Source organism: Arachis stenosperma, chromosome 7 (genome assembly GCF_014773155.1).
Source record: "Arachis stenosperma cultivar V10309 chromosome 7, arast.V10309.gnm1.PFL2, whole genome shotgun sequence".
Classification (NCBI taxonomy): domain Eukaryota; kingdom Viridiplantae; phylum Streptophyta; class Magnoliopsida; order Fabales; family Fabaceae; genus Arachis; species Arachis stenosperma.
In genome coordinates this window covers 38,563,851-38,635,939 of record NC_080383.1, presented here as the reverse complement: position 1 = coordinate 38,635,939, position 72,089 = coordinate 38,563,851, and the positions used below count along the sequence as shown (strand labels likewise).

The following is a 72,089-nucleotide window of genomic DNA, read 5'->3' as shown; positions in this document are numbered from 1 at the left end:
CAAAAAATGTGCATGGGGTAAACCTCTTTTTTGAAACTCAATTGTATACATACCTACATAAAATAACAACTAATAAATCAATAAATATAAAAACAAAAACCATTTAATAAAAACAAGTTATTCTCAGTTAATCCCAAAATATATATATATATATATATATATATATATATAAAAGCAAAGAAATACAACGAATTTACCGACATTGAGAGGACCAAAAAAAGTGCCACCTTTAAGGTCAATTAGAAGACACTTCAGCTTAGCATGAAAAACTCGACAAGAAATATCCGTTCTATCAGCAATTGGAATCCCTTCACGACGGGTGTATCGTTGAAATTCAGGCCAATTTGGATTGCAAGTAATAGTTAGGAACAAATCAGGATAACCATAATGCTTGCAAATTGCAATAGCATCCTGGCAATTATTAAACATATAACGTTTACCACCTGTAAAAGAAGATGGTAGTATAACCCTTGTCCCAATTGAGGATGCTTCAACATCACCACGCTGCATAGCTTCCTCTATACCATTCAAAAACTCCCCTCTAATTGTACTTTGTTTCTTCCTAATTTCAAAGAGTCTCTGTGATTCTATCGATGCAAAACAATCAACAACAAATTGTTGGAACAACCTCCTAGCTTTGTGAATGATGCTTCCCTCATCTTCTCTCATTTGTAATCGGAAATTCACAAACTCACGCAAAGACATCCTCGTCCTTCTTCCACGCACATAACTAACTTGAACCCCTCGATACGGGATGTTCAACTGATACCCATCCTCACCATAAGGAAAAAGCAAAGGATATTGTAATGGCAAGTACAAAGCATGAGTTTCATAAATCCGCTGCAATTGACCACTGGTGGACTGAACAATAATATCACGACCACAGTCGGATGATTCGAAATCACCAACTATCAAAGCAGCAACCTCATCGCATGAAGGATAATTGTAAATTCTTGGATCATGTACTCGCTGAGAAAACAATCTCAAACAAAATTCTTGCGAAGGATGATCCTCATAAAATTCTCGAGCTCTCCGAAACAATTGGGATATAACATTGTGTTCATCAATCATTTGCATTAGACCAACTATCAATTCCTTATCTATTTCAGTTGTTTGCCTACAGGAAGACATAATACAACAAATCATTATAAAATCCCTCTAACCTGTGGTATAAGACAAAAAATTAACAATAATACGCATATAATAGAAAATAACCACACTAATAATCAACCATGGAAGTTAAGAAGAACATACCCAAAAATTCCCTGGCGATTGACTACCTCGTGCTGCGTGTCGTAGATATATAACTGTGCAAATCTTGGATTTTCACCAATGGCTGGTAGCAAACTCCCAATTCGATGATAAACTTGTCCATTTATGATAAATTGAGGAGGTCCACTACCATCATTAATTGAGTCATTCACCTTACATCCGAAAGAAGTGAATGCAAACATACTATTGTATGCTCTGATATTTTTTTGAAAATGCAAAGACTTATTATCACGACCATTTAACAGGTTACACAATAATTCTGGAGGCCTTTGCAAATAGGGTAATTGGACTTTTCCTTTCGAGCAACAAAGTGTAAATACTGGTTGATTTATTGTTGAATATCTTTCAACACGTTCTAACAACCAGAAGTTTGCCCCACAAAATGAACAACTGTAATCAGCATCACCAATATCAAGACAGCCTGTACAAATTTCAAACAAAAAGAAAAGATCAATGCAATCACCTTACACCACAAACACATTGAGAACAAATCACAACTATCTATCAATATTTTGCTTACAGAAATACAACGAACCAAAAATGATGTGAAAAAATCATTGATAGATCATCACATTTAAAACCAAAATTTTTATTATCTTTCATCACCTATATTAGAATTTCCTTTCCATATATAAATTTACATTTATATATATAGAAAAATAAATTTGCTATAAATCACATCTTCACATTTATAATCCAACAAAACAAATAGATAATAATAAATATGCAAGGAAAATTAGTATGAATAAATAAAATAAATCAACGCATACAAATTAAATCGAACAATAAAAAGAAATATTATCATAGAACAAAATGAAACATTTTAAATAAAAAGTACCTTGGAGCTCACTTTGCAAGAAAAGAGGATGATCAATCAGAGAACCAAATGTATTACACGTATTTATAGAAGGATCATATATAACGGATTCATCTGTTTTTTTGGGACAAAAAAATGATCATGGAGTAAGTATAACTAATCTTTGATATTTTAAACACATGTTACACACATATCATTTACAATACGAAATAAAAACGAATTACTCAGGAAAAAAAATTAAACATAGGATATTAAACAAAAAAAATAATATTCAAGATATATTAGACTAAACATTACTACAGTAACCACGACTACCACTGTTGTTGTTGTTACTAATAATAATAATAATAATAATAATAATAATAATAATAATAATAATATTATTATTATTATTATTATTATTATTATTATTATTATTATTATTATGAAACAAAGTCTTATAAACATACATGAATACACAAAATATAAGACTATGTTATACACAATTAAAATAGAACTCAAACATACAATAATACCTGAAGGTAATAAGTTTTGTGTTAGACTGCTAGAATCTCGATCAACACCTACGTGGTCGAATATTTAAAACAAATGAAAAGAACATTTATAAATAAACAAAGAAACAAGATAATAGTAAAAAAAATCATAAAAAACAAGAAAACTAAAAAAGAAACCCCATATATAAAAAAATCATAGTAACAACAACAAATATAATAGGCTAAAAGGAATGAAAATCTACAATATTTAACCATTAGTTAAAAAAGAAAAAGAACCTATAATATTTGTGGACGTAGTACTACGTAATTCACCAACAACATTCCCTACAAAATATCACAAACAACAATGAGCACACCAAAATATAAACCATATCTAACATGTAGTTGAGAAGTTTGTCAAAATATTTACCCGAAGTACGTAAGTGTTGAGATCTTTGACTTCGTTTTCTTTTTAAACATTCTTTTCTATATAATCTTGCGGAAGCACATAACTGAGACATTTAAACTTGACTCATCCCACAAAAAACAATAGAAGATAAATACACCACCATGGAATAAGGAATCTTCAAGATGACACTTGAGTCATTTATTTGTGTGAAAGGATACTAACAAATGACTTCAACAAACAAAACTATACACATACACATATATATAAACACACACATATATAAATATCTATAAATTAAAGCTAAAACAGGAATGAGAGGAGCTATCTAAAACCTACAATTCTAATATTAATGTTATCCTAATCTAACAAAAACATATAGAAAAAGGTGAGTCACAATTCATAGTATCTCAGCTATACCTAATAACACATTATACCTAGTACATAGCACTCTAAAAGAATAATATATAACTCCCAATTCCTTGTTTGATAGTGGCAGTAATGGTACACGTTTATCCTGTAATATTGACATTATTATTATTATTATTATTATTATTATTATTATTATTATTATTATTATTATTATTATTATTATTATTATTATTATCTTCGAGCTGCAACACTTTAAAATCTGAAAAGAAAACTATCTTCGTAGGATACTCTGAACAACTACAAAACAACGTTTAAGGAAATTAAAAGTATACAATATATACTAACATATACTAATAAATAGAATAGCTGCTGGATTTCATTTAGTGTTGTACATAGAAAGTACATACATATATATAAATAAACTGCATAAGTGCAAATTTCAAAATAACCTAGAATCCATAACCTGCCCATATCACATCAGTTACATAGGACACTGTGTACAATCCCTAGCAAAGAACAAACAAACAAAAGGATACTACGAAACCATGCTAGTCTTTGGACACAGCTCAAAAGAAAAAAAAACGATGGGACACAGACAGCATCTTCACATCTAACTGAAACATTGGATTCAGTGCATATAAATTAACTACTTCTTAGATTAATAAAATATTTCACAGCAGCACCAGCAGCTCTATTAACATCTCAAACATCACGGTTCTTGAGAACCTTGGAAGTTGGGCCAAGTTCCTCATCAGCAACATCATCAAATGATTTTTTCAGATTTCTTTTAGCTTTTCTACCCCTTGGAACATTGGAAACATTCTCTTTCTTGATCACGTGAATAGGGGATCCATCAAGAACAGCAAAAAGTACATCCTACAATGCAAAAAGAATAGAATGGCTGAATAAATGGAAACAGCATAGAAGACACAACCATATAGATTGACAAACCATGTTAGTTTTCCAACCAAATTAAATTGATTATTCTCCATAATTTATGGAAAAGAATATGTAATTTAACCAAGCAAAACATTCTTACTTAATTCAACTCCAATAAACAAATTACCGTAGTTTCCACGGGAGGAGAATTCAAGAGACCCTCAATTTCCAGACTGCACTCCCCATCAACAAGTACACTATCATCAACACTTTTCCCTGCCTCTCTTAGAATATCAATTTCAGTACTTATATCATCCAATCCAGGAACTACAGCACCCTTTTCACCAAGAAAATCAATCAAAGGCTTGCAGTTTGTCTTCATACTTGAACAATTCCCATCAGCAGTGATACCCTCATGTAGCACCTCACAGGGCTCTCTCTTGTCAACAATATGTTCATCCCCAGTTGAAGGGATCTTTCCCAACTTACCATCCTAAACACAATTTACAACAAATAAACAAATAAAAGAAAAACAATCGAAAAAAACACAATAAGAAACACTAAAAAAAATAAAGAAAATAAAAAACACAAGTTTGTAGATGCAACCTTCAATGGAGTACACTCATCATCGGCATCATAGTTAGGCAATTCAAACATGGAAATAATAGCAGCATCATCACAAACTCTTCTCACACGAAAAGTTCCAAAATACTTGTCTACACCAACACTCTTGGTATCTATCTTAAGGAGCAATTTTTTACCCACCAATTGCTGGAACATCACAGGATAACTATCTCCACAAACAACCTGTGAAATAATTTGAAAAACATAGATCTTAGAGGAATCAAGCACAACATACACACTCAAACACACTCAACAAACAGTTATACATGGCAGAAACATATCTCAGTCACTATTAAACTCAACAACAGAAAACAAAACAAAAAAAAGGAATAAACCATACATTTGCATCCTTTTGAACTTCTCCAAACAGATCAGCACACGATTTTTTCAATAAGTAAGCAGCCTCGCGATCGAATAACACAAATACACCATGTCCATTGTCATCCTCAACAGCTATTTTGATCCTATATCTAACCATCAAAGAATTACCCAATAAAAACTTTAATACAAGAAAAAAATAAAAGAAAATAACAAAATAACTGTAATTAGGAAACTGGAACAAGGAGAAATAAACAACAGCAGGAAAGAGAAATAAAAAAAGAAAAGAACATCACACATAAAGGAATAAACACAAGGTACCTAGGAGTCACATTGGTAACATAGTGCTGACAAAAATCACAATAATATGCACCACCTTGAGGCTGAATTGACTTCCCACAAACACAAGCTGAATACCACCAAGGTCCCTCATCCACAATTGATCTCACAAAACCAAAAACCACAAAAGACCCCTCCTATCATAATATAAAAAATAAACATTGAGATATGAATCGAAAACATAAACTTCGTATAAATATTTCATGAAAGGACATCTAAGTCAAAATTGACCAAAGACATGGAAAAAACCCAATAAACCTCGTTGTTATCATGGAGTTCATCAATAGTGTATCTTCTAGTAAGCCGCATAAAATCATCTTCCAATGAAACACCCTTGCCCTCATTAGCAATAAACAATGGCTGTGTTCCATTCATACCTTGGTCAATCATACTAATCGTCACAGGAGAATTACATGGAAAAAAGGAAAAAAATCAGTTTAAAAAAAAAGAAAAAAAAAAGAAACAGTACCAACAAAACGTAAAACACGAATAAAGAGAATAAACTGAAATTATATTAACCAAGTTAAAACTGTAAACAAAAATATAAATCAACTAAACATGTTATTTAACAAGATAGTATCCAATAACCTGTTTTTAAAATCAACTACTTCAGACAAATCTGGATTAAAGAACAGCCGAGTAGCATGCATAATATTTTGGAGACCAACTTGTCCTACAAAACACCGAGTTAAATAAATAATAAATAAATAAATAAATAGTTAAAAACAGGGAATAAACATAAAGAAAAGAAATTCCAGAAGAACTTGGGAAGCATAAACATTATAATATTGACTACCCCTAAAGAATTTAACTTTGGCAAGTTGGATCACAACAACTGGCTGCTCCATATAGCCAGAACCTAAGAAACGATGCACTTCATCCACATACTCCCCAAACAGAGCACAGCGTATTGTCAACCTGAAAAAAAATATTTATTGAAAAACTTAGATTCATTAACAATTCAACATAAAACACCAATAAAAACTAAAAGACAAGTGCTCAACATAAATAATAGTTAATCAATGCAAAAACATAATCAACATCAGGCAGAAAAAAAAAACAAACTCTTTTGAAGATAACTCAAGAACAATCATCTTCATCACTTTCACATCTTTCACATACTCTTTCTCTTCACCAACAGAAGTCAGCAAACCAATAACATCTATCCAAAAAGACAAACATCAATAAAATTACAATTTAAAAGTGCACACTTCCATAAAAAACCAGCCAAGAAAAAACGCAACAAACTGAAACAAAAAAAATAAAAGGCATAAAGAGGATTTAAAGTAACCTACCAACTAAGTAAACATAATCTTCAGTCATTTTCAAAAGCTCTTCAAAGGGACAGAAACTGAAACATGTCTTTGGGATATCATCGTCAGGGACAGGAATAACAGTTGTACGGTTAAGAAAAACCAACTTAAACTCATGTTCTGCTGCCCTATAATTGCCCTGGTTTGGAACAACACTAAAATATGACATTCGGTATGTTTGACCCTCAATAATACTCTCTTTAAACCTATTTATGAGCTGCTTCTTAACAGTTGCTTGTATTTTGTTAGACTGCATAAGAAAAACAACAACAAATTTCAAAATCAGAAAATAGTAACAGCCGAAAAAAAACAAAAGATGAAAGAAAACCGTAGATAAAATCAACCCAAGACCAACATCGAACAGCCAGTCACATCTCCATCAACAAGAACAATTTCCATTGAATTTGCAACTTCATGATTTCCAAAAGAAGGAACAATCCAAGTTCTTAGTACCCTAACTTTGAGTCTCCATGCCTCCCTTGGAGGGTGGATCTTAGAGATAGAATCAAAGGAAGGAGGCATTGGCTCAACCACCAAACACAATATAGAAAACTAAAAAGATAAACACAAACCAGAAACAAAGGAGTTGAGAGAAGGAATGAGGTGCATTAAATCATACAACCAAGGAGCCCTTTTTATAGACAAGTTAACAAATCACCAAAATATTTGAATTTGAATTTGAATACCTCAAAGAAAGGGTGGGAAAATATGTATCACATAGTATACATCATCTATTATCTATCACACACATATCCAGCAACCACAATCAAGAACACCTATGCTATCCTCCCTGGGAAACAATTAAATAAGAAAGGACACCTTCCAACAAATCTCATAGAATCATAATAATAATAATTATAGAGTAATAGAATAGTATACCCTAAAACCCACTAACATCTAATCTACTTGAACATATTTGCATATGCACATGAGGCACACTCAAAAACACCTATAATGTAGTCATTGGGAACAAACTGAATAGGAAAAGACATCTATTAGCATATCTAACCTGACTAAAACCCAGAATTTTAGATGCATGGAAAGAAAAAATTAAAAAAAATTAAACAAAACATAAATATATCAATCAACAAATCAATTAGAGCAATCATTCACAAACAGGATGAAAATAAAAAGATGAGCAATATCAAAAGAATATTAAAATATTCTCAAATAAATCAATTAAAAATTCAACCTAAATATATATAACATTCAATAGAAAATACTTAGAATATCATTGTTAACTTATAAATCAAATCAAATCCAATATAATTTCTTGGATAATGGAGTTCTAGTATAGATAGTAACAGTATATTTATACATATATTATATTAATTTAATATTAATATATTAATATATCAAGTAAATTATAGTTCATTGGCTTAGTGTTTAGATAGATGCAATCCATACCTAGAATCTAAATCTAAATAAACCCAAAAGAAAAGAAAATCACGGTCTGCCCCCAACTTCATAGACCAAAGAAGTTGATTTGACATATATAGCACCTAGTAATAACACAAAAAAAGCAAATTTTTCTTGGAAATAACAACTGCACTCTCAATCACATCAGTCATCAAATCAACCATCACAACAAACAACCAAGACCTATGAAAAGTAGTCAACACATGATCCATGATGTAGGGTGAGAAATACCAAACATAAATAAGTTACCCCATTTTTTAAGGAATATTTTATTTAACAAAAACAATTTCTTAAAATTAAATAACAAGAGAGAGGTATTTCAAAATTTCAAATAGAATAAACTTAAAAATTTTAACAGCTCTATCAACTAAAGCACAATGTTCTCATTTTGATATTATTGTGACATTCTTCACCAATTTTCAAGTCATGAATGAATGAAGAGAACATAGTTACATGGACTCCAACTCAATTTTTTCTATTTTTTTTATTTTATCCACTAAACCAAACAGTACGAAATTTTATTTTCCACCCACTCTGTCTTGTTACAATTTATTCTATCTCATATTCCTCCAAAACAAACAATGTGCATAAACAATGAATAGAATAAATTAAAAAAACCATAACCATATTAAATTAAATTTGTATTTAGTCCTACCTCAATTGAAAAAACAGAGGATTCAACAAATGTAATACTACTCTAATACTAATATAGAGTGATAAATCTAAAAGAACACAAAAGAAGGAAAAGTGAGAAGCTGCCCCCAACTTTCTACACCAAAAAAATTGACTTGACATATATAGCACCTAGTAAAAACACATAAAAAGCAAATTATACTTGGAAATAACAACTGTCCTCTCAATCACATCAGTCATCACATCAACCATCACAATAAACAACCAAACCCTATAAAAAGCAATCAACAGACATGAATTATCTAGGGTGAGAAAAACCTAAAATAAATAACTTACTAACTTTTTTAACCAATATTTTATCTAACAAAAAATATTTCTTAAAATTAAATAACAACAGAGATGTACGTTAAAATTTCAAATAGGATAAAGTTAAAAATTTTAACAACTCTATCAAACAAAGCACAAAGTTCTCATCTTGATATTGTTGTGACATTTTCCACCTATTTTCAAGTCATGAATGAATGAAGAGAAAATAGTTAAATGAAATCCAACTCATTTTTTTCCCTTTTTTTTTATTTCATCCCCTAAACCAAACAGCAAAAAATTTTGTTTAAACCCATTCTGTCTTGTTACATTTTCTTCTACCTCATATTCCTTCAAAGCAAACAATGTGAAAAAACAGTAAGTAGAATAAATTAAATAAACAATAAAAAATATTAATTAAATTCATCCTGAGAGAGATAATACATTGAGTTACCATTTAGTACTACCTCAATTGAAAAAAGAGACATCTCAACAAATCTAATACTAATATAGAGTGATAAATGACCCTACAGCCCACCCATAGCAAACTGAATTCTTTGACCTCATAATAGACCTCCCACACATAGACTATTAGCTTCTACCAAATCCATATAACAAGAGTACACAAGTCAATATAGATATATAGAGTTATTGCATACCAAACAGCACACTTGTAACACCCTAACTACCAAAGCTCATGCTTCCGGCTGCGCAACTCTGATAGCTCGGACATTACGACGACACTTATACTATTTAATACTAAAATATGAGCCTATTTAAAAACTTTAAACCGCAATACCATTCCCAAAAATACTTTCGCCGTACAACGTACGTCCATACATACCACACAACTTATAGAAACTCATAAAGAATACATCCATATATATATACATACATATAAATAAATAATATTACAAACATTATCCAGTACAATTCCTATCCCTCTCACAGAATATATCAAGATAAAGGCGAGGGTACAAAAATAATAATCTAAAGCAATACAGAGCATCTCAATAACAAATAAATAAACTCTTCATAACTTCTGTGCCCAAATCCTGAAAGGGGAAAAATGTAGGGGTGAGAACATCATCCTCGAAAGGGTTCTCAGTAGAGGGTTTTTGGGAATTACTGTAATAGGATACATGAAGATAAGCCGTACTAGTGATTAATAACCATCTTATGCCTCTTTTCAGAAACAACAGTTTACAATAAAAGTAAAGTCAGAAATCTTTTTTGAAAGAAGAACCGTTCAATTCTCAAAACATCAAAGCATTTCAAAAAGGTTTATCTATACCGAACCAAAATAACCTTTCATATCTTATTCCAAACCAGAACCACAAAATCGAAATCAACCATCGGTCCATCTCATTCAACCACGGCCCTAGACCCAAACAATCCAACCACAACCAATCCACCACAATCCAACAGAGTTCCAGATGCAAACACAAGTAGGAAGATGCAAACACAAACAAACAGTTATTGCAAGTAGAACAATTAGCAGTTAATCATATAGGCAAACCAAGTACAATATGCATACCCAAACAATGTCACATAGATGCATATGATGCATGCCTGTCCCTAGTGGCTGATGATATCATCTGTCGGTTATATAGCCAACCCGACACGTCCTGGTAGCTAACCATGGACAGAAACACCCATCGCGGAGCAAGTAAGTTTGAGCTACAACCCCCTTGCTACTACCCGCTCAACCCAGAGCCAGTGGAATAACCACTACTGTGGCTACTACCCAGGCGGGTGTTTAACAGCTCAACCTGGAGCGAGTGGAATCACCACTACTACCGCTACTACCCAGGCGTCACAGTCTCTAACCTGGAGCAAGTGGGACAAACCACAACCCTTGCTACTACCCAGGTATCACAATCTCTGACCCGGAGCAAGTGGGACAAACCACAACCCTTGCTACTACCCAGGTATCTCAAGCATATATTCATTCAGTTCCAACCATGGATCAACATCCATCTCAGCCATCCGGCTTAATTTCATAATTCATAGTTAGCCATACGGCCCACAACTCATTCGGCAATCAGTCATAAGTCAATATCATACACAGCCATTCCGGCTCACGGTTCAATCCAGAACCAGCCAATATTCATAATCATACACAGCCATTCCGGCCCATAACAAAACAACACTTCCACACTCAACATCATCAAATTCATAAAACCGGCATTTAAGCCATAAATCACTTTTCTCAAGCCATTTCACTTTGAAATCAAATTTCAACTCTTTTCAACCTTGGCTTTAAAGATCTCATTTCTCAAATCATCTCAGGCTCAAAAGCCAAATTTACTCAAAGTGAGTTCCCTTTTTAAAACAAAGCCACTCTCGGCATTCTCTTTCCAAAACTTCCAAAACCATGGAAAGTTAAAGATTCATTTTGGGAACATTCAAAATCACCCATCCAACAATGGGATTTTAAAACAAAAGTTTCTTGCCAGAGTCCCAAGTCTTTAGGGAAGGTCAACTTATATAAATTCCTTAAAATTCATTGAAACTCTTAAAATTATAAATCCTCGGTTCAAGTAAATAAAACTGAATTTATCATAAAACCGATCATACAAAATCACAAGTTCCAACCCGGTCCAAAAATCAACTCATTTGAAACGGAACCGGTTCATTTGAATCAAACCACTTTCAGGTTTCTTTTTGGAAGTCATTTTTCTAGCTCTTCCAAAATGCCTCAAACTTAATTACTCAATCAAAAGTCTGATTTCTTTTAAAACCACTAAAAACTCCTTTTTAATATTGAAATCAATATTAAAGCATCATTCTTTCCTTCAGTGATTCAAACGGTAAAAATAGTTCAGTTCTAAATAAGCCGAACTCAACGTATAAGGTTCATCAAATAAATTAAGCTTGAAAGCATAATTATCCTTTTAATAAATCAAATAATACAATTTCTCAAATCCAACCCTTTTTAAATAACCTTACAAACAAGTGTAGGATTTTGTAGAAATTTCGGCAGCACCTCCCCTAAAACTTGGACTTTTACCACCCGGTTCGGGTCCCAACTAACCATTTCTCATTCCTTTTCAACAGCTCAAAATCAGAAATCAATTTAAAGCAAGCTAAATCCAACAATCGCCTCAGTGGCGTATCTCAAAGATACCATCTAAAAATCAACTCAATATCGATCAATATAACTCATTTCCAAAGCTTTAAAGAAACGGTTCAATAATAATTCATTTGTCCAAAACCAAATCAATTAAAATAAACCATGCTGAATTCAAAAGTGCATTCGACTTTTCACATCATTGAAATAATTGACTCAATTCAAACCAATCCTCAACGGTTTAAACTCATATTTCAATTCTTTAAAGAATCCACTTCAAAACATTATATTTCACAAAGCCGCACAACAACTCAGCCAAACCAACATCCATAATCATTCAAGTCAATCAAATAATACATAAGGCAGATACAATCACCAAATACACAATATCTCACATCAGTATCCATATGTAATAATTCCAATACATAAAACATAGATGTTGGAAAGCGCCCCTACCTCAAAACGCAAAACCATAGCCCAAACGAGTCACAGAATCCTTTCTGCCTCGACCCAAAATCAACAATCAAAATCCCGGCAGCCAAAAAATCGGTTCCAAGCCACTTTCGCAACAGTCTCAACAACTCTAATCGCAACATACAACAACCGAACTCAATCTTATAGCAATTAACGCCACAAACCTCAGCGTGAGATAATAGAATAATAACGAAAGGGCTTTCAAATCAAAACGCTTACCGAACCGAAGGAGGAACGACTGAACTGACACAGCGGCAGTCTCCGAACCGGCTCGGCGGCAGTCTGGCAGCCACCTCAAGCGGCAGCAATGACCTAAACCATAAGCAGTGACAGTGAGGTTTCCAGAAGCTCAACGAAAAGGGGAACCAACTTAAGGCCCTTACCGATAGACTTTTCCGGCGACGACAAGGGCAACCAGAAGCTCTGGCGATGCTCCCGAAAATCACATAACCACTCCCAGCGGTCAGAATCACAGAGACGCAGCTCCCTTTCTCCGGCAGTGTTTTTCGGCGACGGTAATGGCATTTCCCGGCGGCTAGGCACGGTGGCGCGAGTCAACACGGAACCAGACAGAGCGGCGGCGCTCGTCGGCGGCAGCAGCATCCTCGGCGGTGCGGACAACGGCAGCGTTGGCTTCTGCAGCAGCCCCTCGCGAGCGCTCTCCCCTCTCTCCCCCATCGATGGTGACAACGGTGGCACTGGCGGCGAGGCGCGGCGGGGCACGCAAAGGGCTGAGCACGGCGGCAAGGCCCCCTCCGCTCTCTTCTTCCTCTCTCAGATCTCCCTTCTGGCCACGACGCTGACCACATGCCTCCCTCCTTCTTCGACTCGACCTGACGACGGACTCCTAGGCGGCGGCAAGGACTTCTTAAGCGTGCGGTCTACTCAGCGATGGCAGTGAGATGCAACCGGTTGGATGACGGCGCGGCATGGTGGTGAACTGAACGGCTACACCGCGGCACTGCAGACAGCTCCCATTCAGCTCAACAGCAACGAGACGTGCCTCCCTCTCTCTCCCTCCCGCTGGCTCACGGTTTCTTCCTTCTCTGCGGGTATGGGGAAAACTGTGAGTTCTGTGTGGTGAGGGGTGAAACGGCGCTGGAGTGAGGGATGAGTGGGTTAGGGTTTTTGAGTAAAAATTAGGGTTAGGGGCATTTTGGTAATTTTACTTAAAAATAGGGATAATATAGTAATTAGAAATAAATTCTAATCCAACAAAAATTAATGTATAGAAATACTATTTGCCCATCAATCATACAAATTATTTTTCGTAAAATGCCCAAATCAAAATAATTAGAAGTAATATACTTAATTTCTTCATTTTTCAAAATAGCAGTAATAATATTTAAAATATTACTTATTTAATCCAAATCATATAAAATCCTTATTATTTCATAACTATCAACCTTATACTTTGAATATAGAAAATAATCCAATAATTATAAAATTGGATAATAATCATAACTCATCTCAAATCCAATAAATCAAAACTTGCCTTAATTATCTTTAATAAAATAAATCTCCAAAATTAAGGCTATAAATAACTGTAGGATTTGAGACTTGATCATAATAAGACTTTTCAAAGATTCTGGGTCTTACATTCTATCCACCTTATAAAAATTTTCGCCCTCGAAAATTGATACAAAATGAAAGAAATTCCATAATAGTTCACCCTTGAACACATTTAAGGAAGAAGCAAAAATATCTCAAAATATAATCATATATGCGATTTTCAAATACTTTGATTGTCATAAGCATAAGGATGTAAAGGTAGGAGTGTGATTGCAAAGCAAACGTTACAAGGTAGGCTCAATGTAAAAGATAACATGGGTCAGTCATGTGGTAGAAGGGCAAGGCATCAAAGGCGATCAAGCAGGATGGAGTTAAAACGACGTGCTTAACCTCCGCACACTAATCTCATATCAACCTCAAAGTTTCAACTTTCCAACTCCATCAAGCACTTTACAAACCCCAAATTCAATCACAAGCCTGGCAACCACAAACCCGTTCGCAAGGAACAAAACACCCACCACTCGTAACGCTGCACACCTACCGTTTCAACTTCCATATACACATATCACGTCTTAAAGAACTAACGCATCGCGTTACTACGTCTACAAGTCGCACGTGATATCAAAACAATTCTCGAGTCTACTCAGAAGGATACAAGATTTAAAAAGGAGAGTCAAATGTCAAGGATAGTACTCAAAGATTTGAGAGAATGTATCCAATTCCAAATAAACAAGGACACTCAAGCAATGAAGTTTGCTAGACTCAATTCAATTGACAGCTTCAAGATAATCCTTGGATCAAGGAAATCCAATAGGATCAATAAGAAGGAGAATCAGCGCATTGGTTTAAAACAAATTCAAGCTGAGTCGAAGAAGTATGAGGTTTACAGAAGAGAATATCTCAAACCCAAGGCAAAGCTCACAGAACTCAAGAGCACGATTACAAATACTTTCGAATACATTGTTTTTAAAAGAATAAAAAACTTGCAAGAAAGTCACCTCACAGTTTAAAAGAAAATTAAGTAATAAACATTCTTCAAGAGAGTAACAAAAGCATAAATGTGGCCTTGCTCTAAATCAATTTCACGTTGAAGTAGATTATGTAGAGTTTTAAAACAAAATGCACACAAGTTTGGCTAAGAGCCAAAATATTTCCTCAAGTATCTTAGAAAGATAGTCAGGTGCACAAACTCAGCCAAAAGTAGTTCAGAAGGCTTGGAAGAAAAATCAAATGCTTGTTCAAAATTTTCCAAAGTCCATATTCAAACAAGCGTGTATGACATTTATAGCAAGGACAAAAGATGAGTTAAACTCTTTTTAGAAAGGAAATTCCGAAGTAAAAATTTGCTTACAATTTGGTAAAGGAAATAAGTGGTGCGTTACAAACGAACCGGTTTCCACTAAACAAGGAAACTTTTCAAAACCTCATTTAAAATAGTGCATGCCAACTTTAAGAACAATTTCATCAAAATCGAATAATGGTTTCACTCTCAATCAAGTAACAGGGAATAGATTCAGTTTAGAATTTCTTCAAAGAGAATTCAAAACTTTTTTAAAAATTCAAAACAAGACTCCAAAAGTATAGTTGAAATCACCATTTCAAAAGGATATTCAAAGATATTAGGATGTACTTGAAAAGGAGTCAAGCCATACAAGAAAGGATCTTAAACCAAAGTAGTTTAAACAAGATTCACTAGGCATGAGTCATCAAACAAGCTTTCAATTGATCCAAAAGAATATAAAAGTCATAAGGAAAAGACAACTCAATTATTAGTAATTTCTCAAGGATAAATCTTTAACTAAAAACTTTTGTAAAGATAATGAGAGGATATATAAATGATGCACTATTTGGACACGAATCAAACTAACTCACATAAGAATGAGATTCACAAGATTGGATAAACCAAGATCAATGGTAATGCTCACAAGATGTAAGAAATTAGTTAAAAACAAAATCAAGTATGACATTCATAGAGATGATAGGTTTAACAAAGAATTTAGTCCGTTCATAAGAAGAAAGCTATGAGTTCAACATTTTCAAAAGAACAACAGTGGCATAAACCATGTAGTATGCTAAATCAAACTCAATTCAAAATGAATTAAGTAAAGTTTATCAAACGAAACTCAACCGGGATAAAAGCGAGAAATCCCCTTTCTTTCCAGAATTTTGAAAAACACCTCAAATACATAACCAAACGAAGATGTACATTGGAACTATTATAAAATTACTAGAAAGTCAAACTGTAATTTTAAAGTAAATGAAGTTCCGTAAACCGGTAAAAATACAGGCGAGGTATTAGAAATAAATAGTTGTCAAACTGTGTAAGAAATCTTCAAAGTTTCATATATATATAAGTATACATCTATTCAACAGCAATTTTCATAAAAGTCTCAAAACTGGCTGTAATCACTGTCAAGTAAGAGAAAAACTGAATCAACAATTTCTCAAAGAAATAAAATCAGAACCCGGAGTTAAAAGTCACAGCACGTCAAGACAAGTTCAAAGCTATATCAAGGAATATTGGAATCAGGAAGGACTCAAACAGAGAAAGACAGATGCAACAAGGATTCCAAACAAGCATGTGCAATTGAGATCAAACAAGAATGCATATGAATAGAGAAATAGAGTGGAAACATCAAATTACTTTTCGAAAGGAGTAGCAAACAAGAACTTCAAATTAGGATATGAAAGAACAGGTCGACTCGAATAGAATTTCAAGACACACAACTGAATAGCCTCAAGAAATAGTTTCTAACGTTCCCAAACCCGCGATCCGCTTTACTCAAAACTCGTATTTCATCTATGATAACCCATTAGTGCTTTCATATACACAAGTCACTAGTATTAAGCCGGCCAAACTTAATATTAGGCGTTATGCAACTCAAGACTAATGGCGTTAATCAATAGACCGTCATGTGCATAAAGCTCTAATTCTCGTCATTCAACGAGACCTAATACATGACAAACACTCAGAGTATGCAATTGAAGCATAGTCAGTCCATTCCTCAGGCTCTACAGGAAGAACTGCTCTGATACCATAATGTAACACCCTAACTACCAAAGCTCACGCTTCCGGCTGCGCAACTCTGATAGCTCAGACATTACGACGACACTTATACTATTTAATACTAAAATATGAGCCTATTTAAAAACTTTAAACCGCAATACCATTCCCAAAAATACTTTCGCCGTACAACGTACGTCCATACATACCACACAACTTATAGAAACTCATAAAGAATACATCCATATATATATACATACATATATATAAATAATATTACAAACATTATCCAGTACAATTCCTATCCCTCTCACAGAATATATCAAGATAAAGGCGAGGGTACAAAAATAATAATCTAAAGCAATACAGAGCATCTCAATAACAAATAAATAAACTCTTCATAACTTCTGCGCCCAAATCCTGAAAGGGGAAAAATGTAGGGGTGAGAACATCATCCTCGAAAGGGTTCTCAATAGAGGGTTTTTGGGAATTACTGTAATAGGATACATGAAGATAAGCCGTACTAGTGATTAATAACCATCTTATGCCTCTTTTCAGAAACAACAGTTTACAATAAAAGTAAAGTCAGAAATCTTTTTTGAAAGAGGAACCGTTCAATTCTCAAAACATCAAAGCATTTCAAAAAGGTTTATCTATACCGAACCAAAATAACCTTTCATATCTTATTCCAAACCAGAACCACAAAACCGAAATCAACCATCGGTCCATCTCATTCAACCACGGCCCTAGACCCAAACAATCCAACCACAACCAATCCACCACAATCCAACAGAGTTCCAGATGCAAACACAAGTAGGAAGATGCAAACACAAACAAACAGTTATTGCAAGTAGAACAATTAGCAGTTAATCACATAGGCAAACCAAGTACAATATGCATACCCAAACAATGTCACATAGATGCATATGATGCATGCCTGTCCCTAGTGGCTGATGATATCATCTGTCGGTTATATAGCCAACCCGACACGTCCTGGTAGCTAACCATGGACAGAAACACCCATCGCGGAGCAAGTAAGTTTGAGCTACAACCCCCTTGCTACTACCCGCTCAACCCAGAGCCAATGGAATAACCACTACTGCGGCTACTACCCAGGCGGGTGTTTAACAGCTCAACCTGGAGCGAGTGGAATCACCACTACTACCGCTACTACCCAGGCGTCACAGTCTCTAACCTGGAGCAAGTGGGACAAACCACAACCCTTGCTACTACCCAGGTATCACAATCTCTGACCCGGAGCAAGTGGGACAAACCACAACCCTTGCTACTACCCAGGTATCTCAAGCATATATTCATTCAGTTCCAACCATGGATCAACATCCATCTCAGCCATCCGGCTTAATTTCATAATTCATAGTTAGCCATACGGCCCACAACTCATTCGGCAATCAGTCATAAGTTAATATCATACACAGCCATTCCGGCTCACGGTGCAATCCAGAACCAGCCAATATTCATAATCATACACAGCCATTCCGGCCCATAACAAAACAACACTTCCACACTCAACATCATCAAATTCATAAAACCGGCATTTAAGCCATAAATCACTTTTCTCAAGCCATTTCACTTTGAAATCAAATTTCAACTCTTTTCAGCCTTGGCTTTAAAGATCTCATTTCTCAAATCATCTCAGGCTCATAAGCCAAATTTACTCAAAGTGAGTTCCCTTTTTAAAACAAAGCCACTCTTGGCATTCTCTTTCCAAAACTTCCAAAACCATGGAAAGTTAAAGATTCATTTTGGGAACATTCAAAATCACCCATCCAACAATGGGATTTTAAAACAAAAGTTTCTTGCCAGAGTCCCAAGTCTTTAGGGAAGGTCAACTTATATAAATTCCTTAAAATTCATTGAAACTCTTAAAATTATAAATCCTCGGTTCAAGTAAATAAAACTGAATTATCATAAAAACCGATCATACAAAATCACAAGTTCCAACCCAGTCCAAAAATCAACTCATTTGAAACGGAACCGGTTCATTTGAATCAAACCACTTTCAGGTTTCTTTTTGGAAGTCATTTTTCTAGCTCTTCCAAAATGCCTCAAACTTAATTACTCAATCAAAAGTCTGATTTCTTTTAAAACCACTAAAAACTCCTTTTTAATATTGAAATCAATATTAAAGCATCATTCTTTCCTTCAGTGATTCAAACGGTAAAAATAGTTCAGTTCTAAATAAGCCGAACTCAACGTATAAGGTTCATCAAATAAATTAAGCTTGAAAGCATAATTATCCTTTTAATAAATCAAATAATACAATTTCTCAAATCCAACCCTTTTTAAATAACCTTACAAACAAGTGTAGGATTTTGTAGAAATTTCGGCAGCACCTCCCCTAAAACTTGGACTTTTGCCACCCGGTTCGGGTCCCAACTAACCATTTCTCATTCCTTTTCAACAGCTCAAAATCAGAAATCAATTTAAAGCAAGCTAAATCCAACAATCGCCTCAGTGGCGTATCTCAAGGATACCATCTAAAAATCAACTCAATATCGATCGATATAACTCATTTCCAAAGCTTTAAAGAAACGGTTCAATAATAATTCATTTGTCCAAAACCAAATCAATTAAAATAAACCATGCTGAATTTAAAAGTGCATTCGACTTTTCACATCATTGAAATAATTGACTCAATTCAAACCAATCCTCAATGGTTTAAACTCAGATTTCAATTCTTTAAAGAATCCACTTCAAAATATTATATTTCACAAAGCCGCACAACAACTCAGCCAAACCAACATCCATAATCATTCAAGTCAATCAAATAATACATAAGGCAGATACAATCACCAAATACACAATATCTCACATCAGTATCCATATGTAATAATTCCAATACATAAAACATAGATTTTGGAAAGCGCCCCTACCTCAAAACGCAAAACCATAGCCCAAACGCGTCACAGAATCCTTTCTGCCTCGACCCAAAATCAACAATCAAAATCCCGGCAGCCAAAACCTCGGTTCCAAGCCACTTTCGCAACAGTCTCAACAACTCTAATCGCAACATACAACAACCGAACTCAATCTTATAGCAATTAACGCCACAAACCTCAGCGTGAGATAATAGAATAATAACGAAAGGGCTTTCAAATCAAAACGCTTACCGAACCGAAGGAGGAACGACTGAACTGACACAGCGGCAGTCTCCGAACCGGCTCGGCGGCAGTCTGGCAGCCACCTCAAGCGGCAGCAATGACCTGAACCATAAGCAGTGACAGTGAGGTTTCCAGAAGCTCAACGAAAAGGGGAACCAACTTAAGCCCCTTACCGATAGACTTTTCCGGCGACGACAAGGGCAACCAGAAGCTCCGGCGGTGCTCCCAAAAATCACATAACCACTCCCAGCAGTCAGAATCACAGAGACGCAGCTCCCTTTCTCTGGCAGTGTTTTTTGGCAATGGTAATGGCATTTCCCGGCGGCTAGGCACGGTGGCGCGAGTCAACACGGAACCAGACAGAGCGGCGGCGCTCGTCGGCGGCAGCAGCATCCTCGGCGGTGCGGACAACGGCAGCGTTGGCTTCTGCAGCAGCCCCTCGCGAGCGCTCTCCCCTCTCTCCCCCATCGATGGTGACAACGGTGGCACTGGCGGCGAGGCGCGGCGGGGCACGCAAAGGGCTGAGCACGGCGGCAAGGCCCCCTCCGCTCTCTTCTTCCTCTCTCAGATCTCCCTTCTGGCCACGACGCTGACCACATGCCTCCCTTCTTCTTCGACTCGACCTGACGGCGGACTCCTAGGCGGCGGCAAGGACTTCTTAAGCGTGCGGTCTACTCAGCGATGGCAGTGAGATGCAACCGGTTGGATGACGGCGCGACATGGTGGTGAACTAAACGGCTACACCGCGGCACTGCAGACAGCTCCCCTCTAGCTCAACGGCGACGAGACGTGCCTCCCTCTCTCTCCCTCCCGCTGGCTCACGGTTTCTTCCTTCTCCGCGGGTATGGGGAAAACTGTGAGCTCTGTGTGGTGAGGGGTGAAACGGCGCTGGAGTGAGGGATGAATGGGTTAGGGTTTTTGAGTAAAAATTAGGGTTAGGGGCATTTTGGTAATTTTACTTAAAAATAGGGATAATATAGTAATTAGAAATAAATTCTAATCCAACAAAAATTAATGTATAGAAATACTATTTGCCCATCAATCATACAAATTATTTTTCGTAAAATGCCCAAATCAAAATAATTAGAAGTAATATACTTAATTTCTTCATTTTTCAAAATAGCAGTAATAATATTTAAAATATTACTTATTTAATCCAAATCATATAAAATCCTTATTATTTCATAACTATCAACCTTATACTTTGAATATAGAAAATAATCCAATAATTATAAAATTGGATAATAATCATAACTCATCTCAAATCCAATAAATCAAAACTTGCCTTAATTATCTTTAATAAAATAAATCTCCAAAATTAAGGCTATAAATAACTGTAGGATTTGAGACTTGATCATAATAAGACTTTTCAAAGATTCTGGGTCTTACAACACTTAAGTGAACCTAAGAATTAGATTCTAGAATTATTTAAAATGTAATTTTACACATATAGGAGTTAGAAAACAAAAAGAAGAGAGATCTTATTGGGAATACCAAATATCTTTCTCAATCACATCAATCATGATATCTAAGATGAGAGACCTATAAAAAATAAACAAATACATCATCCTGCATGGAAAATAAAATAAAAAAAATAAAACAGACAAAACAAAGTAAGTATACTCCTATACTTTGGGAACACCATTTTCTTGAAAAAATTGGAACACATTATAAACAAACCAAATCTCATAAAGCAGTAAACCATAATGACATGAGTATATCAAAAAGAAGAGAATAAAGAATTATACAAAATATAAAAAAAGAGAAGAAAAATTCTCTAATCTTGAGGTAACTGAATAAATTTTTCATTGATATATTAGACCAAAGAGTAATATTAGACCCACTAACCACAAGAAACCAAAAAAAAGAGAGAAAAAAGAGTTTTAACACAGTATTAGCAATAGAAACCAACAATTCAAATAATTAGAAAAAGAAACTAAAATCAACATAAAATTAATCATAGTGATTGTGGTAAAAAAAAAGTAACATGAACATTGGAAATTGCATACCAGTCAAATCAAGAACACATATAAATGGATAAGGAAATCAGTTGAAATTAAAATACAAACAAAGGCTGGAAACTCCAACAATCATCAGAACACAATGTGTTTGAATAGTAACAAAGAATTACACAAGATTCTTTCATTGTATCAAAGTTTGAACAATTTTCATAAAAAAATTTACAAAGAAAAATTATTTAACTTAAGGTGGTCCTAGAACATATTTTTCTCCGAACCCAGCAGCTAATGGATGTCCACCCAAAAGTTACCACCAATAGAGAATTTTGAGAACCCATTCAAAACGAAGTTCCTCAATAACCACGTAAGCAATACACAATTTCTGAAACAAACAACTATAAATATTAATTTTCTACTAAAAAATATCAGTAATCTACCCAAAACTATCAAAGAATATATGGAAGATACATCACCTTAACCACCTGAGACAGCAATACAACAGCAACAATTTGCACCAAAACAGATGACAGAAACACAAGAGACAGTATAACAGCAAAAAAAAAAAAAAGAGATTCTCTGAGTCGTCGACAAAACATGAAAAGTCACAACCAAACAGATAGGCTCCAAAATATATACATTACCATAAAAACACCATACATGATGCACAATTGAAGGCTAACACCATTGACCTTCAAATAATTTTTCTTACCATATCCTTCGTCAACCTCCCAATCCACCAATCAAAGTATTAAAAGATATAAAACACTTAACTGGTTTAAAATAATAAATAATAAAAAACAAACTGACAAAAATTCAAAAGAAGTAAAGTAAACACATTTACACAGTAATAAATTCAGAATAAAATTCACATAATTCCTTGCAAAACCCGTTCTTCCAGCTACCCAAAACTATCCAAGCAGTAAGAACCAAGTACCAAAAAAAAATAAAAAAAATAAAAACCACAATCTTAAAAAAAGCAAACCACAGGAGTAATAATTAATGATCATCTTCACAATCAACAATATAACCAATATAAACACTGAAAAATCATCCAACTCAAAACAAGAACTTGTAAACATCTAAAAAAGTGGATGCAACACAATACCTTCCCAACAACCATAACTAACACACACCAAAAGAAACACACACACAACTAAAAATCAAGAAAAAAATCGCAACTCTCAAATAAAATCAAAACATCGAAAAAGGCATAAACCTGATACTCACAATAATACAAAAAACCACACATAATAAACCCTCTCAAATTAGAATACATACAACAAATGCAAGATGAAACAACCACCAAGAAAAAAAGATAACATCTACAATTTAAAAAAAATAGAATTAATTTTAAGCTGAAAAGAACAAACAAACGATAACTAAAACACCTGACAAATCTAAAACCCGGGATTCTTTAAAATCATCTGCATAAAAGAGGCATTCATTTGGATGAACAAAGTAATACTTCTTTGTCTCCATGAAGAGTTCTGCACTTTGGTCTCAACCTCAAAAGAACGGAGCAAAAAAAAAAAAACACACACACACACACTATTGGCGATACAAGGCAACAGTTGAAACCATTAGAAAAAAAAAAATCAAAATCAACACACCATTAACCACAGTGACTATGAAAGCAAATAATAAGATGCACCTTCGAACTTGTTTAACACTCAAATCAAGAACATATATAGAATTAGCACTAAAAGAAAATCCACTTCTTCACATATTCACTTAAATGAATATCACATACAAAATTAGCACAATTACATAATAGCAGATTTAAAGTAAAGTTCAATCAATATGACACACAATCAATTTTATTTTTTACAACAGGAAACAGTCAGGAGGAAAAAAAACAATGACAACAAAAAAGAAACAGATATCCAAATAAACATCAAGACAAAACCCCCAAGTCTAAAAAAATTCAAAGACCAACAAAGACATAAGATTGAGGCTTACAATAACACCAAAAATCAGACACAATAAACCCGTTCAAATTAAGATACATACAAAAAATAGAAGATCAAACAACCACATTGGAAGAAATGATAATCACATTTAAGGTAAACTCCAAAATTATCAAGAGAAAATGTAAAAACTCCAACAATCATCAAGACACAATGTGTTTCAATAGTGAGCAAGAATAACACGAGATTGTTTCATTATATCAAACTTTGAACAATTTCCCTAAAAATAGATATGAAAAAAGATTATTTAACTTAACTTGCTGCTAGTAAGGATTTTTCTCAGAAACCAGCAGCTAATCAGTGTCCACCCAGTACCTAGCCACTAATAGAGATGTTGAACACCTATTCGAGATGAAGTTGCTCAGTAAGCTACGTAAGCAATACACAACCTCTGTAACTAACAATGGTAAATATCAGTTTTCTACTCAGAAATATCACTAATCTACCCAAAATTATCAAAGAACACATGGAAAACAAAGACACCAAAATATATACATTAGCAGAACTAAAATCTCGTGAAATTCCCAAACAGCAAAAATAAAATAGAACAGAATTTATCATAAAACACAGATAATCAAAATAGTGAACCCACAGTCAAAAAAAAATGAACATAAAAAAAACGCATGAACTTGATACTAATAGTAACACCAGAAAACACGAATAAGAAAATCAATTGAAATTAAAATACAAACAAAATGTGAAAACTCCAATCATCAAGACACAAGGTGTTTCAATAGTGAGCAAGAATAACACGAGATTGTTTCATTATATCAAACTTTGAACAATTTTCCTAAACATAGATATGAAAAAAGATTATTTAACTTAACTTGATGCTAGTAAGGATTTTTATCGGAAACCAGCAGCTAACCAGTGTCCACCCAGTACCTAGCCACCAATAGAGGTGTTGAACACCTATTCGAGATGAAGTTGCTCAGTAAAATATTGATTCTGGAGGACCTGCTCAAAACGAAGAGATTTAAATATAGAAGCAGGAGTAATTCAAGTTCATCAGCTGAAGGGACAAAAAGCAAACCATTTCCAATAGTTGTTCTCCTTAACAAATTTGGATGAGGCTCATTTTCATCCTCCGGAGCACTGAACCTGTTAAATAAAAGAATATATTGCATATTTTGAATACACAGGAGGTTATTCCAAATAACACTAGGAACACATAACTAACTACAGTAAAGCTATTTCTTAATAAGTGCAAGAAAAAGTGTTAGCAAACAAGTCTTTCTTCTTTTTTTGTCTTTAATATGTGTCTCGACAAAAATAATAGTGGTCAAAAACCAAACACAAGATAGAAAGTTTTTGGGTGGACAGAAAATTAGTCAGATTTTATCCCAGAATAAAGAAATGATGTATGATTTTGTATCTATTAACTACTCCCAATTGATTTTTGTGTTTCCCAGTATCTTCATATTTCTATCCTGAGAGACTGTTATTAAATGTGGCATATGTAACGTCTCATTGAATTATTCAATAACATCACCAAAGAATGGACATTGAAATGAGCTTAAACAGATAGTGCAAATGATCACAACATTAGGAAATAATGGCACAAAAAGGAAGTTAAACTTTACTCACAAATACCTCAATAACAGAACAAAATACTTCCTCAAGAGTCCTGCAATCTGCACTCTGGTCTCAACCTAATAACAATGAAATAAACTATTAAAAAACTACACAGAACATTATAAAACTCAAAATTAACCAAAATAAAAAACTCTAACGACTTACAAACACAAAATAGTGGAACCCAGCAACTAATAAGTGTCCACCCAAAACTTAGCTACCAATAGAGATGTTGAAGACCCATTCAACATGAAATTCAACATGAAATTAGTCAGTAACCTAGGTAAGCAATAACCAAATTCAATAGCAAATTAACAAATAGTTGCATTGACGTGTACAATATCAAATCAATAGCAAATAGTCCAAATCATTAAATTGCACAGTAATTCAAATATGATGGAACAATTAAGCTCAAAAGGAAATTTACTCACAAATACCTCAATAACAGAACAAAATATTTCCTCAGGAGTCCTGCAATCTGCACTCTAGTCCCAACCTAATAACAACGAAATAAACTATTAAAAAATTACACAGAAAATTATAAAACTCAAAATTAACCAAAATAAAAAACTCCAACGACTTACAAACACAAAATAGTGGAACCCAGCAGCTAATAAGTGTCCACCCAAACCTTAACTACCAATAGAGATGTTGAAGACCCATTCAACATGAAATTGAACATGAAATTGCTCAGTAAGCTAGGTAAGCAATAACCAAAATCAGTAGCAAAATAACAAACAGTAGCATTGACGTGTACAACATCAAATCAATAGCAAATAGTTCAAATCAATCAGTTGCATATTAATTAAAAAATGATGGCATAATTGAGCTAAAAAGAAAACTTAGTCATCAATACCTCAATAACACAACAAAAAACTTTCCCAAGACTTCTGCACCCTGCACCCTGGTCTCAACCTAATAACAATGAAACAAACTATTAAAAAACTAAGCAGGAAATTATAAAACTCAAAATTAACCAAAATAAAAAACTCCAACAATTTCCAAACAGAAAAAATAAAATAGAAATATCATAAAACACGAAGAATCAAAATAGTGATTTAAAATAAAAAACCTCTTCCAAACAGAGACAAGGAAGAATAAGGAAAAAACGAAAGAAGGGATACCACCTCTTCTGTGACATATAGTTCTTCTGCGAGCTGAAAAAAGGGACCAGAACCACCTCGCCGATCCACTACCGTTGACAGCCCTTGAATCCCTGGCGCCATCGAGATCCAAAACAACCCCAATGAATTAACTTCCATCTTCAGTGGAAAAACGGAATCGCCAAGGAGTCAATCGACTACCATTGACAGCCCTTGAATCGATGGCGCCATCGAGATCGAAAACAACCCCAACGAATTAACTTCCATCTTCATTGCAAAAACGGAATCGCCAAGGAGTCCGAGGGGCCGAGCGAGAGACTAACAATCCATGAGGTTGTGGATACCACGGACAGAAGAAGCGTCGCCCGTGATAGAGAAAGCATTGGACGAAGAGGAGGAAGGATAAGAAACAACAGAGATAAAACGAAAGAGGAAAAAACCACGAGAAAGATCTCGGAGCTGGATACACCGATCCGAACAAACAGAGAAAGAAGAGGCAAACAAACGTTAATCTGGGGAATACAGAGGAGCGGAGTTGGGGTTTCAATGAGAGAACGTTAATCTGGGAAATACAGAGGAGCGGAGTTGGGGTTTCAATGAGAGAGAAGAAGAAGATAGGGAAAAGGCAAGAGATAACATTTCATAGAAGAAGAAGATAGGGAAGAGGCAAATAAACGTTAATCTGGGGAATACAGAGGAGTGGAATTGGGGTTTCAATGAGGGAGAAGAAGATAGGAAAAAGGTAAGAGATAACATATCACATAACAACCCATCATGAGCTGTCTGTGGGGCCCACAGAAATGGAAAAAATTCATATTTTAAAAAAATTCAAAATTCTCACAAAATGCCATGTCGGATATGATTCCACGGGTTTACTATTGGTATATAGATACAGTTACTACTAGGAGTCAATACGGAAAATGGATCTTCTCCATTTTTTTGTCATTGGAGAGCATAAAGTGTAATCTCCCACCTTTAATTCTACAAGTGGGATCAGAAATCACGTAGCTGTTTTCTGGATTATGTTTATTTCTCTTTCTTTTTTTGTTTTATAATTTATTGGTGATTGACCGTTATTTTTTTTAATCTACTAAACAAAAAAAATTACGTCAAAAATACATTTACATTTTTAACTATGAATTAGGCTCATATGTTATATTAATAAAGAATTAACAATTATCGGATAATAGATTAGTAACATCTTATTTCTAGCATGATCATGAAACTAAAAATAGATCATTACAAATACAAAAGTAAAATTAGAAATTGATTAATATAAATTACCTAAACCCAATATTTGTAGCCACCAGTTTTCAAATAAGTAGCTTTCATAAACGGGCACGGATTCGGTACACAGGAGTAATTTGCGCACGGAAATGCCAAGGTACTTTTTGGCGCACCAATCAGCCAAAAAGTATCAAAATTAAAATATCTGTTTTTATGGAGTTTTTTTCTAATTACACATAAAATAGATAGATAACTTTTTTTTTATTTTTTTTTAAATGAATACATTTCACTCAGTTGTTAAAAGCTGCTAACTTTCTCCTTCAAGTTTTCTTCTTCTCCTTCCTTTGTCGTCGCAAGCGTCCGCCCCTTCCATTATCTCCACCACCAACAACGATTCAACCCTCCCCACCGCCTCTCCTACTCGCTCCTTCGTGCTACCAACTCCTTCTCTTTCCCACTCAGCCATGGTGGCTTTGGCACCGTCTTCTCCGACACGCCCGAAGTCACTGTCCACATTCTGCCGAAAATTGCATGACTCGTACCGTCCATCCCTTTAAAAGTGCCCACGTCCTCATACTCAACAGTGAGATCCACTTCCATAACATAGAGATTAGCGAAGCCATTGACTAAAGTTGGAGTCTTTGTAAATCACTGTTGAAAAACATCGCAATGAGCTGGGTCGGTGAAAATTATGATAACAGAGTCCCTAACAGTGACGAGAAGAATCAAAGAGTATTGAGCTGCATGTGATTTTGCCAACGCCACCTTTACCACCAGCGAAGACCCATTTGAGAGCTTTTTGTTCTAGAATGTTCTGCTCTTTTTGTTCTAGAATGTTCTGCACCGTCCTGTTAATCCGCCATGGTCACACTGCTTTCTCTCAACTGTGTTTTCAAATATTCTGTCAAATCCTAAAACAAGATTGGGAGTTTTTGAATAATTAATTAATTTTTACGACAATTATACTTAATAAAATTAATTTAGCAATTACTAATTTTTCATATCATATTATTATAATTAATAAAACTATTTTAAACATTTACTAATTTATCAGATTATATTAATATAATTAATAAAATTATAAAAAATATAAATAATTAATTTAATAAAATTAATCTAAAAAATACTAATTTTTTATAACATATTACTATACTCTAAATAATTAATAAATTTTTATGACATATTATTATAATTAATAAAATTAATTTAACCATTATTAATTTTTCATATTATATTATTATGATTAAGAAAATTACTTTAAAATTATAGTAATTTCTCATATTATATTATTATAGTTAATAAAACTACTAAAAAAATAACTAATTTCCTAAATCATATTACTATAACTAATAAAATTATTCTAAAAAATTACTAATTTCACATAACATCTTATTATATAATGAATAAAATTATTTTCCATATTATTTAACTATAATTAATAAAATTAATGTAACAAATCACTAATTTTTAATATATATTATTATAATAAATCAAGTTACTCTATAAATTACTAATTTAGAGTTTAGGGTTTAAGACTTAAGGTTTAGGTTTTTTTTTTCTTCTTCTTATCCTCGATATATTTCATCCTATTATTTGAACCTTAGAACTTTTTACATATATTTTCTTTTCATTTTCGATTTATTTTCCAAGTCAGCGATAATACCTATCAATTATTTAATAAAATTAATAAAAAATACTAATTTTATATTCTATGTAATTAATATTTTTTTATGACGTATTACTATAGTTAATAAAACTAATTTAACAAAATTATTAATTTCTCATATTATATTAACATAATTAATAAGATTATTTTAAAAAAAATTAATTTCTAATATTATATTACTATAATTAATAAAATTACTAAAAAAATAACTAATTTCTTAAATCATATTACTAAAACATATAAAATTACTCTAAAAATTTACTAATTTCATATAAAATCTTTCTAAGACTAATAAAATTAATATAACAAAATTACTAACTTTTAATATATATATATAATTAATCAAATTATTCTAAAAATTACTAATTTAAAGTTTAAGATTTACGGTTTATGAGATCTTTATTTGTGTAATATGAAACTTCTTTTTTTTTTGTAGTATCTTCTTGAATTCTTTTGTGTGTATTCTCTATGTACTCTCTATCTGTAGTCTCTACTAACTTTTACCATATCTTACTATAATTAGTACTCTACATAATTAATAATTTTTCATAACATATTACTATAGTTAATAAAACTAATTTAACAAAATTATTAATTTCTCATATCATATTAATATAATTAATAAAATTACTTTAAAAATTCAGTAATTTCTCAAATCATATTTCTTTAATTAATAAAATTACTAAAAAATAACTAATTTTCTAAATTATATTACTATAATACATAAAGTTATTCTAAAAAATTACTAATTTCACATGACATCTTACTATAATTAATAAAATTGTTTTCGATATTATTTAACTATGATTAATAAAATTAACGTAATAAAATCACTAAATTTTAACATGTATATTACTATAATTAATTAAGTTACTCAAAATATTATTAATTTTTCAGAACATCTTACCTTAAAAAAGGTATATTTTATATATCCAAATATTATTCGTATCTTGTATATACAAATATCACTCTTTTTTTTGTCTTTCTTTTATTAGATTTTGTAAAAAAAAAATAATTTTTAGAAAATATTAAAAATATTTTAATTGATAAAATTAAAATATTATATAAATATTTATAAAAATTTTCAAATATTAGTTTGACTGTAACAAATTATATTTATCTTATTTTTTAAAAAAGTAAAACACTAATTACGAGAGTTTAGAATTTAAGATTTGGAGTTTGGAAGTTAGAGATTGGAAGTTGAAATTGGAGGTTTAAAGTTGGGAATTTATGAATCCTGAATCCTAACTCTAAATGAATAATTTGATTAATATATATATATATATATATATATATATATATATTATATATATATATATATATATATATTAGAAATGAGTAATTTTGTTATATTACTTTTATTAACTATAGTTAAATGATATGGAGAATAATTTTATTAATTATAGTAAGATATTATGTGAAATTAGTAATTTTTTAGAATAATTTTATAGGTTTCAGTAATATCATTTAAAAAATTAATTATTTTTTTAGTAATTTTATTAATTATAATAATATAATTTAAGAAATTAAATTTTTTTTAAAATAATCTTATTAATTATGTTAATATGATATGAGAAATTAATAATTTTGTTAAATTAGTTTTATTAACTATAATAATATGTTATGGAAAATTATTAATTATATAGAGTATTAATTATAGTAAGATACCGTAAAAGTTAGTACAGATAGAGAGTACATAAAAAGTACAGAAAATACGCACAAAAGAATTCAAGAAGATAACATGAAAAAAAAGAAGAAGTCTCATGTTACACGAATAAAGATCTCATAAACCCTAAATCTAAAATTCTAAATTAGTAATTTTTAGAATAATTTGATTAATTATATATATATATATATTAAAAATTAGTAATTTTATTAATTTTAGTAAGATTTTGTATGAAATTAGTAATTTTTTAGAGTAATTTTATAGGTTTTAGTAATATGATTTAAGAAATTAATTATATTTTTTTAGTAATTTTATTAATTATAATAATATAATCTAAAAAATTAAATCTTTTTTAAAATAATCTTATTAATGATGTTAATATGATATGAGAAATTAATTATTATGTTAAATTAATTTTATTAATTATAGTAATACGTCATAAAAAATTATTAATTACATAGAGTATAAAATTAGTATTTTTTGATTAATTTTATTAAATAATTGATAGGTATTATCGCTGACTTGAAAAATAAATCAAAAATAAAAAGAAAATATAATAGGATGGAATATATCAAGGATAAGAAGAAGAAAAAAAAAATCTCCTAAACCTTAAGTCTTAAACCCTAAACTCTAAATTAGTAATTTATAGAGTAACTTGATTTATTATAATAATATATATTGAAAATTAGTTATTTGTTACATTAATTTTATTAATAGTTAATGATAGAGCTTTTTATTTTATAATAAGATATTACGTAAATTAGTAATTTTTAGAATAACTTTATAAGTTATGTATATTTAGGAAATTAGTTATCTTTTTAGTAGTTTTATTAACTATAGTAATATAATATGAGAAATTACTATAATTTTAAAGTAATTTTCTTAATCATAATAATATAATATGAAAAAATTAATAATGGTTAAATTAATTTTATTAATTATAATAATATGTCCTAAAAATTTATTAATTATTTAGAGTATAGTAATATGCTATAAAAAATTAGTATTTTTTAGATAAATTTTATTAAATTAATTATTTATATTTCTGATAATTTTATTAATTATAGTAATATAATCTGATAAATTAGTAAATTTTAAAAATAATTTTATTAATTATAATAATATGATATAAAAAATTAGTAATTGCTAAATTAATTTTAATAATTATAATTATAAAAATTAATTAATTATTCAAAAACGCCAAATCTCATTTTAGGCTTTGACAGAATATTCGAAAACAAACAGGAGCAGTGTGGCCATCGCAGATTAATAGGACGGTGCAGAACATTCCAGAACAAAAAGCTCTCAAATGGTCTTCGATGGTGGTAAAGGTGGCGTTCGCAAAACCACATGCAACTCAATATTTTCGATTCTTCTCGCCACTGTTGGCGACTCTGTTCTCATAATTTCCACCGACCGAGTTCATAATTTGAGCGATGCTTTTCAACAGTGATTCATAAAGACTCCAACTTTAATCAATGGCTTTACCAATCTTTATGCTATGGAAGTAGATCTCACTGTTGAGTATGAGGACATGGGCACTTCGGGCGTGCCGGAGAAGATGGTGCCGAAGCCACCATGGCTGAGTGGAAAAGAGAAGGAGTTGGTAGCGCAAAGGAGCGAGTAGGAGAGGCGGAGGGTTGAGTCGTTGTTGGCGGTAGAGATAATGAAAGGGGCGGAAGCTTGCTACCACAAAGGAAGAAGAAGAAGAAAATTTGGAGGCGAAAGTTAGCAGTGACCGAATGAAATATATTCATTTAAAAAAATAAAAAAAAGTTATTCCTCTATTTTGTGTAATTAGAAAAAAAACCCCATAAAAACAGATATTTTAATTTTGATACTTTTTGGCTGACTGATGCACCAAAGAATACCTTGGCGTTTCTGTGTGCAAACTACTCCAGCGTACCGAATTCGTGCCCTTCATAAACATGTCGTTACAAGTTTTAACTTCTAATAGCATACATGCTGGCATGGCTACTTTGGTCATTTTCTAAGACTATGCAAGTAATAACTGCCTATGTAATTGCATCTCTACCCAAAGAACTTAATTTGAATCTCCCATTTCGGACCTCTTTTATCAACCCACTTTTTTTAATATTTTTTTCTTTTTAGTCATCACTCAGATTTTACAATAACCTAATCTAAAGGTGTTTAAATTTAAATCAATTTAAATTAAATTATTTATTTGATTTAATCTAAACCAAAAATCAATTAAAACTGCTCTAATTTAAATTTGACTAGATTATATTTTTGGCGAACCACATAGATTGAATAGAATTCTAAATCTACTTCTCAAAACTGATCTAATCCAATCCAAACAGTTTAATGTGATATAATATTATTATTTTATTATTATATCTAAAATTTATCTATAATATGTTCACTTTGTTATATATTTTTATCTCATTCATGTATTATTATTATTTAGTAAATATTTTATGAATCTAAAAAGAGATTTATTTATTTTAATTAACTTATAATTTTATTCCTATTATTATGTTATTGATAATTTTTTAAAATATTATTAAAATTTATTATGTTATTATTGGTTATTTAAAATTTGTTATGTATATTTATTTATTTTTTTATTTACAAAACTATAAATTTAATTTAAATTACTTGAAATTGGATCGGATTGGATGAGAATATTTAAAAAAAAAACTATTCATTTTAAATCATACAAATATGTAAAACTAATGTTAAGATTAATAAATTTTTGACTTAAAACTAATCTAACCCAAACCCAGTCACCCATTACACCATTGATTATTCAGACCAAACCATTGATTATTCAAGGCCCAATCACTACTTCTAACGGACTGTCCATTAACCCGCCCAAATAATTAGCTAAAGTTACAGCTAGTAGCACCAACTAATACTCCACATGAACTGACTACTAATAATCATTTAATGATTAGTTTATTTATTTTATTGGTTAATCTTTATTAAAATTGTGTACTGTCTTTTATTTTGTGTCGTAATTCAATTGTGCTTAGATTGTAACTGACTTAAACTTGTGTTTAGATTGAATAATTAATTGATTATTAATTAGCTATGGCTATTTTGATGTGATGCTGTTTTGTTATTTATATGGATTATTGGGGTATTAATTTTACATATAGCACCATTTAATTTTGGGTATAGAAATTGAATCTTCCAATTTTTAAAAGGTATAAAAATTGGACTGTCTGATTTCTGTTTCAAAAAATAAAATATTTGAGGTATAAAAATTGAATTTTTTTATTTATATACTTTTCACAATTTTAAAAAACACTAACAATTACAATATTTAAATATACTACTCATCTCACTTCCATAAAAAAATTAGTGTGCAAATTTGAGTTCATTTTTTAGTTTGTCCCTTTATTCTCTTCTTTATTTCTATTTTTATGGTATTGTTTTTGTTTTTCTATTTTAATTTAAAAAAATTAATAAAAAAATGAATAATAACCTCTCTTTTTTATATCCATTTTTATGATGTTCTTTTTGTTCTTTAATTTTATTTTAGAAAAAAAGAAGTTAATGAAAAAAATAATAATAAAATTCTCTTAAAATAACTTAAAAAGAGTAGGAGGAAAAATTATAGAATGAATATAAATTTGCATTCTCTAACTTGCTAATTATAATCTACTCACATTTATTTTTTTTATTTTTCTTTACAAATCACTTTACCATACATAAAATCGTTTCCATCATACCTCAACTCACTATCCTCATTATCTGCATTTTTTATGAAACTTGCTATACATACAAGTCTTTTTGGCATACAAGTCTATAAAAGTCAACCCAAATCCAACAAAAATAACTCTCAATTTAAAGAGCGTGTAAATACACACTTCCTCAACTTTGATTTCTTCGCTCCACCATACATAAAATCCTTCTTCTTCTTTTTCTTCTTCTTCGCATTCCTCCTCATTTTTCTTCGCATTCATTCTTCTTCTTTTTCGCGTTTTCATCCTCATTGTGATTCTTTTTATTGTTGTTATTGTTGCTATATTTTTTTCCTCCTCTTCTTTCTATTGATTTTGTAACCTTACATATTTTTTTCTTCGTTATTTGATTTTTTCTCCCAAGAAAAATGATAAGAAAACAAAATAAAAAGATAAGGAAGAAGAAGCAGTAGAAGATGAAGAGGAGGAATATGAAGAGTTTTGAATTATATAGAACTTATCAGAATAAAAATACACCCAAATATCTTTGTGTTACACCCAAATTTGCTACAAATACAGAAAAATGTTTCTTCTAATGCTGCACTTTTTTCTTCTTCTTTTTTTCCTTATTTCTTTCTTTCTTTTAGTTAAATGAATATAAGATCATCCTCTTCCAAGTAATTTTGCAGTATTATGTGTTTCTTCTTCTTCTTTGTTTGATTTTTTTGTTTTTATTCTTGTTAAGAGAGTAAAACAAGAAAACACTTGAGAAAGTAAAACAAAAAAAAAGATGAATAAGAAAAAAAAAAAGAAGAAGACGGTGATGATGATAAAAAAAGAAAAAGAAAAAGCGGTAGAAGATGAGGAGGAGGAAGATGAAGAGTTTTGAATTATGCAGAACTTATTAGAATAAAAATATATCCAAATATATTCGTGATACACCCAAATTTGCTACAAATACAAAAAAAATGTTTCCTCTAATGCTATATTTTTTTCTTCTGAATTGAATCACACCTCAACCACTTGATTGGATTCAAAACAATAAGAGGAGAAGAAATTCCAATAAAAAAAAGAAGGAAAAAGAGGAGGAGGAGGAAGAGGTGGTGTTGATGACGACGATAACAAAAAAGAAAAATAAAAAAGAAGAAGAATGTGCAGTAACAAAAAGAAGAAAAAAACGTGCAGTAACAACATGAAACGCGTAAATATAAATGACTTATAAAGATTTCTATAAAAAAAAAAAACGCTTACACGTGAAGAATAATTTTTTTTTATTTTGTTGCATTCTATAAATCGCCAACAACATTTTTCTCATGCTTTAATGTCAAGATGCTTTTGATATGGACCCATTTAAGATAAGCTCGTCTAACCTTATCTCTCTGAATTGGGTGATATTGCCAAATTTAAAGCCATTTTTCAGGGTCACGTTCTAAAGAATTAAGGTCAAACTCATCAGATGCAACTCTTTGAAACTTTTGAAGGTTGTATTTCACTTTCTTCGTGATTCATTAAAGTAGAAGAACTATCTACATGTGTTAATATTGTAAAAGTTATATGTTCCCCTTCTTAAATATTAGTCTTCCCCTTAAAAATGCACCAATTCTTTGATTTTTCATGATTATTTTATATAAAAATTTGAATATATATCCTGTAAAATATGTAAAAAAAGAAGTTAAAAAGACAAATATTAAAATTTATAATATTTATTGAATTTTTTTTATCAATTTATACAAATACAATAATATCAATACTTATCGAATATTTTAATTTTTTTATCATATAAAAAATTAAATTAAATAAATAGTAAAATATAAAATAATATTAAATTACATAAATAAAAAATACTTAATTTTTTATATTTGAACTCAAAGATAGATGGAGTGTTTCTTATTGAATAGAGAGTTGTGAAATGTGAATACACTCAATTCAGTCCAAATCCAACATGTTTTGAATATTTTAAACTAAAAATTATTGTATAATAAAAGCAAGAGATAAAAATTGAATTTTAGTATTTTAAATAATAGTAAAATATTTGAGCCAATTAAATTATCTTTTATTTTTTTAAAAATATTACTAATTTTTTTAACAAAAATTTAAAAGACCATAACCCCCTTATCTCAACTAAGCTAAGCTCCGCTAAGCTCCGCGAGCTTTCAATATACTAGTAAAACACGTCGTTGTATCATAATGATACGTTATACTAAATGTAAACCAATATTAAAAAAATTAAAACTTATTGAGTATCATTGATTTTCATTTCGTTCATTGTTTAAATAAATAGAAAAAAAAAAAGAAATACGTAGAATAGCAACAGAATAGTTGGAGCAGGAGTGTAGATTGACCCACGTAAATAATTCTGGTATAATGATTCTGGTCAAAAACGGAAATGAATCCTCTCCATTTTTTTTAAAACTTGAGAGAATAAAGTGTGATTTCTCACCTTTAATTCTACAAGTGGAATCAAAATTAAATAAGAGAGAGAAAGCAATAAAAGGTGAAATTCTCCACTGGATACCATCCAGTTTTTTTTCCACTGAAGAGGATCCACTCCCGTCAAAAACCTGCCCTGACACGTGTTGGATAACGATTTATAGATAACAGAATTTTACTACCAGTTAAAATTTAAAAATGTTCTCTCGTGTTTTAAGCAAACTTTTGATTTGTTTCAATTTAATTTTAATACCGTTAATATTTAATATAAAATAATTTTATATTTATATTTAATTATGTAATATCATATAAATAAAATTAATTATTTTTTATTAAATTAATGAATAATTATTTAAAAAAAAATAGTATAATTACACTCATATGTAATTATACCTAAAACTACAAAATAAAACTTGAATTCTTTTAGTCTGAAACTACAAAGTTATTTTTTTTACAAGTTCCAACACTCAAACTCTAGTGTAATTGTCAAAATAGTTGGTGCTTTCTTTTTAAAGAATAAAGTATTATTTTTATTTTCTTGTGGTAAGTTTTAAAGTTATTTCTAACATTTAAATCATTTTATTTATATTCCTAACATTTTAAAATTGGCTCAATGTTATTTTGCTGTTAGGGATCCGTTAACAAAATTGAGATGATTTTAAAATGTTAGAAACTTAAATAAAACGAAAATATTGGGGAGAAAAATGATACATAGAAATAAATTTTAATTTTATCCTTTAATAATATTAATTTTTTACTGTATATAATATTTAATTATCTACTTAATATACTAAAATTGGGTTTTCCCCCAACTAATGAAAGTGATGTGTCGATTCCTCATGAATTCATTTTTCCGCCAACATTAATGCACTATTTTCTCTTCTAAATTTATTTTATAAAAATATCTTTATTATAATTATACTATAATTAGCATTTAAATAATAATGCATAATTATACTAATTTAAGAAAATATCTTTATTATAGTTATATAAAATCAATATTTAATGTATTATTAAACTACTTATCAATTATCAATGAAAAATATTTTTTATTATTTTAATTATATTGATAATAATAATAATGATAATAATAATAATATAATATGATAATTATATGATAATAGCACCGGTTATTAATAACCAATTTATATTTCTCTAAATAAATTTATTTTAAAAAATATATTTATTATAATTATATTACAATATTACAATTAATATTTAATGAATAATGCATAATTATACTAATTTAAGAAAATATCTTTATTATCTATCTATTTTATCTATCTATTCTATTATATAAAAATCGAGTTTTTAAAACTCGAATTTTTGTACTTAATGATGGAACTGATGTGGCATGCTCTTGAATTGTTTTCTGTAAGTCCCAGAATTTTTGAAAATTTTATTATAAATTAATCTTAAGTTTAATTATTTATTTATAGCTTTAATTTCAGAAATTTCTTAAAAATAATTAAAGTAAATTTTGATTAATTGAGTTTAAAATAAATTAAAATTCTTATTCAATTTTATAATTATTGAAATATTTTTTATATTTAAATTATAAAGTTTAGTAATTATACAATGATAAAAATTTTATACAATTTAATTAAATAATAGAAATTTTAAAATTTAATATTTTAATTTTTATAAATTAAAAATAAATTATATTATTTCTAATTTTAAATTAAAATATTTGATTAAAAGCTGATTAATAAATTAATAATTAAATAATATTTTTAAAATGATTTTAAGATATCAAATTAGATTTCAAATTTATAATAATATATTTTAATTTTATTAAAATTGACCAAATCCAATTTACCCAAAATTCTTAATTTTACTTTTGTCCTAAATTAAACCTTAATCCTAAAAATTTAACACAAAACCTTAACCCTAACTTTCCCATCTCCTTCAGCTGTCATACCCCTTTCCCCTTTCTTCCAAAATCAAATTCACCCACAGAACACATAACAACAGCAAACAGAAAGAAAGAAAAGAGAAGAGGGGGTGCAAATCAGAAGAGGGGAGAGTGCGCCGGCAAGTCACTGCCGTGCCGCTCGTCGCGCCGCCGTCGTCGCCGATGATGGAGGAACGAAGAGAGTGTGTCGCGGAGCAGGGAAAGCTCGCGCGAGTGAGGAGCGGCGCCACTACCGTCGCGCCGTGCGTCACCAACTTCGTTGCACCTCGTCATCACCATCGCCGACCGCCGTGGAGTCGTTACCGTCGCACCGGCGTTGCGAGCTGCTACCGAGCCACGAGCAACCCGATGCGAAGAGAGAGAGACAGGGCAACGCGAGGAGAGAGAGAAGACGTTGCGGAGTAGTTTCTGCCGCAGCTGCTCTCTCTGCCATCGCCATGTGTGGAGCTCGCCGCCACTGGAGTCACAAGCTGAAGTGGGGAAGGAGGCCATCTTTCCTATGTTGTTGCAGTCACCAGTCACCGTGCTACTACTGCTACGCTTCGTTTTCTTTTTCCTTAATTGCTGTAAGTTATTTTTGTTTCTAAACCTCCACTGTTATTATCTTGTTATCTGTAAATTAAGAACTTTAAGGCATTGATGTTTTAGGGTTAAGCTGTTGCAGCTATGGATTGTGATGGTTGATGTTTTTTTTAAGAATCGTTGCTGCTGGGGTAATTGAGATTGCTGCTGCTAGTCCTAACGTTGCTACTGTTGCTGTTGATTTGCCCCAATTCAAGTTCAGTGTCACTGCCCTAGGTCTAGTCTTTCTCCTGACTCTATTTCACTTTTATACTCTGAATTGCCTTGGTCTCGTTTATCTGTTTGATATGGTTCTAATTCCATTTTAGTTTCGGTGTTGCCTTGAATTTCCAGAGTTGTTTCTGTATTTAATTCCATCAAATTCGATGTTGCTGCGAGTGTAATCGGAGTTGGTAATGCCGCCATCATATCTCAACTTGGCCAACATCATCCTCATTGTTCTGATTCCAATTTCCCCAATTTTGAAACGGTAACACTCTCATCCTTGCTCTGATTCTATTTCGTTCCTCTGCCATGTATTTGCTCTAATCATGGTAGTCTATGTCTTTATTTTATCTCAGCCCTTGTGGCTCCCATTTTATGCTACAATTAGGTCATGTATTTACGTTGATGCTGCCTTGGGACAGGGACTGTTGAAGCTATGACCGGTTTTGTAGTAGCTTGTTGCTACCACCAATACTGATTTATGGTAGAATGATGAGGCTGCGATGTTGAGGGTGCAGTCCAGCCTACTATCTCGCCAAAATTCTGCCTTCGGTTTCTTTTAATTGTGACATTGAGGTAGGGGCATTTTCATTAAACTCATTTTTATTCTTAAGAATTGTTATAAATTGAAATTTAAGCGAATAAGTATTTTTAGTGATTATGGAGTCTTATGAATTGAACTGAATTGCCTTGAATGAATGTGATTGCTTACTTGACTGTGGCTACTTCTGAATAGCATGTTGGAATTAAGATAGTGAGTAGGAAATTAATTGGAAAATCTGATTTGAATATTTATCAAGTATAATTTGAGAATTGGAAAATGATTTGATGTTAGAGTTAATTTTGGGTTTGGAAAACGGCTTGAGATTTGTGAATGACTCGATTTGAAACTTTTGGAAAGGGTTTGAGTAAATGTTGGTTGGCTTTGTTGGAAATGAATTGAGATCTGGAAAGGATTATAATATTGAAAATAAGCTCGATTTGTTGAAAAATGAGTTTCAATTGAAAATGGTTTGAGATATTAAAATTGGTCTGATTTTGAAATTGAATCAAAAGGAGTTTGAGAAATGGTTTTGTTGGGACCCGAAAAGAGTGGCAGAAATTCGAGATTTAGAGGAGATGTTGCCGAAATTTTATAAAATTAGAAATTTCATTTGAAGTAGTTATTTTAAAAAGGTTTAATTTTAAGCATTATATGGTTAAAGATAACTTTATTTATCAAAGAAAGAATTATGTTTTGAATTGGGATTTGTTAATGAACGGAATGGAAGGAAGGATGATGAAGATTTTCTTTGAAATATGGTTTTTGAATATGGTTTTTGAATGAATTTGAAAATGAGATATGGATTGATGAATGATGATGATGTTGAGACTGTTGAACTTATGAATTTGGAAATGAAATATGGCTTGTGAATTTGAATTATCTGATATATGAGGTTCCTGGATAAAGTGTCGTAGCTTGCCAACACGTGTACCAGGTTGAAAACTCGATACTCTATTGACTTTACGACGCAAGTGTGACCGGGCACTATATAAATTCTCGGGAATGTTATCCCCATTGAGCAATATTGATTATTTGAGAAAAAGCTATGCATAGACTCTTTGGGATGCACGTTGGGGGACAGTCTAAGGACAATTCAGACTTGTCAGGTTGAGTGGATAATCGACAGATGAGCCTCATCAGCCATAGGACAGGCATGTATCATATGCATCTGTATGCTTTGCTTGGGTTTAAACTTATTTTGGTTTGCCTAATTGCTAAACTGTTCTTAACTGCTACTTGAACTATTTGCTGTAACTGCTACCTACTTGTGCTTTCCTTGTCTGTCTTGCCTGTGTTTGTCCTGGCGTGCTACATTTGAGAATGAATTTTGGTGCTAAATTAATGATTGTGTTGTTTGATTGCGTAGTTAATTTCTGAATGAGATTTTCTTATAAGAAAGGAAAAGGTTTTGGATTTCTGAAAAAAATTAAACGTTGTTTCTTTGAAAAGGTATTGAACGATTACCTATTGGTTTTTAAGAGATTCATAAGACAATGATAATCACTGAGCTTGAAAACAGTTTTCTTATAAAATATCTTCTTATGACAATTCTGAAATTCCGTGGTGAGACCGTGTGGTTAAGTTCTCACCCCTAACAGCTTTACCTTCAGGAATCGGAGGAAGGAGTATAGTGAAGAGTTATACTACGTTTTTGGTTTATATGGTATTGCATTGATTTGATAATTTTTCTTCCCTCGTCTTTGTTATTACAATCTTGTAAGAGAGACAGGAGTTGTTTGTTTTATATATATATATATATATATATATATATATTACATTATAAGCTATTATGTAAGAAGTCTTTTATGTGAATCTATGCCTGTTTGTTTTTTTTTAAGATAAAGTATTTATTTTCGGTTTTAAAAGAATTTAGTGAAACGGTATCGAATCAAAGGCTCTTATTTTAATATTAAGTATATAAAGTGGTCGTAATACTTCTTTCTATCAGAGTGGCGCAGGCGAAAGCGTGACATTTTGGTAGTGAGGGTGTTACATTTTCTGATTTATTTCATTTAATTCGTTAAAGAAAATTAATTATAATTAATTAATAATATCAATTAATTAATTTGATTAGACATTCAAATCTCACAATTTATTATAATTTATATGAATTGATTAATTATAATTAATTATATCAATAAATTAATTTAGTTAATTATATTAATTAATTGATTTGATTGGAATAAATATCAAATTATTTAATAAATAATAAATATGATAACGAAATATATGAATTAATTTAATTTGTTTATTTTTCTCAATACCATCTATTTATACAAGATCAAATGTTTTTAACTCATTCTCTTTCTCTCTCTCTCTCTCTCTCGTGTTTAGGGTACAATTTTTGTAATTTATTTAATTTTTGTTTCTTTTATCTTTATTTATACATTTCATTTTTTTATATTTTTTTAAATTTTTGTTTATTTTAATTGCTTATTATTAGGCGCATACTTTTTTTTTATTTTAGCTTCTGATTAACAAAAAAAATGTGTTATCTTTACGTTGTTTTTAAATAATCTTATTATAATTTTGTTTTGTAGTATTCTATTTTGTCATGTGTACTTCAATTCATATATATATATTGTTTTTTTTTGTGATTCACAATTAATATATACATTATTCGTGCATGTGGTTTATATGTTAATGTTTTTATTGATTCTCTTTATTATTATTTTTTGTGTGTCTCTTTATTGCTCTTTATTTTAGTTATATTAATTGATTTCTCTGTATTGATACTCTTTTTATTTGAAATATCATGACAATTTAGAGTGTATGTTGTGACCCATGAGATATTCGTTAATTTGGTGTATCTTTTTAGATGGTTTATGTTATAATGTGTTTAAGGATCGGAGTTGAATTAAAATTATAATATGATATATAAATGATTTATAGTATGCTAAAATATTAGGACATTATCATATAGATATTTTTTTATTTATCCTTTATATTCAATTATATAGGATCTTGAAAATTATGTAATTATGTAATTAGTTATTTTTTCATATAATTATTATATTGATCATTTACATTAGTAAGACTATTTTCATTATTAATATTTATAAATATGCTATTATTTGAATAATTGATTGAATCATCTTATTCGTTTAAATATAATTCTATTGAATTAATTATTCAAGGTGTCATTGCTATTTCTATTTTTAAAGAATTTTTTTAATATTATTTAACAATTCTAATAACATAATAACAATTAAAAAAGATAGAACAAAAATTTTTTTAATGTGAAAATAGAAGAAAAAGAATAAATTTAATAATTTTTTTCAGGATATATGTTTTTTTATAGATAATTGTTGTAAGGCATGAAAAATTATTAAATTCTAACAATAATTATTAAAGATAAAAGATCATTATAATTAAAAATAATGTCAATTTAAATGATATATAAATAAATCATGCTAAATATAAAAACTTAAAAAGGTTATTTTCAAAGAATATAGTTTATCATATTTAATTTTTTTACTATTTATTAAAAAATCATAATTATTTAACGATATTTATTTTTTAAATTCACTATGTATGCAATTTTATTCTTTTTTTTTTTGACAAAATTTTACTTATGATAGTAATTCTTCTAATGGTGTAAATACAAATAATTATATTTTTACTTTTTGATATAATCGATATATTATTAATCATGAATAGTAATTAATCCCTTATATTTTTAATCAAAGCACTTTGACAATAGTTTCTATTTATAGATATTAATGGATGATTATTTCTTTAAAATAAAATGCATTATGATTTTAGGTTGTTTCATAATTAACAATAATACTTGATTATTTCTTTAAATATAAATTGCATTATGATTTTAGGTTGTTTCACAATAATAATTAATGTTTATAATATTGAATTACTATAATTTTTTTATTTTCTATCGTTAGTAATTAATCCCAAATAAAAAAGATTATGTTGAATTATTGAATAGATTATGTTGAATTATTGAATAGTCCAAGTATAATCGAAGTTAATTTAGTTTATTTGTTTATTAACATAATTGATTGAAAGCATAAATGATAAATAAGACAAACAAATAATTAAAAAAATAGAATGTTAGTAATTATTTAAAATAGATAATAAAATAAGTTATAAGATATTATTTTATTTAAATTATTAATAATTAAAAGAATAAAAGGTCAGTAATTATTTTTAAAATAGACATTAAATTTAGTTTTATGTATTATTTGAGTTATGAATAAAATTTTATAATTTTCAAATTTATATCTACTTAATTTATGTATTTTATTTTATTCTAATTTAACAAAAAATTGAGACGTACATTTTTAATTATTTATTTAAAAAATATAGCAAAATGAGTTATATTATTATTGATAATTGATATCAATTAATTGATTGAATGATTTTGTAAGATGATTAATTGTATGATTTTGTAAGATGAATATCGTATAATAAATGTTGTGAAATTAATTATAATAGAATAATTAATAAATAAAAACTAAAAGGGACTTTTTTTTATTGCTTTTTAATGGCTACACGTTTTTATAATTTCACTTTTTTTTTATCTCTTTATTTCACATTTATTTTTTTAATTTATTAAACTAAATTAATTATATTAATTATTTATATTAACTAATTAAGTACTTTTTAATGGGTTATTATAACTATGCCTTTAAACCATGGGTTAAAAATATTATAAAAAATATTTTATAAAAATTATTGAAAAATAAATATTTTTAAAATGTGTCCTTAGATACAAACTAACTAAATTATTTTTCAATTTAATATATTTGATTCATTCAATTGTATTAATTATAACTAATCAATTGCGTAATTTGATTTGATTAAGATAAATATTTCATCATTTAATATTTTATTTGATTCATTAAATTATGTTAATCATAATTTCAAATATTTAATTTAATTAGAATAAATATCATTATTTTAAATTTTGTTTGATTCATTAAACTAAATTAATTATAACTAATTTATTATTTAATTTGATCGAGATAAATATTAAATTATTTAATAAATAATATATAAAGCAATGAAATAAACGAACTCAATTAATTTAATTTATTATCTTATTATTTTATATATCCCTTTTCTTTCTTTCTATTTTGTATTTCAGATAAAATATTTGTAATTTTTTATTTTTGTTTTTTTTTTCTTAATTTAACTAATATTTTTCTATGATTTTATTTTACATTAATTCTTTTTTTATTTATTTTGATTAATAATTCTTAGGGGTGTTATTATTTTATTTAAAGATAATTTAAATTTTTTGTAATATTTTTATAAAAGTTTATTAGTTCTTTTTTAAATATTTTTTTGAAATTTTTTTAATAAGATCGTATTTTGATTTTTCTCTTTCATCATTTGTATTAATTAATTATATTAGTTTTCTATTGCAATAAATTTTTTATCTACTCCACATATTATCTTTTTTATCTTCTTTTACTTTTTTTAATTACTCTTTTTACTTTATTTAATTGTTTATTTTACTTTTACTTTTCATATATAGATTTATTATAATTCATCATAGGTTCTTTTTGAATTTAAGTGATTTTTTAGGTTATATTTTACCATTGATAGTTTTATTTTGTTTAGTGTATGTTTTTTTAGTCTGTGTTTAATATACTAATTGTAAATATCTATTCTATTATATAAAAATTAAATTTCTGCATTTAATGATAAAATTGTCGTGACATGTTTCTCATGGTATTTTTCCACTACTAGAAAACTAGTTATTACAAACGGATATTTCCGACGAATTTTATTCCATGGAAATACAGACAGAATTTCAGAGGAATTTTTTTGTCAGAAAACAAAAAAAATGAATTAGCATAAATTACAGACGGAAAGAGAATCCATCGATAATTCTATCAGAAAAATTAATTTTTTTTCATGAGAAATAGTTACAGACGAAAAATCCGTCTGTAATTAAATGGACAAAAACGCTGCATATTATTAAATTATTACAGCCGTCAGTAATTTAAAACTTTCCGTCGGAAATATTGATTTAAACCTAATTTAACCTGAGTGTCTCAAGCTTCATTCACACTCCACACAAGCTTCTTCCTCTCTCTGTCGCACGAACAGCTTCTTCTCTCCGTCGCATGAGCTTTTTCCGCCGTTGCCGCCGTTTGCGTCGCACGAGCTTTCTCCACCGCCGCTCTCGTTGCATCTGCTCCCTTCATCGCCGTCGTCACAGAACTCTCTACGCTGCCGCTCTTGTCGCGTTTGCTCCCTTAGTGAATTTAAGGTATACTCTGATTTTGTGATTCTGGTGCTTAGGGTTCAATTTTTCTGTGCCAATTTTAGGTTTATCAATTTTTCTTAGCAGTTTCTATCTTCTTGTTGTGTTGATGCTGATTGAGCTTGTAGGTTTATCAATTATTTTATTATCAGCGAAGAAAGAGATTTTTTGTCGGTCATTTCTGCAGCAATTCATGAAACTCGGTGGTTGTTGAATGGCAAAGCTTGGAATGATAGTTGACTTCGTTGGTAACTTCTCCGGCAAAGACCAGCTTCCCTAGTGTGACCCTGACATCGTCGCTGTAAGCTTTTTCTTTTTCTCTATTCCATTTTCTTCATTCAGAATTGATATCAACTTGTGATTTCTTGTTATCTATTGGTCGTGATTTCAGTCTTGATGTTTAGGTCAAAATCAAGTTAGCGCTTGCAATAGGTTTAGGGTTTAGATATGAATCAATCACATATCTTTTGTTACTTTAGTTAAGGAGGAAGAATTACAGCTTCTATGAAACAATTCCCTATTATGATGGATCATTGTGTAATCAGTTATAGCTATAGCTTTGATTTTGAAAAGTGTGGCATTCCTCCAAATTAGGAAATTAAAGTGTGTCATCATAGGTGGGTTGAGGATTTATTTTCAATTTCTGAATGCAAATGATTCAGGAGTTGTTAATGTATTATAGAGCAGTGACTTTTTGCTTGTTTTAAAATCAAGTGATCCACCTGTTTGATCATGGCTTCTTTGAGTATTCCTTCTGTTTTAGAACAGAACAAAGATGATAACAACAAGAACAATAGTATAAGCAACAAGTTTTTGCTTCCAAGAAAGCCTATAAGTTTATGCATTATTTGTATTCCCTCAAAGTTGAATAATTGAACTTATTATATATAGCATCAAGAACTGTACCACTAAATATTTTCTGATAAGGTAAGGTAGCAATAGTTGACTTTTTGTTTCACTGACTTCATTTTGGTTTGCAATATCTTGAAACAACAAAGGCAAGACAACCAAATCCAATCATATACAGGAGATTGTGCCGCGGATCAGTGGCAGCGAGAATTTCAGGCAAACAAACTGAGGCAAGACACTGCTTGACAACCAAATCCAATGATTCTGAGGATTCTTTAACTGATGGAAGCAGAAGTAACCTTTTGGAAGTTAATGGTTAGTGTTTTTTGGTGCTCTCTATAATTCTTAAGTCTTTTGGGGCTTCCATGTTATTCCACTCAAGCATTCACCAGTGGTGTCACTATTTTCACTGTTTTCAAGTTTTAGAAGTAGATCACCATGAAAGACAAGTAGAGGAAGCTCAGCAGAAAAGATTGTCCCTCACTGATGGAGATAAGATATAATTTTTTATATTAAATATAATTTTAAAAAGAGTCTAATAACTAACTAGAGAAGCAGTTTCTGATAATCAATTTCAATCAATTTCACTTTACTATTTCTTTTGGATTGCTTACTTGAAAAATTGAGGCCACATGCTTTTAATTATTTTTTTTCTTGGACAAGTGAGGAAAAGTAACAACAGAAAATATAGATTTAAGTGTCAATATAAAATGTTATATAAGCTCATCTATTCTTATTCCCTGCTTCTATGAATTTTAAAGTAATTATTATAACGGCCAAATACCTTCAATGATATGGCAACACGTCATTGGATGCCTATGTGAAAAACTTATGCATGCTTGTCATGCATCAAAATCAAATTATCAAAAATAACTTATCTATATGCATGCTTGGGAGTTTTATTTATATCATTCGACTTCCACTGAGTGTAAACGTTGATTATGATAATTAATCAGATGTTGTGCTTCTTTTTGATCCTGTGGAAATGTGTACTTAGTTCTATGCTTTCATTTTTTGCTAATGCCACTTACACACATCAATCTCTTCTTATTCATCATGTGACGTTGATGGTTGGTATTATTTTCTGTTTGACATTACCCATATTGACCAGTTTTTGTTCCTGTTCTTGTTCCCGGTGAACATATACAGTGTTACACTATTAAATTACCAGATATAAATGCATCATACCCAGAAAAGTAAGATGTATATTTTGCATTGGGGGATCCAATGAGAGCAAGAGCAGAAGCAGAGTGAATAGTAGTGAACACAAGTTTGCTTTTTATATGTTCAGTGTCGGCAATTGCAGCATAACTAGTAGCTAGCAATAGGAATAAGTTTAGGTATACTACGTAATAATGCTATTTATATTAATGTTACCCTCCCAAGGTGCTTTGATTTTGATGTGATTCAACTTTAATTTCATTTGTAGACTAGTTGTAACTCAGACTCTGCATCACTTGCCCTCTATTCTAATAATACTACTACTAGTTGTATATATTTGGTGTTTATACTGCACTTACTAATCTATGTAGGCGTTCCTGCAGTTGTTGGAAGTATCTGCATTTATTTTTTACGTTAATCCTACTTGAGTTTGTTATCCCTTACCTGTTTATAAGTCAAATTCACTTCCTTATTTACTCTCAATTCTCAGTATTTGAAATCACAAAATATTTCCATAATTTTATTGTGGGGCTTTTGGTGCATAAAGATTATGGATTCGCCAGAATAGTTTCTTCATGAAACTCTGAATTTCTGCTTATATTGTCAGTATTGTATTTATTATTTGTTTTTCTTCCAGAATATGGTGTACTACAAAATATCACATTGTGATGGTCGGATAACTAACCCAGAGCAAAGAATTGCAAGCGATGTGCCAAGGTTCTGCTCAGAGTTAAGTGAAATTGTTCGGGATGATTTAACTGCACTAACTGATGGACTTCTATACACTTGGCGGCTGTGTTCATATGCAAGTCCAAAATATGTCTTCTGGATATTGGTACCACCATAATTGAAGTTTTCTGTTATGCAGATGTCTCATTGACAGTTACTGTTAACATTTTTTCTAGATATGTTGCTGATGGCTGGAGACTGTCAGACAAATGTTACGCAGAAATCAGTCTTTATATTCTCAATAAATGCTGTTTCCTCTTTAGGGCTATGTACTTGTAGCTGGGACCACAATCAGAAAATTCTCTCCTCCATTTGGTAAACTAATGTCCAGAGAGCAGCAACTGGAAGGAGACTATCGACAGTTTCACTCGTGATTGAGGACACACTCGGAAAGTATAGCATTTTATGGTGGAGAGATGAGAGAAGAAGCCCATATTCAGCAGAAGTTTAAGACCTTGGTTAGGCATTTGAGTAGTGTCCTACATGACCATTGGTGGTTTGGCATGATTCAGGACTTTTTATTGAAGTACCTTGGTGCTACAGTTGCTGTTATTCTGATAATTGAGCCTTTCTTTTCTGGCCATTTTTTCTCTTCCTAGTAATGCTTGCCAATTGTCGCATAAAATCCAAATATGGTGAAAGAAAGCAAAAGTTTTAACGTTTAAAAGGAACAACTTAGAAAAAAAATCATAAATGATACCCACAACTCCACAAGCCGAGTACGAGTACAACTCTGTGTTACTAACAAAAAGTAAGTTTCATATACATTTGATTAAGTTGTGGCATGCAAGAATATGAAGTGAAATCCTGAGTTGTTCATTTGACCTGTATTTTGAAAAGAAAAAAAAAAGAAAAGAAAATACAAGAAGTCATATGCATCATCTTCCCAAGCATAAATACAAAACTGGGAAAAATGTGCATGTGAAACTGTTACATTGGGAGGGAGAAAATGTGCACTTATAAATGAACAACAATTACTTCGATTTCATCTTGGACCTCTTTGCACGTTTAGAGGCTAGAAACTCAGCATCATCCCTAACAAAACTCCACCAAAGGTAAGCGAAAGGAACAGTGGAGGCCAACGACAGAGCATGAGCATCTATAAGTCCTTGATACGGTGGAAAATCGAATGCTTGCAAGAGCAGTGAAACAATGCTGCCGAAAATAACTAACAAGACCTTCCATCGCGACGGATGTTGATTGATAACACCCCAAATTGTCCAGACTGTAAGCTGCATTACAATCAATACTTGACAAATAGTCTTATTCCATCCTGTATGGTTAGAGTAATGAGAATGTCACAACATAAACAACACAAATAGGGAGAGGGTGGGGGGATATTTTTTTTTGCAGGGGGGGGGGGGGGGGGGAGTTGAAATGAAAGCTATAGCTGCATTTGGATTCTGTTTCTGAGACAAAAAAAAAAAAAAAAAACCATTAGAAACATAAACTCATTTGGTTGTTGAGATAAAAATAAAAAAGTATTTTTTTCTATCCAAGAAACATAAAATTGTATTTTTCGTGGTTACCAAAGTGGGAACAAAAAATATTTGTTTCTATCTTTGTCATTTTGTCTTTGTAATAGTTAGAGACAGAATCCAAATATAGCATATAAGTATATATAAATGCACCAGATTATGATTCAATATCGAATCATATAACATAAAATTGTTTTAAAGGGATAATTATAGGGAAGACATACCAAAGTCTAGCATAAAACAGTTGTACAATATGTGAGTGGTCACAAAAGATGTCAATGGAGCAGAAATCATAACTCTATTAGCCTCATTGCTTATATTTAAGGTTCTTAATATGGCCAAAATAAGGGAGAATCCCACAAGAGCCACAGTAGATGAGTGGTCCAACTTTTCTGTTAACTCCATATCTCTGTTTTTCAATGAGGCACACAAATAATTTAATTAGTTTAGAATAAAAAAAGGGGAAAATGTATTGGCAGCAGCATATAGTAATTGTTGGAAAACATCTAACAAATTTATTACTATGATTAATATATAATATAAATTTAGTAGGTAGGATTATTGGAAGGAGGTTTTCAAGAGTAATACAAGCATCATAATAACTTGGATTAAACTAATTTTTATGTGAATAACTAAAACTAATAAAGTAAAATTTGAGGCACACAAAGTGAATGCGACAATTTAAGAGCAATGATGTACCATTTACTTACGAAATAATTATCTTTAATTTGATTAGCCCCATATAAAAAATGAGATTATAAGTTGCCATGAAGTCTTTGCCAAATACAACTAGAGGAAAGTTGAGTTTAAGGACAAGATTTGTGCTTAAAAATCAAATTAAATTACATGAAATTCAGGTGTACAGTTCTCACATTGTACCTAATAATAAGTCAATCAAACTAACTTCCAAGACAAGTTATACATAATATAGTCACAACTTTTCAAACTAAATCTTCGACTCACCGACTGTGACGAACGGCACACCAAAAGAAGGCATTCACCGATAAGAATCCATAGACATGCCACAAACCAGCATACCCATAATGTGCTTTCTTGCCAACTTTTAGAGGCAACTTATTCTTTAGAAGTGAGATGAATGATACCCAACCATGAAAATGCATTGCAAGATTGAGAGCAAGTAAAGCCACAGATGCAGGCTCCTGAGTAAAATACACCCTGGATTTGTTAACAAAAAATTCTAATATTACTAGACACTAACTCCGATTGAAAATATAGGTTTCATGTGGATTTTGTAGAATAAATGGACAAAAGTACACATGAAAGAGTTTAAGATAGACAAAACTACATACCAAAGTTCGTAATATCAACTACACCCAAAATATTGATTTCGATGGATAAAATTACACTCTATACTTTACGAACCCACTAATGGCATGACACTTTTAACCATAAAAAAATAATCTTTCGCGTGTACTTTGATATTTATGAATTTTTGTGTGTACTTTTGTTCATTTAATTTTTTGAAGTGTACTTTTATCTATTATACGATTTCGTATATCAGATAAAAAAACATACCAGAAATAGCATTTAAAGCAGGGGCGGAGCTAGAAAAAATATTAGAGGGGGGCTAAAATTATTTACACAATAAAATAATATTAAAATAAATTTTTTAGGGAGGGCTAAACTGAAATTTATATATAATTTGCATGTAAAAAATTAAAATTAGGGGGAGCCGTTGCCCCCCTTTCCCAGTATGTAGCTCCGCCCCTGATTTAAAGGCTGTCTTTGAGGACAGACACAAACATTTTCTGTTCTCGTTTTTAATAAGAAGGATGGAAAATAAAATAATTTTCTGTCCTTGAAAAAGAAAACTACACAACCAAGTGAATTTTTCTTTATTAACAAACCTGAATCCCATATATACACTTGTAAGGCCATTTGCCATTATATTTTATAGGATCATGATGATCAAGTAATGCTCTTTTCTCCTCTCTATCAATCATGCAATGGTACTGACAATTGTTTTTGCAACTCCCTTTTTTCCATTGCACAATAAGCTTTTCTATCAAGTTTCTTGAATGATTAAGAGGGACTCCGTTTAAAGAAATTGTACACTCTGGAAAGCATTTTCCTCCTACACACCCTGTCTCCCCACATTCTGTCACACAACTCCTGATATTCAATTCAAACCAAAGACATAAATTCACGTAATAATGCCTCATAATTTGTTTTTACATAAAGATTAGAGTTATGTACCTATAATTCTGATCAGCATCTCCAGCACTTGCGTTTAATACTGGAATGGATGACGAAAGAACCAAAAGAAAAGCAGCAACATAACAACAATCTAACATCTGGTGTCATAATATTTGCAACCCAAGATCCAAACATATCAGCAAAAAAATGCAAATTCTACCAAAGTTGGTAAAATTCTCATGTCACATACAATGCTATATCATGCATATGGACATAATCAAAGTCATATGAACATTGTTTTTATCAAAGGAAACAAAATAATCGTACCAATCACAATTTAGAGAAATGTTTCAGGTTTTTCAAATTAGACTAAATTCATATTCTTATCTTGTTTGCTATTTGAGAAACTTTTGAACTTGTTCGTTTTGTTCTTTTATAAAACCAAAAGAAATTGATGTCAACATAACAAATAAAAAATTGAAAAAAACCCTAATAGTGAAACCACCTAAATCAATGTATTTGAATTAAAAAGGACAATGCTATCTGTATTTTCTTTTAAGTGCATTATATGAATTTCTTCTTATGTTGGATTGTATCACATTCAACTTCGTTGCTCTATTGAATTATTTAGAATCTTTCACTTTTCCTGTAAAATAAAAATAAAAAAAATGCTCCTCTATTTCTTCCATAATTGATTATAAGAAAACACCATGTGAAATAATCAAAAGAATTTGACAAGAAGACAAAGCAAACAAAGAGAACGATAAAGCGAAAGAGGGAGGGGGAATTTCACCTTTGTGGTGGCGAACATTGGATGCAGCAAAAAAGAGTTTTTAGTAGTAGAAAATATAATGAAGAGGTAGAAAGAATTATAAAAGAAAAATGGCGAAAACTAAGGGGAAAATGTGCTTTGTTTATTTCCCAGGTGGGGATTTAATTTGCAAATAAAGCCTTCTTTTCATTTCTAATATTTTAGGCATGTTATCTTTTGTTTCATAATTCTATTATTGTACGTACTATATTATTAGCCTTGTAATATGGTGTTTCATAATTTCATATATGAATGACCACGTATATTGGTAGACTAATACGGGCTTTAGGATGTGGCCTTGCTATTTACCTGGATAAAAAGAATTCAGTACAACGTTTGTGGCAAAAAGTATTAGATATCAAGAAATACTTGAAGTGTTAGTAGGTCTCAATTTGTAAGTGAGTCTTAATTTAACTTCTAAAATTTTAATTATCTTTATTTAGTTTTAAGCTTTGTTAATATGATTTGTGCTGGTTTTTGAAACAATTTTTTATGTATAGACTTTAATAAAATGCTAATGTGAACAGCTAAATGCTACACTAGACTCTATAAAATGATATTATTTTACTTTTGATATTTAAATAGCTCTAAAAATGACATCACAAGTGGTGTTATTAAAAATTTTTCTCACAAAACAAGTAATACGGTGTTGTTTTTGGATTTTTTTATCACTAAAATCAAAACTACTTCATTTTACAAGTTCTAATGTGACATCTGACTGTCCATATTAGTACTATATTAACGTTTGTGTTCCGAAAATTGTCTCAAGGACTAATGTGAGTCACATTTATAAAACTTAAGGACTAAATAAAGGTAATTGATGTAACGATTTAATTTTTGAAAATACGAATTTTTTCCTGAAGAAATGGAGTTTTTTTGGAAGTTCAGTGAAGTAAGCACCTCCACTACATCATCAAGCACCTCAATCTGCATCATCATTGTATCATCAACAAGTAAGCACTTCTACTAAGCTAAGCTCGTTGACTCCATTGCGAAAACCTAGTTTTTTAGGCACTTCGGCTAGGAATTTGAAAATTCTGATTTTCATGGTTAGACTTAGTTTAACAAGTCGGATTCGAATCGTGAGAGAAACAACTAATAGTATAATATCATTATTGTATTATTATTTTACCTGTTTAAGTATTATTATATTAATATTTGACATACTTTAATTAAAACAGAAGATAAGTTTAATAATATAATAATTGGGCTCAAAATCTACTGGTGTAGGTTAATGCCAGTACTTTTTGATAAACTTACCGATGCTAATGCTTCATCATATACCTTCTATTCTCATAATTATCAAGTTAGTAGTGTCATTTATACTAGTAACTTAAATGTTTGTCTCCAGATATCTTGTCATTTGTATTCTAATACAACTAGTTTTAGTAATTATCCTTCTGAGATATTTTGGCAGCAGCATAAGGTGACTAAGCACCCTTAAGCCACGACCTCACTCTCATCTTTTGACATCCAGCTGCTATCTTCTTCTCTGACCCTCGATCTTTAAATGATGCTATCCCGAGGAAGATACCTAAAGGCGAGCCGTAATGGCCTCATCTTCGGCAGGCTCTTCCGTTTTTTTTACGTCGTGCTGACCCTCGTTCTTTAAATGACGCTATCCCGAGGAGGACAACTAAAAGTGAGCCGTAATGGCCTCATCTTTGGTAGGCTTCTCCGGTTTTTTTTTTCTGTTTTTTTACGTCGTGCTGACCTTCGATCTTTAAATGACGCTATCCCGAGGAGGACACCTAAAGGCGAGCCGTAATGGCCTCATCTTTAGCAGGCTCCTCCGGTTTTTCTTCTATTTTTTTTTTACGTCGTGCTGACCCTCATTCTTTAAATGACGCTATCCCGAGGAGGACACCTAAAGGCGAGCCGTAATGTCCTCATCTTCGGCAGGCTCCTCCGGATTTTTTTCGTTTTTTTACGTCGTGCTGACCCTTGTTATTTAAATGATGCTATCCCGAGGAGGACACCTAAAGGTGAGCCGTAATGGCCTCATCTTCTGCAGGCTACTCCGGTTTTTTTTTTCCGTTTTTTTACGTCGTGCTGACCCTCGATCTTTAAATGACGCTATCCCGAGGAAGACACCTAAAGGCGAGCTGTAATGTCCTCATCTTCAGTAGACTCCTCCAGTTTTTTTCCCGATTTATTTTACATTGTGCTAACCCTCGTTCTTTAAATGACGCTATCCCGAGGAGGACACCTAAAGGTGAGCCGTAATGCCCTCATCTTCGGCAGGCTACTCAGGTTATTTTTTTTCTTTTTTTTACGTCGAGCTGACCTTCGATCTATAAATGACGCTATCCCGAGGAGGACACCTAAAGGCGAGCCGTAATGGCCTCATATTTAGCAAGCTCCTCCGTTTTTTTTTTCCTATTTTTTTTACATCGTGCTGACCCTCGTTCTTTAAATGACGCTATCCCGAGGAGGACACCTAAAGGCGAGCCGTAATGGCCTCTTCTTCGGCAGGTTACTCTGGTTATTTTTTTCCTTTTTTTACGTTGTTGATAATGAGGAATTTCTCGTCGATCTAGATTTTCACAAAATAGAATTCCATCGTTGAAAGTATAGCCTAGACCAACGATTAATTCCCACATTAAATGTTTTCAATTCAAATTATAATAACCGTGATCGAGAGTAATTCAACCTCGGGTCGTTCTCCCTAGGAGTTGCAATGAAATGTACATTTATTGGCTATGGAAGAGAGAGAGAGAGCATGGGGATTGTGAATGCAAGCAAGAGAGCAAGAAATGTAAATAGCAAGGAATTAAATAAACATGCAAGAAATGTAAATGGTAATAGTAATAGAAAACAAAAATTTAAATGACTCTAAAACAGACTCCTAATGATAGAGGTTATCACAGAGTTAGGACTCAACAACCTTGATTTTGAGAAGTTGATGCTTCCTCAACTTGTGGGGTGTTTGACCCTTCAAGGGAGAGCTTCTGGCGCTTCAGCTCCTGTAGCTCACGCCCCTGCTTCTCTTGTTCCTTCAGCAGTTTGCAGAGCATGCAGTTTTGATTCTGCTGTTCTTCCTTAATTTGTTCCATAGCTTCTTGCAGCTTGGCAACAGATGCTTCTAGGCAGGCCCAGTAGTCAAATTCAGGAAGTTCAGGGAGGAATTCATGCGCCCTCCTTTTGATAGAGTTATCTTGCAATTGTCCTTCCATTGACTTCTTGGTGATTGGATGTTCAATTGGAAAGAATTCATCTACTCCCATCCTCACCCCAGCATCTTTACATAGTAAAGAGATTAAGCTTGGGTAAGCCAGTTTGGCTTCAGTGGAATTCTTGTTTGCAATTGTGTAAATCTCACAAGCAATCAGATGATGAATCTCCACTTCTTTTCCCAGCATAATGCAATGAATCATCACTGCTCTCTTAATAGTAACCTCAGAGTGGTTACTAGTGGGCAAAATAGAACGCCTAATGAAGTCTAGCCAACCTCTTGCAACTGGTTTGAGATCTCCCCTCTTGAGTTGGTTTGGGACACCTTTTGAATTGGTCATCCACTTGGTTCCAGGGAGGCATATGTCCTCTAGAACTTGATCTAACCCCTTATCTACTCTCACCATTCTCCTATTGAAGGATTCAGGATCATCTTGTAGTTGAGGCAATTTGAAGACCTCTCTTATTTTGTCCAGATGGAAGTAAATAATTCTCCCTCTGACCATGGTTCTGTAGGTATGAAAAGCAGTTCCAGTCATTCTCTGCTTATCTGTCAGCCACAGATTTGAGTAGAGTTCCTGAACCATGTTTCTTCCAACCTTTGTCTCAGGGTTGGTTAGAACTTCCCATCCTCTGTTTTGAATTTGCTCTTGGATCTCCGAATATTCATCTTCTTTCAGATCAAATTTAACTTTCGGGATCACTGACCTTAGACCCATTATTTTGTGGTAATGGTCTGCATGTTCTTTGGTTAAGAACCTCTCTTGACTCCAAAGATCCTTTGGAGCATTTTCTTTCTTGCCTCTTGAATTGGTTTGTTTTCCTTTGGGAGCCATGATCTTGATGAGCCTTAGATTAGTGATCACGGAAAAGCACACCAAACTTAGAGGTTTGCTTGTCCTCAAGCAAAATAAAGGAAAGAGGAGAGAGAGGAGGAGAGCAAATTCGAATGGTGGGGAAAGGGGGATGGCCGAACGTATATTTATAAGGGAGGGGGAGAGATTTCGAAAATTTTGAAGGAGATTTGAGAAGATATGGAAAGAATTTGAGAAGATATTTGAGTTTTTGAAGAAGATTTGGAAAGGATTTGAAAGAGATTTGAAGAATGATTTTAATTTTTGAAATTTGAAGGTGAATGATGAAAGTTTGTAATGTGTTCATGCAGAAAATTATGGGTCAAAACAAGAAAGTTTGAAAAAATTTGAAGTGGAAAACAAAATCTCTGTCCCCTACCTTTCTGGCGTTAAACGCCCAGAATGGTATCCATTCTGGCGTTTAACGCCCAATTGGTGGCCATTATGGGCGTTTAACGCCTAGCCAGGTACCCTGGCTGGCGTTAAACGCCAGGAACCCCTATATCACTGGGCGTTTTGCTAAACGCCTGGTGGACGAAATTGTGATCCTTAAAGTTGTACTCCTTGTACTTGTATGGAATTTAAAAATTGGCTCTATTGGAATTTATGATCACAACTCCATTCAACTTAACCAGTAAGTTTACTGGGTCATCCAAGTAATACCTTACGTGAGTAAGGGTCGATCCCATAGAGATTGTTGGTATGAAGCAAGCTATGGTCACCTTGTAAATCTCAGTTAGGCAGATTAAATGGTTTATGATGAGTTCGAAAATTAATAATAAACAGAAAATAAAAAGGGATAGAAATACTTATGTAAATCAATAGTGGGAATTTCAGATAGGCGTATGGAGATGCTGTGCTCCTCTTGTATTTCTACTTTCTTATTACATTCATCCAATCCTTCTTGCTCCTTTCCATGGCAAGCTGTATGTAGGGCATCACCGTCTTCAATGGCTACTTTTCATCCTCTCGGGAAAATGGTCCTATGCGCTGTCACTGCATGGCTAATCGTCTGGAGGCATCACCCTTGTTGATGGCTACATCCCATTCTCTCAGTGAAAATGGTCAAAATGCTCTGTCACAGCATGGCTAATCATATGTCGGTTCTCAATCAGGTTGGAATAGAATCCCTTGATTCTTTTGCGTCTGTCACTAACGCCCAGCCTTCAGGAGTTTGAAGCTCGTCACAGTCATTCAATACCGGAATCCTACTCGGAATACCACAGACAAGGTTAGACTTTCCGGATTCCCGGGATCCTACTCGGAATACCATAGACAAGGTTAGACTTTCCGGATCCCCATGAATGCCGCCATCTATCTAGCTTATACCACGAAGATTCTGTTGGGGAATCTAAGAGATATGCACCCGGTCTAAGGTAGAATGGAAGTGGTTGTCAGTCACGCACGTTCATAGGTGAGAATGATGATGAGTGTCACGGATCATCACATTCATCAAGTTGAAGTGCAACGTATATCTTGGAATAAGAATAAAAGAGAATTGAATATAAAGTAATGGTAATTGCATTGAAACTTGAGGTACAGCAGAGCTCCACACCCTTAATCTATGGTGTGCAGAAACTCCACCGTTGAAAATACATAAGTGAAAGGTTCAGGCATGGCCGAAAGGCCAGCCCCCTAAAACGTGATCAATAGCCTCTTAAGATGAAGAATAAAACAAAACTGAGACCAAAGATGAAACGTGGTCAAAAGACATCTAATGCAATAGTTAAATGTTCTATTTATACTAAACTAGCTACTAGGGTTTACATGAGTAAGTAATTGATGCATAAATCCACTTTCGGGGTCCACTTGGTGTATGCTTGGGCTGAGCTTGATCTATCCACGAGCTGAGGCTTCTCTTGGAGTTGAACGCCGAGTTATAGCGTGTTTTTGGCGTTCAACTCCGGGTTATGACGTGTTTCTAGCGTTTAACTCCAGACAGCAGCATGTACTTGGCGTTGAGCGCCACTTTACGTCGTCAATTCCCGAATAAAGTATGAACTATTATATATTGCTGGAAAGCTCTGGATGTCTACTTTCCAACGACGTTGAGAGCGCGCCATTTGGAGTTCTGTAGCTCCAGAAAATCTATTTTGAGTGCAGGGAGGTCAGAATCCAACAGCATCAGCAGTCCTTTTGTCAGCCTTTTTCAGAGTTTTGCTCAAGTCCCTCAATTTCAGCCAGAAATTACCTGAAATTATAGAAAAACACACAAACTCATAGTAAAGTCCAGAAATGTGAATTTAACATAAAAATTAATGAAAACATCCCTAAAAGTAGCTTGAACTTACTAAAAACTACCTAAAAACAATGCCAAAAAGCGTATAAATTATCCGCTCATCACAACACCAAACTTAAATTGTTGCTTGTCCCCAAGCAACTGAAAATAAATTAGGATAAAAAGAAGAGAATATACTATAAATTCCAAAATATCAATGAATATTAATTCTAATTAGATGAGCGGGACTTGTAGCTTTTTGCTTGTGAACAGTTTTGGCATCCCACTTTTTCCTTTGAAGTTTAGAATGATTGGCTTCTCTAGGAACTTAGAATTTCGGATAGTGTTATTGAATTTCCTAGTTAAGTATGTTGATTCTTGAACACAGCTATTTATGAGTCTTGGCTGTGGCCCTAAGCACTTTGTTTTCCAGTATTACCATCGGATACATAAATGCCACAGACACATGACTGGGTGAACCTTTTCAGATTGTGACTCAGCTTTGCTAGAGTCCCCAGTTAGAGGTGTCCAGAGCTCTTAAGCACACTCTTTTTTTGCTTTGGATCACGACTTTAACCACTCAGTCTCAAGCTTTTCACTTGGACCTTCATGACACAAGCACATGGTTAGGGACAGCTTGATTTAGCCGCCTAGGCCTGGATTTTATTTCCTTGGGCCCTCCTATCCATTGATGCTCAAAGCCTTGGATCCTTTTTACCCTTGCCTTTTGGTTTTAAGGGCTATTGGCTTTTTCTGCTTGCTTTTTCTTTTTCTTTTTCTTTTTCTGCTTGCTTTTGGCATTATCCTCCAATAGGATCTTGTGCATGCATCTTGCTGGGCTAATGCCCTTAAGATCACTTATGGACCATCCAAGAGCTGTCTTGTGTGTCCTTAGCACTTGAATTAGTGCTTCCTCTTCCTGTGAATTTAAAGCAAAGCTTATGATCACTAGAAAAGTGTCACCCTTTCCCAGAAATGCATACTTCAGGGATGGTGGTAGTAGTTTGAGCTCAGGCTTGGGAGGCTTATCCTCTTCCTGAGGAATTTTCAAAAATTCTTTTATTTCCTCTGGTTCCTCCTGATCAGGCTGAACATCCTTGAAGATGTCCTCTAGCTCTGATTCTAGACTTTCAGTCATATTGATCTCTTCCACCAAAGAGTCAATAATATCAGTGCTCATGCAGTCATTTGATGTGTCTGGATGCTGCATAGCTTTGACAGCATTCAACTTGAACTCATCCTCATTGACTCTCAGGGTTACTTCCCCTTTTTGTACATCAATAAGAGTTCATCCAGTTGCTAGGAAAGGTCTTCCTAGGATGAGAGTTGCACTCTTGTGCTCCTCTATTTCCAGCACTACAAAGTCAGTTGGAAAGGCAAATGGCCCAACCTTGACAATCATGTCCTCAATTATGCCTGATGGATATTTAATGGAGCCATCAGCAAGTTGGAGACATATCCGGGTTGGTTTGACTTCTTCAGTCAACCCAAGCTTTCTGATAGTGGATGCAGGTTTTAGATTGATACTTGCTCCAAGGTCACATAGGGCTGTCTTGGTACAAGCACCTTCTAATGTGCATGGTATCATAAAGCTTCCTGGATCTTGAAGCTTCTCTGGTAAGCTTTTCAGAATGACTGCACTGCATTCTTCAGTGAGAAATACTTTTTCAGCTTCTCTCCAATCCTTCTTATGACTTAAGATCTCTTTCATGAACTTAGCATAAGAAGGTATTTGCTCAAGTACTTCTGCAAACGGAATCTTTATTTCAAGAGTCCTTAGATAGTCTGCAAAGCGGGCAAATTGTTTATCCTATTTTGCTTGGCGGAGTTTCTGAGGATAAGGCATCTTGGCTTTATATTCTTCAACCTTAGTTGCTGCAGGTTTATTCCCTACAGAGGTGGTTGGAGAAGCCTTTTTAGAGGGGTTACTATCAGCACTCTCAGGTGTCTGATTCCTTATTGGCGTTTGAACGCCAGGACTGGGTGAGGAATGGGCATTTAACACCAACTTTTCCCTCTCTTCTGGCATATGAATGCCAGGAGTATTCCTCTCTGGGCTCTTACTATCCTCAGAGGGATTTTGGGCAGTGGTTTGGTTATCCTCTGTCAGTTGTTCCTTTCTTGACTTTTTGCTACTTTGAGCAGTGTTATTCAATGTCTTCCCACTCCTCAGTTGAACTGCTTGGCATTCTTCTGTTATCTGTTTAGATAACTGCTGTTTTGTCTGATTCATCTGTGATTCGATATTCTTGTTAGCAATTTTGGTTTCTTGGAGCATCTCTTTAAATTCTGCTAACTGTTTTATCATCAGGAGTAATTGCTGATTAAGCTCAACAATTTGTTCTTGAGGATTAGGATCAGTAGTTACTGCCATAGCTTCTTCTTTTGTAGAGGACTCACTGCTTGAGTATAGATGTTGATTTCTAGCAACAGTATCTATGAGCTCTTGAGCCTCTTCAATCGTCTTCGTCATATGTACAGATCCACCAGCTGAGTGGTCTAGAGACATCTGAGCTTTTTCTGTAAGCCCATAGTAGAAGATGTCTAACTGTACCCACTCTGAAAATATTTCAGAGGGGCATTTTCTTAGCATACATCTGTACCTCTCCCAGGCATTATAAAGAGATTCATTATCCTCTTGTTTAAAGCCTTGGATGTCCAGCCTTAGCTGTGTCATCCTTTTTAGAGGGTAAAATTGATTCAGGAATTTGTCTGATAACTGTCTCCATGTTTTTATACTTGCTGTGGGTTGGTTATTCAACCACCTCTTAGCTTGATCTTTTACAACAAATGGAAACAATAATAATCTGTAGACATCCTGATCTACCTCTTTATCATGTACTGTGTCAGCAATTTGTAAGAACTGTGCCAGAAACTCAGTAGGTTCTTCATGTGGAAGACCGGAATACTGTCAATTTTGCTGCACCATGATAATGAGTTGAGGATTTAGCTCAAAGCTGCTTGCTTTAATGGGAGGTATACAGATGCTACTCCCATATGCAGCTGTAATGGGGTTAGCATATGACCCCAGAGTCCTTCTGGACTGCTCAATTCCACTTAGGTCCATGATGGAGAAAGGGAAATGATATGGATTCACAAGTAAAGTAAAATAATTTTTTTTAAAAAGTAACCGAAAATAATAAAATAAAATAAATGGAAAATGAAATAAAAATTCGAAAACCAAAAGGTAAAGAAATAACTAAGACTATGCAAATTCGAAAAATTAAGAGAGAGTAAAAGCATGCAATTGACACCAAACTTAGAATATGAAACTAGACTCAAATAAAAGATTCTAAACCAACAAAAATAAAATATTCCTAATCTAAGCAACAAGATAAACCGTCAGTTGTCCAAACTCGAACAATCCCCGGCAACGGCGCCAAAAACTTGGTGCACGAAATTGCAATCACACTTTTGCAATTCCGCACAACTAACCAGCAAGTGCAGTGGGTCGTCCAAGTAATACCTTACGTGAGTAAGGGTCGATCCCACAGAGATTGTCGGCTTGAAGCAAGCTATGGTTATTGATGAGCGGATAATTTATACGCTTTTTGGCATTGTTTTTAGGTAGTTTTTAGTAAGTTCAAGCTACTTTTAGGGATGTTTTCATTAGTTTTTATGTTAAAATCACATTTCTGGACTTTACTATGAGTTTGTGTGTTTTTCTGTGATTTCATGTAAATTCTGGCTGAAATTGAGGGACTTGAGCAAAACTCTGAAAAAGGCTGACAAAAGGACTGCTGATGTTGTTGGAATCTGACCTCCCTGCACTCAAAATGGATTTTCTGGAGCTACAGAACTCCAAATGGCGCGCTCTCAACGGCGTTGGAAAGTATACATCCAGGGCTTTCCAGCAATATATAATAGTCCATACTTTATTCAGAAATTGACGACGTAACTTGGCATTGAACGCCAAGTACATGCTGCTATCTGGAGTTAAACGCCAGAAAAACGTCATGATCCGGAGTTGAACGCCCAAAACACGTCATAACTCGGAGTTCAACTCCAAGAGAAGCCTCAGCTCGTGGATTGATCAAGATCAGCCCAAGCATACACCAAGTGGGCCCCGGAAGTGGATTTATGCATCAATTACCTACTCATGTAAACCCTAGGAGCTAGTTTATTATAAATAGAACATTTAACTATTGTATTAGATGTCTTTTGACCACGTTTCATCTTTGGTCTCAGTTTTGTTTTATTCTTCATCCTAAGAGGCTATTGATCACGTTTTAGGGGGCTGGCCATTCGGCCATGCCTGAACCTTTCACTTATGTATTTTCAACGGTGGAGTTTCTGCACACCATAGATTAAGGGTGTGGAGCTCTGCTGTACCTCAAGTATTAATGCAATTCTATTTTCTTTTATTCAATTCACTCTTATTCTTATTCCAAGATATTCATTCGCACCCAAGAACATGATGAATGTGATGATTATATGACGCTCATTATCATTCTCACTTATGAACGCAAGTGATTGACAACCACTTCCGTTCTACATGCAACAGAGCTTGAATGTGTATCTCTTAGATTCCCCAACAGAATCTTCGTGGTATAAGCTAGATAGATGGCGGCATTTATGAGGATCCGGAAAGTCTCACCTTGTCTGTGGTATTCCGAGTAGGATCCTGGGAATCCGGAAAGTCTAACCTTGTCTGTGGTATTCCGAGTAGGATTCCGGTAATGAATGACTGTGACGTGCTTCAGACTCGCAAGTGCTGGGCGTTAGTGACAGACGCAAAAGAATCAAGGGATTCTATTCCAGTAGGTGTGGGAACCAACCAGTGATTAGCCGTGCTGTGACAGAGCGCGTGAGCGTAGTTTTCACTGCGAGGATGGGATGTAGCCTTCGGCCAGGTGATGCCTCCAGATGATTAGCCATGCGAGTGACAACCGCAGAGGACCATTTTCCCGAGAGGATTAAAAGTAACCATCGTCGAACGGTGAACCCCTATACACAGCTTGCCATGGAAAGGAGTAAGAAGGATTGAGTTGAGGCAGTAGGAGAGTGGGCGTCCTTGAGCCATACAGTATCTCCATTCGCTTATCTGAAATTCCCACCAATGAATCTGCATAAGTATTCTATCCCTTTTATTATTTCTATTTTCTTATTTCTATTTTCGAAACCATAAACCAAATTTAATCTGCCTAACTGAGATTTACAAGGTGACCATAGCTTGCTTCATACCAACAATCTCTGTGGGATCGACCCTTACTCACATAAGGTTTATTACTTGGACGACCCAGTACACTTGCTGGTTAGTTGAACGGAGTTGTGTTCACTCGTGCCAATTTCAAATTCCATAATTTTACAAGGAGTACAACTTAAAGAATATGGATCATAATTTCGTCCACCAAGTTTTTGGCGCCGTTGCCGGGGATTGTTCGAGTGTGGACAACTGACGGTTCATCTTGTTGCTCAGATTAGGTAATTTTCTTTTCAAAAATATTTTTCAAAATTTTTCTTTTCTTTTTCGTTTTTCTCAAATATATTTTCGAAAAAATTTAATAAAAATCCAAAAAAATAATAAAATCATAAAAACTAAAAATATTTGGTGTTTCTTGTTTGAATCTTGAGTCAATTTTTAAGTTTGGTGTCAATTGCATGCTTTTAAAAATTTTTCTTGCATTTTTTCAAAAATCCATGCATTCATAGTGTTCTTCATGATCTTCAAGTTGTTCTTGACAAGTCTTCTTGTTTGATCTTGATGATTTCTTGTTTTGTGTTTTTTGTTGTTTTTCATATGCATTTTTCGTTTGTTAGAGTCCATGCATTAAAGATTTCTAAGTTTGGTGTCTTGCATGTTTTCTTTGCATCAAAAATTTTTTTCAAAATTATGTTCTTGATGTTCATCATGATCTTCAAAGTGTTCTTGGTGTTCATCTTGACATTCATAGCATTCTTGCATGCATTCATTGTTTTGATCTAAAAATTTCATGCATTGAGCATTTTTGTTGTTTTTCTCTCATAATTAAAAAATTCAAAAATAAAAAAATATCTTTTCCTTATTTCCCTCCAAATTTTTGAAATTTTGGGTTGACTTGGTCAAAAATTTTCAAAATTAGTTGTTTCTTACAAGTCAAGTCAAAATTTCAATTTTAAAAATCCTATCTTTTCAAAATCTTTTTCAAAAATCATATCTTTTCCATTTTTTTTCGAAAATTTCAAAAATATTTTTCAAAATATTTTCAAAATCTTTTTCTTATCTTTATATCATATTTTGAAGAATATGCTAACAATTAATGTGATTGATTCAAAAATTTGAAGTTTGTTACTTTCTTGTTAAGAAAGGTTCAATCTTTAAATTCTAGAATCTTATCTTGTGGTTTCTTGTTAGTTAAGTCTTTTTAAAAATTAAATCTTTTTTTCAAAATATCTTTTTATTAAAATTTTTATCTTATCTTTTTATCTTATCCCTCTCAAAATTTTATCTTTTTCAAAATTTGATTTCAAAATATCTTATCTAACTTATTATCTTCTTATCTTTTTAAAATTTTGATTTCAAATCTTTTTCAATCAACTAACTAACTTTTTGTTTGTTTCTTATCTTTTTCAAAACCACCTAACTATTTTTCCCTCTCTAATTTTCGAAAATATCTTACCCCTTTTTTTTCAAAAAATTCTTTTTAATTAATTGATTGTTTCATGTTTTAATTTTAATTACATTTTATCTCTAAATTTTCGAAAATTACTAACCTCCTTTTCAAAATAATTTTCGAAATCTCCCTCCTCTTTTCTTCTTCTATTTAATTATTTAATTACTAACACTTCTCTCCACCTCTCTTCATCCAAAATCCAAATCTCCCTCTTCATTCTTCTACCCCTTCTTTTTCTACTAACATAAAGGAATCTCTATACTGTGACATAGAGGATTCCTCTTTCTTTTCTTGTTTTCTTCTCTTTCATATGAGCAGGAACAGGGATAAAGGCACTCTTGTTGAAATTGATCCAGAACCTGAAAGGACTCTGAAGAGAAAATTAAGAGAAGCTAAATTACAACAATCCAGAAATAACCTTTCAGAAATTTTCGAACAAGAGAAGGAGATGGCAGCCGAAAATAATAATAATGCAAGGAGAATGATTGGTGACTTCACAAAGCCAACGTCCAAGTTTGATGGAAGAAGCATCTCCATTCCTGCCATTGGAGCCAATAACTTTGAGCTGAAACCTCAGCTAGTTGCATTAATGCAACAAAACTGCAAGTTTTATGGACTTCCATCTGAAGATCCTTATCAGTTTTTAACTGAGTTCTTGCAGATCTGTGAGACTGTAAAAACGAATGGAGTAGATCCTGAAGTCTACAGACTCATGCTTTTCCCTTTTGCTGTAAGAGACAAAGCTAGAATATGGTTGGATTCACAACCTAAGGATAGCCTGGACTCATGGGATAAGCTGGTCACTGCTTTCTTGGATAAATTCTTTCCTCCTCCAAAGCTGAGCAAGCTGAGAGTGGATGTTCAAACCTTCAAACAAAAAGATGGTGAATCCCTCTATGAAGCTTGGGAAAGATACAAGCAGCTGACCAAAAGATGTACATCTGACATGTTTTCAGAATGGACCATTTTAGATATATTCTATTATGGTCTCTCTGAATTTTCGAAAATGTCATTGGACCATTCTGCTGGTGGATCTATTCACCTGAAGAAAACGCCTGAAGAGGCTCGAGAGCTCATTGACATGGTTGCAAACAACCAATTCATGTACACTTCTGAGAGGAATTCCGTGAACAATGGGATACCTCAAAAGAAAGGAGTTCTTGAAATTGATACTCTGAATGCCATATTGGCTCAGAACAAAGTGTTGACTCAACAGGTCAACATGATCTCTCAAAATCTGAATGGATGGCAACATGCATCCAACAGTACTAGAGAGGCAGCTTCTGAAGAAGCTTATGATCCTGAGAACCCTGCCATGGCAGAGGTTAATTACATGGGTGAACCTTATGGAAACACCTATAACTCATCATGGAGAAATCATCAAAATTTCTCATGGAAGGATCAACAAAAACCTCAACAAGGTTTTAACAATGGTGGACGTAATAGGCTGGGCAATAGCAAGCCATATCCATCATCTTCTCAGCAACAGACAGAGAATTCTGAACAAAACACTTCTAATTTAGCCAATGTAGTCTCTGATCTGTCAAAGGCCACTTTCAGTTTCATGAGTGAAACAAGATCCTCCATTAGAAATCTGGAGGCACAAGTGGGCCAGCTGAGTAAGAAAGTCATTGAAACTCCTCCCAGTACTCTCCCAAGCAATACAGAAGAGAATCCAAAAGGGGAGTGCAAAGCCATTGACATAGTCAATTTGGCCGAATGCACAAGGGAGGAGGAGGACGAAAATCCTAGTGAGGAAGACCTCCTGGGACGTTCCTCAAGCAAGAAGGAGTTTCCTAGTAAGGATCCAAAGGAATCTGAGGCTCATACAGAGACCATAGAGATTCCATTGAATCTCCTTCTGCCATTCATGAGCTCTGAAGACTATTCTTCCTCTGAAGAGGATGAAGATGTGACTGGAGAGCAAGTTGCTCAATATTTAGGAGCTATCATGAAGCTGAATGCCAAGTTATTTGGTAATGGGACTTGGGAAAGTGAACCTCCCTTGCTCATTAATGAACTGGATACTTGGATTCAGAAAATTCTACCTCAAAAGAAATAAGATCCTGGCAAGTTCTTAATACCTTGTACCATAGGCACCATGATCTTTGAAAAAGCTCTGTGTGACCTGGGGTCAGGGATAAATCTAATGCCACTCTCTGTAATGGAGAAGCTGGGGATCATTGAGGTACAACCTGCCTTGTTCTCATTACAACTGGCAGACAAGTCATTGAGACAAGCTTATGGAATAGTAGAGGACGTGTTGGTAAAGGTTGAAGGCCTTTACATCCCTGCTGATTTCATAATCTTAGACACTAGGAAGGAAGAGGATGATTGCATCATCCTTGGAAGACCTTTTCTAGCCACAGCAGGAGCTGTGATAGATGTCAACAGAGGTGAATTAGTCCTTCAATTGAATGGGGACTACCTTGTGTTTAAGGCACATGGCCATCCCTCTGTGACAGAAGAGAGTAAGCATGAAGAGCTTCTCTCAGTTCAGAGTCAAGAAGAGCCCACACAGTCAAACTCTAAGTTTGGTGTTGTGAGGCCACAACCAAACTCTAAGTTTGGTGTTAAGATCCCATATCCAAACTCTAAGTTTGGTGTGGACAAACTATACAACATTGACCTGATCACCTTGTGGCTCCATGAGAGCCACTGTCAAGCTATTGACATTAAAGAAGCGCTTGTTGGGAGGCAACCCAATTTTATTTATCTAATTTCTATTTTCTACTATTTTATTGTTATTTTGTGTTTTATTAGGTACATGATCATGATGAGTCACAAAAAAAATCATAAAAATTAAAAACAGAATCAAAAACAGCAGAAGAAAAAAATTTTCACCCTGGAGGACGCACAGGCTGGCGTTCAACACCAGTAAGGTGCATCTGGCTGGCGTTCAACGCCAGAACAGAGCATCATTCTGGCGCTGAACGCCAGAAACAAGCAACATTCTGGCGCTGAACGCCAGGAATGTGCCCAGAGAGGAAAAAACTGGCGCTGAACGCCAGTAACAAGCATGAAACTGGCGTTCAACGCCAGGAACATGCTTTACATGGGCGTTGAACACCCAGAATGTGCACCAATGGGCGTTTAAACGCCAGAATGATGCACAAAGGCATTTTACATGCCTATTTGGTGCAGGGATGGAATTCCTTGACACCTCAGGATCTGTGGACCCCACAGGATCACCTCAGGATCTGTGGACCCCACAGGATCCCCACCTACCATATTCCCACCTTACCTTTTAATCCTAATCACACTCTCCTAATCCTATTTCACTCTTCCCCATGTCACACTTCCCAACACCTTTCACCAATCACCTCAATTCCTCTTCCCAATTACCCCATTCACCACTCACATCCATCCACTCTTCCCCATAAACCCCACCTACCTTTAAAATTCAAAACCAATTTCCCACCCATTCCCACCCAAAATGACCGAACATACCTCCTCCCTCTCCCTATAAATACCCTTCCTTTCTACTTCATTTTCACACAACACAAACCCCTTCTTCTTCACCTAAGCCGAACCTACCACTCCCCCTTCTCTACCATATTTTCTTCTTCTTCTTCTTCTCTTCTTTCTTCTTTTACTCGAGGGCGAGCAATATTTTAAGTTTGGTGTGGTAAAAGCATAAGCTTTTTTTTGTTTTTCCATTACCAATGGCACCTAAGGCCGGAGTATCCTCTAGAAAAGGAAAAGGGAAGACAAAAGCTTCCACCTCCGAGTCATGGGAGATGGAAAGATTCATCTCCAAGAGCCATCAAGACCTCTTCTATGATGTTGTGGCAAAGAAGAAGGTGATCCCTGAGGTCCCTTTCAAGCTCAAGAAAAATGAGTATCCAGAGATCCGACATGAAGTCCGAAGAAGAGGTTGGGAAGTCTTAACCAACCCCATGCAACAAGTCGGAATCTTAATGGTTCAAGAGTTCTATGCCAATGCATGGATCACTAGGAACCATGATCAAGGTATGAACCCGAGTCCAAAGAATTATCTCACAATGGTTCGGGGGAAATACTTGGATTTCAGTCCGGAAAATGTAAGGTTGGAATTCCACTTGCCCATGATGCAAGGTGATGAACGCCCCTACACTAGAAGGGTCAACTTTGATCAAAGGTTGGACCAAGTCTTTATGGACATTTGTGTGGAAGGAGCTCAATGGAAGAGAGACTCCAAAGGCAAGCCAGTCCAACTAAGAAGACTGGACCTCAAGCCTATAGCTAGAGGATGGTTGGAGTTCATTCAACGCTCCATCATTCCTACTAGCAACCGATCTGAAGTTACTGTGGATCGGGCCATCATGATTCATGGCATCATGATTGGAGAGGAAGTAGAAGTTCATGAGGTCATCTCCAATGAAATCTACAAAATAGCCGACAAGCCTTCACCCATGGCACGGTTAGCTTTTCCTCACCTTATTTGCCATCTATGTTACTCAGCTGGAGTTATCATAGAAGGAGACATCTCCATTGAAGAGGATAAGCCCATCACCAAGAAGAGGATGGAGCAAGCAAGAGAAGCCCCTCACGGTTCTCAAGAGGTGCATGAGGAAGCTCATCATCAAGAAATCCCTGAGATGCCTCAAGGGATGCACTTTCCTCCAAACAACTATTGGGAGCAACTCAACACTTCTTTAGAAGGTTTGAGCCACAATGTGGAACAATTAAGGGTGGAACATCATGAGCACTCCATCATTCTCCAAGAAATAAGAGAAGATCAAAGAGCAATGAGGGAGGAGCAACAAAGGCAAGGAAGGGACATAGAAGAGCTAAAGAACATCATTGGTCCTTCAAGAAGAAGACGCCACTAGAGGTGGATTCATTTCTTGTTCTTTATTTCTTTCTGTTTTTCGGTTTTTAATATTGTGTTTATCTATGTTTTGTGTCTTTATTTCATGATCATTAGTATGTAACCATGCCTTAAAGCTATGAATAAATTCCATTAATCCTTCACCTCTCTTAAAAGAAAAATGTTTTAATTCAAAAGAAC

At 32.9% G+C, this 72,089-nt stretch overlaps 1 protein-coding gene and 2 long non-coding RNA genes across 7 annotated transcripts; 2 read left to right on the top strand and 1 right to left on the bottom strand.

Annotated features, from left to right (window-relative positions):
- Window positions 1-39,491: 39,491 nt before the first annotated feature.
- LOC130940889 (uncharacterized) lies at window positions 39,492-44,030 on the top strand. 3 transcript variants are annotated; one of them, XR_009070439.1, is made up of 5 exons: window positions 39,492-40,076; window positions 40,159-40,308; window positions 40,426-40,561; window positions 40,653-40,872; window positions 41,775-44,030. It is a non-coding gene; the product is annotated as an uncharacterized LOC130940889 (long non-coding RNA). The 3 variants fall into 3 exon arrangements; XR_009070440.1 differs by having other exon boundaries at window positions 40,685-40,872; window positions 41,775-44,029; XR_009070438.1 differs by having other exon boundaries at window positions 39,493-40,076; window positions 40,719-40,872; window positions 41,775-44,009.
- A 2,053-nt stretch (window positions 44,031-46,083) lies between these two features.
- On the top strand, window positions 46,084-50,650 carry LOC130940888 (uncharacterized). 3 transcript variants are annotated; one of them, XR_009070436.1, is made up of 4 exons: window positions 46,084-47,078; window positions 47,225-47,373; window positions 48,071-48,236; window positions 49,720-50,650. It is a non-coding gene; the product is annotated as an uncharacterized LOC130940888 (long non-coding RNA). The 3 variants fall into 3 exon arrangements; XR_009070437.1 differs by having other exon boundaries at window positions 46,085-47,078; window positions 47,260-47,373; XR_009070435.1 differs by having other exon boundaries at window positions 46,088-47,078; window positions 47,201-47,373; window positions 49,720-50,648.
- A 135-nt stretch (window positions 50,651-50,785) lies between these two features.
- On the bottom strand, window positions 50,786-54,361 carry LOC130939719 (uncharacterized). Its single transcript, XM_057867807.1, has 6 exons — window positions 54,240-54,361; window positions 53,507-53,604; window positions 53,158-53,422; window positions 52,253-52,449; window positions 51,514-51,698; window positions 50,786-51,084 (listed from the first exon to the last, which is right to left on the bottom strand). Exons 1-6 carry the CDS (start codon window positions 54,255-54,257, stop codon window positions 50,786-50,788), a joined length of 1,062 nt encoding a protein of 353 aa, XP_057723790.1. The 5' UTR covers window positions 54,258-54,361.
- Between the last annotated feature and the right edge of the window lie 17,728 nt (window positions 54,362-72,089).

Bases quoted from the DNA above. Each gene is read 5' to 3' on its own strand.
- LOC130939719 (XM_057867807.1), bottom strand. The intron at 53,423-53,506 runs GTACATAACTCT...ATTGAATATCAG, and splicing joins GATGCTGATCAGAATTATAG to GAGTTGTGTGACAGAATGTG. The intron at 51,085-51,513 runs GTATGTCTTCCC...CTAACCATACAG, and splicing joins CTGTTTTATGCTAGACTTTG to GATGGAATAAGACTATTTGT.